We start from the raw sequence: 71,589 nt of genomic DNA on the forward strand, positions 1-71,589 counted from the left end.
GCGATTTTTTCACCCGATGACGTCACTCCCTTCCTTTCTCATCTTTCTTTCTCTCTCTCTTTCTCTCTCTTGCTTCTTCCTCTCTCACACTCCCTTCCTCCCTCTCTCATCTCTTTCTTTCCTTCTCTCTCTTTCTCTATCTCTCCCCCTCTTGCTCTCGAGCGGCGGGCGGCACCCAGGGAAGGTTCCTTCGGCCGCCCACCAGCTGATCTGCTCGGCAGCGCAGTAGCAGCGAGGAGCCGAAGATGGGGTTTCCCTTTTGCGTGGGCAACGGGGAAACCCCATCTTCGGCTCCTCGCTGCTACTGCGCTGCCGAGCAGATCAGCTGCTGGGCGGCCGAAGGAACCTTCCCTGGGTCTTCAACTCCCAGAGCGGCGGACAAGCGGCGGGCGGACAAGAAAAGCGGCGGCCGGACAAGCGGAAAAGTGGCGGACAAGCGGCGGCCGGACAAGTGGCGGCTGGACAAGCGGTGGCCGGACAAGCGGCGGAAAAGCGGCGGCCGGACAAGCGGACAAGCGGCGGACAAGCAGAAAAGCAGCGGACAAGCGGCGGGCGGAAAAGCGGTGGCCGGACAAGCGGACAAGCGGCGGACAAGCTGAAAAGCGGTGGACAAGCGGGCAGGCAGGCAGCTCCTCAGCTGCTGGGTCTTCCCAGGTGCGGAAGTAAAAACACCATCTGCGCATGCACGGCCATGGAAAAAGGGGCGCGCATGCGCAGATGGTATTTTTACTTCCGCACCACTACATCCCGAAAAATCGATTATCGCGAGGGGTCTTGGAACGGAACCCTCGCGATAATCGGGGGATCACTGTAATAGTAATAGTTTTTGGTTTTGTTTTATTATTAATTTCTTTTAATAAAAAAGAAGGGATTTTTTCTTATTTATTTATTTGTTTGTTTGTTTGTTTGTTTGTTTGTTTGTTTGTTTACTTATTTATTTATACTTCTATGCCGCCCAGTCCCAAAGGGATTGCCGCTCAGACACTATACTTTTCCGCCCACACCGAAAAAAAATTAGAGGGAACATTGGCATCCACAATCCGGATCCTCATTTTACCCACCTCGGAAGGATGGAAGGCTGAGTCAACCTTGAGCCGGTGATGAGATTTGAGCCGCTGACCTTCAGATCTACAAATCAGCTTCAGTGGCCTGCAGTACAGCACTCTACCTGCTGCGCCACCCCGGCTCATTGCATCCTTTCTACAGCATATTTTTTGTACAGTGGTGATCAACACCTTTTTTGTACTGTGGTGATCAGAACTGGATCCTTCTTGTTGTTGTGCCATATCCATCATCAAATGTTGGCAATAATGTTTGCGAACATATTTTTGTCAACAACTGCATGAAAAAATGCTGCTGAGTTTTGTCCACACCAGCTCCTTAAGTTATTAAGCATGATGTTCTTCTGCCTGGACCTCGTTTCCTTTCAATCTTTCCCTGGAGGATTAAGTGAAGGATGACATATTTTTCTGGATGACACATCACATGTTCACAATATTCTAACTTTCACTTTTTAATGGCTTTGGTGATTTCCCTTTGCTTTCCCAGGTGGCTTATCATCTCCCTCATTTGCAATTTTGTTAACTTAGCTTATACATAACAGCCTGTTTAAAATGTTTCTAGTTTCATTTCAAAACTAGAAATGTTTCTAGTTTCAAATGTTTCTAGTTTCTTCAAATGGTTTTCTGTTAGAAACCAACTCTGTGGAGCAGGATAGAAAAAACATCAGCTTTCTCCAAGTCCCGTCAGCCAGTCCTCTCCCTCCTGCTGTTTAATATCTACATGAAATCACTGGGTAAGATCATTTGAGGGCATGGGGTGAGTTACCATCAGTATGCTGATGATACTCAGTTATACATTTCCACTCCATGTCCACTCAGTGAAGCAGTGGAAGTAATGTGCCAGTGTCTGGAGGCTGTTAGGGTTTGTATGGGTGTTAACAGGCTCAGACTCAACCCCAACAAGATGGAGTGGCCGTGAGTTTTCCTCCCAAGGACTATCCCATCTGTCTGTCCATCCCATGGAGAGAATGTGCAACTTGGGCATTCTCCTCAATCCACAGCTGACCACTCCTTCCCTCCCTCTCGCTCTCTTTCTCTCTTCCTTCTTCCCTTTCTCTCTCCCCCTCTCCCTTTCTCTCTTGCTCTCTTTCTCTCTGTCTCACTCTCTCTTTCTCTCTCTCTTGCGCTCTCTCTTGCTATCTTTTTTCTTTCTCTCTCTCTCTCTCTCTTTCTCTCTCATACACCACGCAGCCGACTCCCCCGTTTTAGCTCTTAGGCAGCGGGAAGGGCTCGGGCCTGAGTTGGGCCTGCAAGGGTAGTGGGGCCAGGCAGCTCTGGTGGGCGCAGGGCAGTAGGGTGGGCAGCAAAGGCAGTGCCGCCAAGCATGGGTTGAAGTAGGAGCGGGAGGGCACTGACAGCAGTGGCACTGGGCAGTAGGTGTGGGGTGGCAACAGTGCGGTCGGCTGCAAGCGGGAGCTCCAGGGTGGAGGCACCGATGGTAGTAGTTGGACGCCGTACATGCTGGCACTGCGCTGGGCATGGGGCTGGCACTGGCCTGCTAGGTGGACCAGGACAGAGGTTAGGCAGCTGGAATGCCCGCTGCCGGGCCCCAAAACTCACCTGCCACCGCCGCCAGGGAACCTCCAGCTGGGCGGGGCGTTGCAGCTGCGGGAGGGACCACCTCCAAAGCCAAAGGTCAGAAGCTCAGTGCCTCCCTGGGAGGGCTGTGTGCGTTTGGCTCCAAAATTTTGCAAACTTTGCCAGGCTTCAAGACTGGGGGGGTGGGTAACACCAGCAGAGGTGTTGGGGTTATAATTGAAATATGCCCCTCCCCTCCTGACCTCCCACCACCACCACTGGCCGTCCCTCTCTTCCATTCCAAAATCAAGACATTTTTGAAACACCGCAGGACGCGGGGAAAATCATTCAAAAGCACTGAATGATAATGGGACACTGAAGGTGGGATGTCTGGTCACTTTATGCATGCATGTTGTTGTGATTGGTTAGTTATGGGTTTTTAATCAGGGTTTTATAGTTTTAGAATGTAAATTTGACTACTTTTTATTGTTTTTGTATTTATATTGTTGTTTTAAGCCGCCCTGAGTCCTTCGGGATTGGGCAGCATAAAAGTCTGCAAATCCTTTCATGCTCTCTGAAGCCTACCAGGTCTCAATTAAGTTTTAATGCCATTTAGGGGTAGTGATTTCTGACAGTCTCAAAATGGGTGAACAGTGCAGTCAGGCGGTAGGGAAAGCAAGTAGGATGCTTGGCTGCATAGCTAGAGGTATAACAAGCAGGAAGAGGGAGATTATGATCCTGCTATATAGAGTGCTGGTGAGACCACATTTGGAGTACTGTGTTCAGTTCTGGAGACCTCACCTACAAAAAGATATTGACAAAATTGAACGGGTCCAAAGACGGGCTACAAGAATGGTGGAAGGTCTTAAGCATAAAACGTATCAGGAAAGACTTAATGAACCTAATCTGTATAGTCTGGAGGACAGAAGGAAAAGGGAGGACATGATCGAAACATTTAAATATGTTAAAGGGTTAAATAAGGTCCAGGAGGGAAGTCTTTTTAATAGGAAAGTGAACACAAGAACAAGGGGACACAATCTGAAGTTAGTTGGGGGAAAGATCAAAAGCAACATGAGAAAATATTATTTTACTGAAATAGTAGATCCTTGGAACAAACTTCCAGCAGACGTGCTAGAAAAATCCACAGTAACTGAATTTAAACATGCCTGGGATAAACATATATCCATCCTAAGATAAAATACAGAAAATAGTATAAGGGCAGACTAGATGGACCATGAGGTCTTTTTCTGCCGTCAGACTTCTATGTTTCTATATTTCTATTCCCCCCCCCCCTGTTCATATAAAGGACTTTCATTGCTTGTCGAAATTAAACTTGCTGAAAATAATTCTTGTCAATTGTTTCATCTTGTTAAGATCCTCCTGATATTGATATTGCTCCTGAATCTTGATATTGTCTTGAATCCTGATATTGTCCTATATACTATTGATATCCTCCACTTCACATTCTATGTTTATGTTTTCTGTAAATCCGATACACATATTTTCTAATCCCTCATCCATGTCATGAATAAAAATCCAAGCTCTGTTGTACACAATTTACCCTTCCCTCCAGCTTGAAAAATTTCCATACATCAGGGCAATGATCCCTCTAATTTTTTTTCGTTGTGGGTGGAAAAGTATAGTGTCTGAGAGGCATAGAAGTATAAATAAATAAATAAATAAGTAAGTAAGTAAGTAAGTAAGTAAGTAAGTAAGTAAGTAAGTAAGTAACCAAACAAACAAACAAACAAACAAACAAACAAACAAACAAATAAATAAATAAATCAGGAAAAAAATTCCCTTTTTTATTAAAAGAAATTAATAATAAAACAAAACCAAAATCTATTACTATTATTACTATCTTCTCCTCTTTCTCCATCCCTGTCTCCTCCCCCTTGTGTGTGTGTGTGTGTGTGTGTGTGTGTGAACTCTTGAACCATTTCCAATAGCAGGTGAGCTATTAGAAATGGTTCAAGAGTTCACACACACACACAAAGGGCTGGGGGTTTTTTTCTCTGTTATTATTTGGGCGCTTTTTACCATATGCTTTAAATCAAGAGTCATTTCTCTCTCTTTCTCTCTCCCCCTCTTGGTCTCTCTCTCTTTTTCTCACCTTCTCTGTCCCTCTCTTTCTATCTCTCTCCCCCTCTTGCTCTCTCTCTCTCTTGTTTTCTTTCTCTTTCTATTGCTTTCTTTCTCACTCTTTCTTTCTATCTCTCTTGCTTTCTTTCTCTTCTCTCTCTTGCTATCTCTCTCCCCCCCCTTTCTCTCTCTCTCTTTCTCACTTACTTTCTCTCTCCCTCTCTCTCTTTCAGCGAGGGGGCTGCGAGAGCGCTTTCTCTGAGCGCTTTGGGAACGCCTGCCCTGCCTCTACTGCAGCCCCTTTGCTGAAAGTCCGGGACGAAAGCGCTCCCAGCGAAGGGGCTGCAAGAGGGGCGGGGCGGGCATTCTCAAAGCGCACGGAGAAAGCCCTCTCTCGCAACCCCCTGGCTGGGAGCGCTTTCGTCCTGAGGAGAAGCCGCAGCCGCCACTGCTGCGAGAGAAGTCGCGCCCCAAGGCAGGAGGCGGCGGAGGAGCAGAGGGGGTGGATCGGGCGGGCGGGGGGCAGGGGGACGGGGACTGTGCGCCCATGGAAAAGGGTGCGTGGGGGTTATTTTGGGGTGCGTGCGTGCGCACGCGCGCAGCTTACGGCGAATGCTGCCTCAGGGTGTCAAACTCAAGGCCCGTAGACAGTGATGGGCTACCAAAAATTTTACTACCACAATGTTGGCGTGGCTTATGCATTTTGTTTCAACATCTTTCAGTGCAAATTGGGTGTTCTGGGGTGGAGCTCCAGTAGCCCACCCCTGATTATCTTCTATATAAAGCCTATGTACACACACGCATGCATAGCTCTTCTACAATTATACACATTCAACCTCATTTATTGTGTTAGGAAAAACATACCCAGAGCCCAGAAGGGAGAAAAGAAGAAAAAATAAATAAAAATTTTGCTACCGGTACTGTGTACCTGACCAAAATTTTGCTACCGGTACTGCGTATCTGACCGTACCCATAGGAGCCCTCCACTGCCTGCAAGCCAGATTTGGCCCATGAGGAGGTTAGATCTGGCCCATGAGGCCAGCCTGGAAACAGGGCCTCAGCCAGGCCCAGCTGGGCACTCCTTCTGGGCATGTACAGCTCAGCTCATTTGTCTCACCATGCTTTACCCTGCCCAGGGCCGCCGATAGGCCGGTACTACTGGTATTGGCGTCAGGGGCCCGGCCAAATTGAAAAATGGGGGGGGTTAGCCCACCACCGTGTGCCAGCCCCCTGGCGCCCGCAGCAGTCATTGTGCCCAGCACCGTTCCATGTAGGCTGTGCACGCCTGTGCCAGCGCATCCCAAAATGCCCCCCGCGCACCCTTTTCCAAGGGCGCGCACGAAGCCGCGCCCCCCCGCCCCCCTGTGCCTCTAGCCCCCTTGCGCCCCTGGCTACTCGCCGCTGCCCCCCCGCCCCCCCACCCGATCAGCCTCTCTTTCTCCTCCGCTGCAAGAGAGGCAGGGCAGGCGTTCTCACAGCGTGGGCCGGTGAAGGCAATTTTCAATGTCGGGCGCGTGGGCCGGCGTGCGCGCTCCCCATCCCCCCGCCAGCCCACCCGGAACATTCAAAGTAAGAAAAGGGGGATGGGGAGAGCGCGCGCCGGCCCGCGCGCCCCCGACATTGAAAATCACTTTTGCCAGCCTCCGGAGAACGAGAGAGAGTGAGAGCGACAGAACAAGATAGAGAGAAAGTGAGAAAGAGAGAGAGAGAGAAAGAGGGGGAAGAGAAAGAGATAGCAAGAGAGAGAGAATGAGAGAGAGAAAGAAAACAAGAGAGAAAGAGTGAGAGAGAGAAAGCAAGAGAGGGAAAGTGAGAAAAACAGAGAGCAAGAGGGGGAGAGATAGAGAAAGAGAGAGAGAGAAAGAAAGAAATAAGAGAGGAAGGAAGAGAGTGAGAGAGGGGGGAAAGCAAGATAGAGAAAGAGAGAGAAAGAAAGAAAGAAAGAAAGAGATGAGAGAGGAAGGAAGAGAGTGAGAGGAAGAAAACAAGATAGAGAAAGAGAGAAAGAAAGAGATGAGAGAGGAAGGAAGAGAGTGAGAGAGAGGAAGAAAGCAAGATAGAGAAAGAGAGAGGGAGAGAGAGAGAAAGAAAGAGATGAGAGAGGAAGGAAGAGAGTGAGAGGAAGAAAGCAAGATAGAGAAAGAGAGAGGGAGAGAGAGAGAGAGAAAGAGATGAGAGAGGAAGGAAGAGAGTGAGAGAGAGGAAGAGAGAGAGAAGAGTGGAAGGAAGAGAGAGAGAAATGATAGAAAAAAGGGGAGAAAAAAAGAGAAATGAGAAAAATGATTGAGGCAGAGAATGACAGGAAAGAGAGAGAAACAGAGAGAGAAGTGACTCTTGATTTAAAGCATATCGTAAAAGCACTTAAATAATAACAGAGAAAAAACCAGCCCTCACCTGTTTTTATTAATAGTTTTGCTGGTTGTTTTAGTTTTAATAGTAATGGATTTTGGTTTTTTTCAATTATTAATTTCTTTTAATAAAAAAGAAGGGATTTATTTACTTACTTACTTACTTACTTACTTACTTACTTACTTACTTACTTACTTACTTATATGCCGCCCAGTCCCAAGTTTTTCCCTATTTCCAGATTGCATTTCCTCTTGGTGAGGTTCCACCCATTGCTTCTTGTACTACCTTCAGGTGGCATGGAGAATAAATAGATGCCATCTGCTCTGTGGCAGCCCTTTAAGGATTGGGAAGCTACTATTATATTCCCCCTCAGTTTTCTATTTGTTGAGCTAAACATACTCGTTATCTTAGCCCTTGGTCATAGGATTTAGCCTCTAGGCCAGGGATGTCAAACTCAATTTCATTGAGGGCCACATCAGGGCTGTGTTTAACCTCAGAGGGCTGGGGGAGGGCTTGCCCAGGGTGTATGGCCATGGTGGTATGGCACGGGATTTGGGGGGCAGTAGTTTTAAAATGGCGGGAGGGGTGCAGACACTCAGGCTGTATGGAGCCCCAAAATTCCTGATGGCGGCCCTGCCTCCTGGTCTTGCCTCACCCAGCCACGCCTTTTCACTCCTGATCTTGACTCTCCTCATCTGGTTTTGCCTGCTCTCCCTTTGGTTCACCCCAGGGGGCAGTAGCAGCAGCAGAAGCTCTGAGGCGGATATAAGCGCAGCCAGGCACCTCCTTGGGGAAGCGGAGCTGAGAAGGATGCCTGGGGGAGGTGGCAGGCAAAGGCTGCTTGTGCATGGCTGTTTCTTTCTTTTTTTAATTTTTTTTTTTCATTTTAAAATACAAAAGTTTCATTTTCAATTTAAATAATGTTTTGACAGAGCGCTTATACATACATACATCAGTATCATATTTTCAAATTTCATTACAGTATATTCATTTAATAATATTTTTAACCTTCTTAACATTTTCCAATTTAATATTAATCATATACCCATCAAATCAACCAAAAAAGAATTTTCTGTTTACTTTCTCATTTATCACATTCCTCCCAGGTTTATGATCAAAACTGTTCTTCCTTTTTCCCTTTTTCCTCTCCTCCTCTCCCTGTTTCTGATGTCTGGGAGAGCGGCTGGCAGGGCATCAGTGCTTGTGTGCAACTGGGGCATGGTGGGAGGGGCAGCTGAACTGCATTAACTGCATGGAGAGGGAGAGTGAAAATTAGGACGCCACCGTGGGCAATGTGAGGCAGCAAAAATCAGGGACTTCCCATTTCCACCTCTTCTCACTGCTGCCACTCTACCTGTACTCCAGTCTAAAACCGAACAGAACTGCCCCCCCGCCTATGCCCCATAGCATTAGACTCCCCCCCAGGCACCCTCCTCGGCCACACGCGAGCACCAATGCCCCATCTGCCCTCCCTGCATCAAAACAACAAAGGTCAATAAAGGAGCATGGGGCAGCAAAATAAACACACGAACAAGTGCACCTGTGGAGGCCCTCCAGCTCCCATTATCAGGCAGACAGGATCAGGTGTGGGATGACAGGCCAACTGTTCCTTCAGTGTCAGGCAAATAGAATCAGGCAGTTGGCCTGCCAAGCCCCCCTCACCAGAAGCCTTGCGCACACTCACATTTGCGGACCAGTAGGGAAGGGAAGTGAATCTCCCCTCTGCTGGTGACCCAAGAAGGCTGTGGACTTTGCTGCTGAGTGTGTTAAATCAGAGGCTGGAAGCTGAGGAAGGTTAACAGCTCTTTATTGGCAATCAGGAATAGTTGAAGTGACCAGCTCGCAGGTAGGAAGTGACTGCGAGCTACAGGCTAAAGCCACACCGGGAGTTCCTCTTTTTTAAACTTTCGCGCCAAGGTTTCCCTTGGCCGCGACTTAAACCAATCAGCGGTTACCTTTATTTAAAAGTACAGAGTGGTTGAGGGGAGAGCTGCTCTGTTCGGTGAAGATGTACTTAACAGCACAGAAACTGATCTCATTAATGCCTTTGGTGCCCTCCCAAGGAAAGAACAAGATAACATATTATTGAAGTTAAAAAATTTAAAGAACTCTTTATTGTTCGCAATTGACACGTCTTGTGCTTATAGATCAGTTCTCCCCAATAATAAGCCTTTTACTTCTTCCCCGGGGGGTAAGAGTTTGCATGAACATGAGATCATGGAAAACAGAAGCCAAGAGCCATGCTATCACCCTTAATGTCAGGGTTCCAAATAGCACCCAAAATTAAATCAGAATCCAAGGCAAAGTATCCCTCAAAGTTCCCATTTATTAACAGAGCCATGTTGGTACATCTAGGTGAAACCCGAATCTGAAGTCCCTTGGGTTTCACCACCAGTTGAAATTTCAAGCCCTTGCCCCCACACCCACAAATCCATCATGTTGTCCACCCATCTTCTGTGCAGGCTCAGAGACAAAAGGTGACCTTGGCTTCCTAGAAAGAATTTGTTATGGCTGCATGCCAGCAACTTCAAACAATCCTCCCTCCCATTCTCTCACAATAGAGAATGCTCAGTAGAATAGTCTAAAGTGTGGCAGATTGAAGATCCCAACAAAAATAGCTTCGGCCTGACACTTATGTGATTATCCAATGATACCTTTAGTACCACATCAAGAGATGTCCAACAGTGCCATAAGCACAGAAGTGGCACAAACTAGTGGGACCCAGGTACATCCATCTACTGTCCAGTGAATTTGTGGAAACAAGGCAAGGTGACTCAACTATGCACAAAAACATTGGAATTGGGGTATAGAAAAATGGCAACAGGTGATCTGGACTGATGAGTCAATATGTGAAATCTGTGGCTGCAGGAGGAGGCAGTTTGTCCACTAAAGGAGAGTATATAATAATGAGTGTCTGCAGGAAACAGGGAAGTATGGTGGAGATAGTCCGAGTAAATAAAAACTCTTGATAGCCCAGAAAATATATATTAAAATTGTCTATTTTAAACTGAGCGCTATATTAAATTAGCCTTAGGCAGGGACTTCAACACATTGCAGCCACTAATGAGCCAACAGACATCTCTTTTGTGGCTCCCCAATTTCTATCATGTTCTACATTTTTAACAGCCTCCAGAGTTATCTATATTTTAGAGATCTTGTATTCCACATAGAGCAATTATATAGATGCTCTGAGAAATTAAAAATGGAAACTGAACATAAGCAAATGTTTAGAAATACTGTATACCATCAATTCAGAGAAAAAGACAAAATGAAAGCTGGAGCAGCAGCAAGCTATTTCATCACTTACCATTCTGTATTGTACAGTACACAATGGAGGGCTGTTTTATGAAAGACCACACCCTTTGTGACAGCCATTTTGTAAATAGGCAAACCAAATGTGGCAGCCATTTTCTCTGAACAGCTACAACATGGTCCCAAAATGTCAGTGTACTTGCTGATCCCAAAAGATTGGGAGTTCTTAGATTGAAAGTTTCCAAATTGTGCTTCAATAAGTTCTGATTTGTTGGAAATTAGAATTTCCTGAATAACCACGGTAATGACAGGTGAATTTAATCATTGAGGGCTTTTTAAGAGTTTACCCCCTTTAATCTTCATCAAGTGAGACGTAGTTTAGGTTATATGTTCCATGTGAATTAGAACCTCTAAGACTGTGCAACCATACTACCAATATGCTAATTCATGCATGTGGCAGGGGCTAACTCTTGCTTTTGTAGTTTAAAAGTTCATATTTTTCAATTCCATTCAGTGTAACTTTTTTAAACAGGAGGTGGCACTTCAGGATAATGCATGTTGAAGTTATCTTAAATGTTAATTATTACTTCTTCTCCCGTCTGATGAATAGCACCATCTGGGCACAGCCTCCTCATTCCTTACCTGCAGGCAAACAAAAAAAATCTTAATTTAGTGACACCTATGGGACTAAATGAACTGGATTTATTGCATCTAATTTGCTGCAAAGATCATGGAAGATAAATTGGGCATGGCAACGCTTAGTGCACTCTTGCAACATACACGTTCTCTCTTAATCACTTCTCAAAATAATGGTAGGGGAAGGAGAAACCTCATGAAACCCCCACGTTTCATCCGGTGTAAAAACAACTTGGTAAACAGGGGCATTGGCAGACTCATTGTCCTAAACCTTTTACCCTAAAACATGTATTTTTCACAGCAAAACCTATTTGGCCTAAGGTGCCAGCCTGATGAAAATAAGTCATTCAGAGAATATTACTTAGTAGACAGTATGTAAAGACTGGTAATGATTCACGAAAGAAGTGCTTGCACCATGGGGAAAGTAAGCTATGGAAAGGCAAAGAAGTGCTGAGTTTGGTACTTGAGGCGGAAGAAATCCAGGAGGACTTGCAAGATGGAAAACTTGCCATGGGCGTTTAGCGTTAATCAAATGTACGGAGACGGCTCAGTTACATTGAAGTATAAAAAAAGTGAGGAGCCAAGCACTAATTAAAGAGAGGCGCCGGAGAGCCAATGGTGTTTCTTAGCGGCTCGACGGACCAATCAGGTGCCGAAGAGAGAGAGTTCCAGAACAAGGGCTTGATTGAGCGCGCTCGACCTTTCTGTTGCTAGAGTTGCTCTCGCAGTCTTGTCCGGGAATTGGGGATTGGTAGAGGAGATCCTTGTTGGAGAAGCAAGGAATCTAACCCTTTGGAATAAATGGCTCCTCCGCTACAGGATACCGGGGTGGGGGCTGTAGGGGGAGAGAAAAAGGCGAACGGCAGCGAAATCTGTTCCCGGCGTTTTTTCACTTGGGAAGAAATCGGTCTGCGCACTGGACGGATTCAGCCTCATCTTCAGGAGAGGTGGCTTGTGATTGACAGGAAGGTCTACGACATTAGCAGCTTCTTCAAGCGGCACCCGGGGGGCTCGAGGGTGATTTCCCACTACGCTGGTCAGGATGCCACGGTGAGTACACAGTTACGTCTTAGAGTGCTAGTTGAGCAGGGAGACATTTGAATTGCCAAAAGCGACACCTATCCCGAAATAATAGAGGGAAAAGGACCTTGGAGATCTTCTAGTTCAGCCCCTGCCCAAGCAGGGAACCCTATACCATTCTGGACAAATGGCTGGCCAGTTTCTTAGTTGGTTCTCTCTTTGATAAGTTTCCCATTTGTTACTTCTTGTCTAGGTTGGTTCTCTCCTTGATTAGTTTCCATCCATTGCTTCTGCCTTCAGGTGCTTTGGAGAATAGGTTTCCCCCCACTTCTTTGTAACAGCCTCTCATCTATCATGTCATCCCTCATCCTTAGATTAGATGTACACAACTCCTGCAAACTTTCATCCTATGTTTTATCCCCCAGCCCCTGAATCATCTTTGTTAGTATGCCAATGCTAAAGATGGTCAAAAAATTCTGATTTGGCAGGCTATTCTATCTATAAATTGAAAAATGTGCACACAAACGTGGAGGGGAGGCCCTTTTCTGAGCAAAATAAAGAAATAAGCATCAATTTTTTCATTTCAATTTTCATATTGTGTTCAGAATGTTCAAATTAGTATTTCAATGCCAAAGATGGTCAAAAAATTAAGATTTTGCAGCCTAATCTAGATGAAAATGAACAAAATTTCACAAAAACGGGGGGAGTTTCTGAGCAAAATAAACAAATAAGCATCAATTTTCATATCTTTGTGTTCAGAAACGTTCAAATCAGTATACTAGTGAAAAAAGTATTCAAAAACACCATTCCAGTAGCTAGAACCAACCCTTTTATACTCTAAAAGGACCCTGAGGGTAACATTGGTAACTTTTTTTGCCCAGCAAAAACTATACACCCCCCCCCCCCCAAAGAAAACCCCACCACTTTTAGAAAGAACCCCTCAAATGAGAAAAAGTCATGGAATTTCAAGTTTCAGATATGCAGGGAAATTTTTTTACAGGGTTTCAAGCTTCATTTCCGGTCCTTGTAGACCAGAGCAGAATACCAGGGTTAAATACTGTTCCAGCCAGCCTTGGTGTAATCTTGGTATAATTCATTTCATATTAACTAATTACTAATTGGTGTTTGACAAGTTCAACAAGTTACTTGAGCCAGTTCTCCTCATTAAAATGCTATTTTATAATTCTTGTTTTAATATATAGTCTGCACTCTTTAAAAGCATTGCTGTTTCAAAAAGTCAGTCTAGCTTCAAAGTACCTATAATGAATATAAAATTCATTGAAATCCAGAAGTAAAGTTTGAGTAAAAGTGTTTATGATCACAATGTTAGAGTGTGATGTTTGCCAGGAATATTTTAAAATTATTTAGCTTCAGTTTGATTCCCAGCATTTGTAATGTCAAGACTGATTTGATCATATTTGAAAGTTTTACTAATAAATTATTTGACTGCTTGATTAAAGTTTGCACAGAATACATATTTTGATTTCCTAACACATGATACATAACATAGAAATATAATTGTAAATATTGGCTAAATAGAATAGAATAGAATTCTTTATTGGCCAATGTGATTGGACACAGAAGGAATTTGTCATAGTGCATATCTCAGTGTACATAAAATAAAATATGCATCTGTCAAGAATCATGAGGCACAACACTTAATGATTCTCAAGAAACCTTGATTGTAAGGTACAATGTGATTTACATCTAATAGAAAATACTTTATCAGCAAGATGTTCAGATGACAGTGCTGAGCTTGTCTATGTTGAAAGAGTAGAAGTTACAGAGAAAATTCATTAGTTTTTAGAAAACTCTCTTTGCTGTTTGGGAATGGAGAAAAAGCATCCAGATTGGTGTGTGTGTGTTTTGTGTCTGTGTAGTTGGGTGCAAGACATATGCGTGGACTAGTTGATAATAACTTCATAATGAGAAAGATTATTGTCTATCACACATGAAGAATTGAGGAAAGATGTTAACTATCATCATCATATATGCTCCAAAATGTCTTTTGCTTTTGAATGCAAGTGATATATGGTCACATGTGATTATAGGAAAATATTTGACCAATAAAAGAATTTGGCTAAACTTCTTAAATTTAGCAAATTAGGTATTCAGATTACTAGTAATTGTTAAACATGTGTGTATATATGCATACACATATGCATGTATGTATATGAGTAAACATATACACATACATAAGAAGTAATGATGAATTAAGAAGGATGTGGTTGCAAAGCATTTTCTACAATTAATTAAAAGAGATTTATTATTTTCAGACTTCTGTGTAAGCCAAAAAAAGAGTTGTGACTGCTTTAAAGAGGTGTTTTTTTTAAATCAAGGGGACTCTTTATACAGCTACTAGTACTTTTGAGGATTTTGCCTGGAAAACACAAACCTGCTTAAATGAATATGGACAAGCATAATGAGATCCAAAACAGTTCTTCCAAATCCTTTTTGAAACATTTATGACCATCACCTCCAGGATTTCTTAAAAGTGAATGTATGCAAGCTTTTGCTGCAGGATATGTTTTAGTATGAGATGACGATCCAAGGTTACATGTCCCCAAAAGCCTTGGATACAGCTTCTAAAGATCTCTGGAAATGTTTAGCCAAAGTTAATTAAAAATATTAAATATAACAAGTATGAATGAAACCAAAATTTTGTGTACTAATTTTTGAATAATGACTCCCAGCTTACTGCTCAAACTCTGGATGTAATCAGTGGACACTGATTGTATAATGCAGACCTGGGCAATATGCGGCCCGCGGGCCGCATCTGGCCCACCCGCTGTCTGTAACCGGACCAACCTGTGTGCGTGGTGGAGTCGGACGGCCTCGCCACCTGCGCGCAGAGGTGAAAAAGTGGCAGTGCCTACACCGGAGCTCTCGCCTCGCCCTCTCCACCTTTCCCATAAGTTGACTTAACCTTTTGGAATTTGCGGTGGAACCTCTCCCACTCTCAGTGGGGGGAAATCAGGTTGGGGAGCAGAGAGAGAATTGGAAGACTGAGAATGGAGGGAAGGAAGGAGGGGAAGGAAGGAAGGAAGGAGAAATGGAGGGAAGAAGGAAGGAGACAGGAAATGGTATTGTTCTGGAAATATAAAACAATTAAATATTAATCTCTCTCCTTCTTTGGAAAGCAAACAAGTTCCTTTCTAGATAAAAATAGAAGTAGAAAAAAACTAGACAACTTTAGGATTTAAAAAAAAAATGAAATATGAATTGAAAGAATTATTAACTTAAAATTGGATAAAGGCACTTTCCAGGATCATAATGTTTCATAATTTGGAATTACAGTATAGGGAAGTGATAATGACCAAATGATTTCAGCTTTTTTCACTTAGCATCTGTTATCAGCATATGTGTACTATATACCAGGGGTGGGCAATTAATTTATAATTATAATATATAATATAATATATAACTTTTCTAGATTAGAACTGGGTGTTCAAGATATAATATATAATATATATAATATATAATTATAATTTATAAGTATAATATATTTAACTCAGTTCTATCCAATAATATACAGTATTGCGTAGAACTGAGTTAATTATATTAGTCCGGCCCTCTAAAACCATCCCAATTTCTCATGCGGCCCTATGGCAAAATTAATTGCCCACCCCAGGTATAATATATGCTACTGTTTTAAATTTAAGCTCTCTGTGACTACTTTTCAGTTTAAGTTTAGTTTAAATCTGTGTTTCTCATTCTGTTTAATATAACAACTTTTCTCTCAGGATGCATTCACAGCATTTCACCTGAGTAAGGCTGAACCAACCAAGTATTTGAATTCATTGCTGATAGGGGAACTGGCACATGATCAACCAAATTGTGAACCCAGCAAAAATGTGAGTATTTGTAAGACATCAGAATTGGGAATACAGAAATATTTATATGCTTTAAAAAATACAGATAAAACTAAAATCAGAATTCTATTCTGTTACTGATTGTACACTAGAAATAAGAAATCTCTGTCCTTTAACAACTACAGTTAGCACAATGAGGGATATTAGGGATCGTAGTTAAGCACTAGACAACCACTGGTTGCCCACTTCACTTAGAGTTGGCAATGTAGGCAGTCCAGGGTCGTAACTTCAGATATGGAAGTGGAAGGAATTCCAGGTAAAATGTGGGTGCGGGCAGGAAGCCTAGGATTGCCACCCAAAGTCCGGAAGGAGTTGGGCGGCTTATAAATCAAATAAATTAAATTAAATTACCATACATAAGTTGGGGGAGGGAGTGCTGCAATGCAGTGCAGACACAGAAAGATCCCAAGGTAGTGTAGAGTGTATGTGTGCAGGGAAAGTAGGAATAGAGAGTGCAGGCTGAGTGCATCTGTTTGAGCACAGGGAGGCCAGGAAAAGAGGATGTGCTTATATGCAAGTGAAGTGGGTGTGGTAAGTGAGAATGAAGAAAGGCTGTGGGCAAAGGAGATTTAACCAACCAACGGGCAACCTTCCCTGTCTGTTTGCCAGTCGGGAAGCTCACAAATGGGGGTCACATGGATTACGGAACACTGCAACTGGTCATAAATTCAAGCTGGTTCCCAAGTGCATTGTGATGACTTGAAGACCAGTTGTATGCCTCTTCATTCAGTGCCTTTGTAACTTTGAATATTCTTGAATGAACTTGAGGACCACTTCTTGAGGACCACTTCTGTGTAGCACTGATAAATAAGGATTAGCGGATGGGAGACTACCAGCCCTGTTCACATGAAACAAAATTCAGATTGTATACAATTCTGGTAAGCTAAAAGAGTGAGGTAATAGGCCTCACCATTTTTTTCTTTGTCTGACTGTACAGCAGGCTGCTTTTGAAGTGTACCTGGACTCTGCAGTTAGTCCAAAATGTAGCTGTATGGGCAGTTTTTGTCATTTATTGTTATGCCTATATAACACTGATGCTCTGAGAACTATACTGGTTCCCCATAAGCTTTCAGGTATAATTCGACAAGCTGGTCATTGTCTGTGAAGCCTTCCATTGCATAAGGCAGTATCCTTTCTCCTATTGTTTCTGCCCTAGATTTAGTTAAAAAAAAAAAAGGCACACTCTGGGTGCCCGAACGGGTAGTAAAAAAAATGCTTTCAAAAAGTTTTTTTTAAAAAAAGATTCTGACAGTCACTGTGCCACACAATCACCAGAAAATTTAAAAAACTTTTAAAAAGTATTTTTACTATGGTTAGGTACTAAAAACACTTTTTTAAAAAAAAGTTCTGACATCGCAGGCATAGCTGCTTGTCACAACTGATCGCTGGAATCTTTTTTTAAACTACAGGTTTTTTTTTTAAAGTTAGCCACACTTACCAGTCACATGACACACACACACCCCCAGCAAGCTACGCCCACAGAACCTGTAGGGAAAATGTTTGAATTTCCTGACTGCGGGAGAGTTAGGTTTGGGGGTGTTGTTTGTTTTTAATCCTGTAAGCCATCCAAAGTCATAACAAATGGGTGGCCATATAAATGAACTCTTGCCACTGAGAACTGTTTATGTGATGACCTTAATACTTTTTAAAAAAAATGAAATAAGAGGAATCAGAGCTGAGTAAGATGGTACAGTACAGTGGTACCTCGAGATACGAGTTTAATTCGTTCCGGACCTGGGCTCTTAAGTCGAGCAGCTCTTATCTCGAATGACTTTTCCCCATAGGAATTAATGTAAATAATTTTAATTGGTTCCAGCCCTCAAAAAACTCACAAAGTTAGTCTAAATTATGCAGAAAGACATGTTTTTAATGAAGAAATGTACATGTACATATAAATGAATAATGAAGTTTCTTTCACTTAACTTGTAAACTTTCTTAAACTTTTAAATTTACATATGTTCAACTTCTCTGCCACCCAATCCTGTAGGACAGAGGTCCCCAACCCTTTTTGCACCAGGGACCGGCTTTAAGCGATCAAGAGAGGAATGGGTGAATGAATGGACGGAGGGTGGGAAGGAAGGAAGGAAAGAGGGAAGGGACAGGAACAGAGGAAGGAAGCAAGGAAACTTATGAAAGGGGAGAGTAAGAGAGGAATGAGTGAAGGGAGGGAGGGAGGGAAGAAGGTGGGAAGGAGAAAGAAAAGAAGAAATAGAGGAAGGGAAGGTAAAAGAGAGAAAGAAAAAGAGCAAGAAAGAAAGGGGGAAGGGACAGGAACAGAGGAAGGAAGCAAGGAAACTTATGAAAGGGGAGAGTAAGAGAGGAATGAGTGAAGGGAGGGAGGGAGGGAGGGAAGAAGGTGGGAAGGAGAAAGAAAAGAAGAAATAGAGGAAGGGAAGGTAAAAGAGAGAAAGAAAAAGAGCAAGAAAGAAAGCTGCAAGCACCCCCCCGAGCCCCCCAGGCCGGCTGCAACCTTTTAAAACACGCGCGCCGCTTCGCAGCTGTCTCCTGAAGCCGAACGCGGAAGTTAGCGTTTGGCTTCAGGAGACAGCTCCTTGGCGCTTGTATCTCGAATTTGGGCTTGTAAGTAGAACAAAAATATCTCTCCCCTCCCAGCTCTTATCTCGAGTTGCTCTTAAGTAGAGCAGCTCTTATGTCGGGGTTCCACTGTATAATTGTTTGTCTTGCAGCCAGTTACTGTTTCTTGGATCTGGCTCTGAATTCAGAGTAGTATTTACATAAATACCGTATAAAATGAGATAAACGCATCATACAAACTAGGCAGTATCAAGATGGTTGTCAAAATCTAAAACAATACTAATCAAAATCTTGAGGAATTACATTTTATAGTCAACATTTCATATTATTTGTAGCCATGTTATGTGTGATTACAGTGTTCCCTCGATTTTCGCGGGTTCAAACTTCGCGAATAGCCTATACCACGGTTTTTCAAAAAATATTAATTAAAAATACATCGTGGGTTTTTTTCCTATACCACATTTTTTCCCACCTGATGACGTCATATATCATCGCCAAACTAATAATTTTTGCAAATAAATAACAAAAAAAAATTATTGTTAATAAATAATTATGTTTATAAATATCAGGATCACTAAGTGTATTATTCAATGGTGAGTACCAGTAATAATGGTGAGTAAATGGTTTTTAAGGGAATGGGAAATGGTAATTTAAGGGTTTGAAGTGTTAAGGGATGGCTTGTGATACTGTCCATAGCCAAAAATGGTGTATTTACTTCCGCATCTCTACTTCGCGGAAATTCGACTTTCGCGGGCGGTCTCGGAACGCATCCCCCGTGGAAATCGAGGGAACACTGTATTATCATATTATATTATAGTGAATGACAACTATTGTTGGGTTCTCCCCCACAGCAATTGCTTGCTAAAGACTTCCGGGAACTGCGATCCACAGTTGAGAAAATGGGACTTTTGACGCCAAACCTCCTGTTTTTCTTTCTGATTTTTCTTCATATTATATTGTTCGATATCTGTGCCTGGTTGATAATCTGGCATTTTGGCACATCTTCAATACCATTCTTCACAGGTGTCGCGTTCTTTACTATTGCTCAGGTACGGTATGGATCTTGTCATAAAATAAGAATTGGTATCTTTTTCTGTGTATGTGAAGGTTCTAAACAATTTCACTAAAGTGAGACATAAGATAGCTAACTACAGTAACACTAGATTTGGGAGGGGGGGTTCTGTATTGCAACAGCAGCATTATTTTTTATGTCACACAGCATAACAATCTTAGCATCTGGGATATTTTCACAATTTGTAATTTAATGGCAGTACAGTTGGCACCTGGTTTCCAGGTCGGAATCAAATTACAGGGAATTATTAACTTCAGTAATTCGGGCTGGAATTTCCATTACTAAATGATACAGTTGTAAAGTGCAATATAATGTGACTGCATCACTTAATGGCAGCAGTCCTGGCAATTAAATATAGATAATCCATGGTCCAAATGTATAGACAGGGATTGATTAGAGCCTTTTCAACAGATTAAATATTGCAGTTTTATTTTATTTATCATGAATATCTCTCCAAAATGTGTTTGATTTAGTTCTGTATTGTGCAGTATATGAAATTAACTTCATTTTTTTAAAAAAACATATTTTTTGCAGACCCAACTGTCCTGGCTCCAACATGATTTGGGACATCTTTCAGTCTTTAAAACATCCAACGGAAACCATGTTGCCCATAAGGTCGTCTTGAGTCTGCTGAAAGTAAGTGTCCTGGCCTTTAGGGAGGCTTTCCTTTTTGTCTTCATACAATCTTAAAGTCTACTCTTTCTCCTTTCATCTAGGGATTTCCTGCCAAATGGTGGAATAATTTGCATTTCCAGCATCATGCCAAACCGAACTGCTTTCGTAAAGATCCTGATCTCAACATGCATCCCATTGCTTTTGCCCTAGGGAAGAAACTAGCTACAGAGGTATGGAGAACGTATTATTGAAAAGCAATTTAGAAGAGTAAATAGAAGACACTGGAGGCAGTAAATCTTCTTTATGTGTGTTTTGTGGTTGCCAAGCCATTTTGTTGTTTTTACTTTTTCTTTTAAACCTAATTTGATTTACTTGTACTGGATCTTTTTGTTTGATTTATTGTTATGACTAGTCCTCGTTTGGCACAATTGGTTGCTAAGCGAAACCACAACTGTACTTAGGATCTTACTTCAGCTCTCCTTTAGGCTTTAACATTTGCAAGTAGTCTTTGTTTCGTGACCACAATTGGAGCCAGCAACTTGGTTATTAAGCAGGATGGTCACTAAGTGAAACCGAAGTTGCGCTTATGATTTTGCTTCGGTTTCCCTTTTTCTTTTCCTTTTTAATAAGACCTGCAAAAATTTTAGATGCAAGGATTGGTGGCAAGGATGGAGTTGGAGATAATGCGAAGTGTGCATAAGACTGCAACTTTCAGCTACAAATCTGTCCTTTTTGTCTCTCTCCATGATGTTGATGATGATCCTGATGTATTAAACTTTTATACCACCTAATTCACAAGGACTTTAGGCATCCCACAACAATTAAACAAATTACAATAAAATACATAAAACATAAAAAGTAAAGAAAAAAATGTCAAGCACAATGAAGTCAGAGATCTTCCTCATCATAAGCCTGGGGTAAAGAGTCAGATCATCAAAAACTACTCTTAACAAAAACAGAGTAGAGGCCAACCGAGTTATCGAAGTGCGGAACTCATTACCGGACTCCATAGTGTCATCCCCAAACCCCCAACACTTTACCCTTAGATTATCTACGGTTGACCTATCCAGATTCCTAAGAGGTCAGTAAGGGGCGAGTACAAGTGCACTAGAGTGCCTTCCGTCCCCTGTCCTATTGCTCTCCTATATCTCCTATACCAGTGATGGCGAACTTTTTTTTCCTCAGATGCCAAAAGAATGTGTGTGCGTGCTATTGTGCATACACGAGTGCCCACAACCATAATTCAATGCCTGGGGAGGGCAAAAATAGCTTCCCCCACCCCCTGGAAGCCAGAAACAGCCTGTTTCCCAACTTCTGGTGAGCCCAGTAGGCTCGTGTTTTGCCCTCCCCAGGCACCAGGGGAGGGTAAAAACACCCTCCCCCATCCCCCCGGAGGCTCTCTGGAAGCCAGAAATGCCCTCCCAGAGCCAAAAATCAGCTGGCCGGCACACATATGCATGTTGGAGCTGAGCTAGGGCAACGGCTCGTGTGCCAACAGATATGTCTCCGTGTGCCACCTGTGGCACCCGTGCCATAGGTTCACCATCACTGTCCTATACCTTTCTTCTATTCCTATATCTCTTCTATTTCATTGATATGTTCTATTACTATATCTTCTTTTCTATTCTTTCTTAGATATATTTTACTATGAGTATCTCCTCTATAAGCTTCATCATGGATTTTACTATGTGTATATAGATATATACCCACTAAAACCCTCATTGTGTATTGGACAAAATCAATCAATCAATCAATCAATCCAGATCTTGAGGGGAAGCTTCATCCCAGAAGGCAATCTCTGCTACACTTCCAGAGTTCTGAGAGGTGGAATCAGTAGCAGGTTCCTTCTGGTACGGATGAGGACACTACACCGATAGTAAAACTGGAGCTGCACGTACAGCTTTGGGTCTCTGACGCGCATGTGTCCCAGTGAGATTTTGTTTCAGCACATGAGCAGGAAGCAAAATCTTGTGAGGGGACGCAAAAGAGAGATTTCAGCGATTTTTTTGCTTTTGTGCATGCACGGAAGCAAAGAAATCACTGAAATCTCATGACCGTGTGCATCCCCCCGTGAGATTTTGCTTCCTGCGCAGAAGCAAAATCTTCCTGGGACCCATGCATGCGCATGCCAGAGACTCAAAGCGCACTGGTAGCGGTGATATCGGCAACCCGCCTGGGTGGGGTTGTTTACTTGAAGGAACCTGGTGCATGCAAAATTGACTGTAGGAGACAGCTGGTCCCTCAGATAGCCAGGCCTTATGGTATGTAGGTAACAGCCAGCAGTTTGAATAACGCTCAGAAGCAAACCAGCAATCGGCACAGCTTGCAAAGCAGAGGTGTTGCATGGGCATTCCAAGGCAAGCCACAATCTGGATCAATTAAGATTGTTCCCTGAGGAGCCTTAAAGGGATACCTTCTCTATTTTTCAAGGGCAGCACTATGTAGATAGCTTTGGAGTAGTCAGGTTATGGAATGAATGACTGACTGAAGGCTTCCTCCAGGATTTAGGAAAGGGCAAAATTGGTGTGTCAAATGGAGTTTTCCAAAGACCTTCTTAGCTGCAGCTGACGCCTGCTGTTCAAACAGGATCCTGATCAAATGGGATCCAAATCCAAGTAGACCTCCAGATTGCATACTAACCTTAACAAGATAAAAGGTGAATTATTCCGAGATCTGAGCAGTGCAAATAGCCACCTATAGCCACTCCATCTTAGTAGGATTTAAGTTATCCATTCTTACTTCAGCTCTCTTAGCTGCAGCTAATTCAGAATGTAGTGGCACAGGTAATAATGGGTACAATAGCAGGAGCTTCACACAGCATTGTTGCTGTATGAGCTATACTGGTTTTCAGAAGGGTTCTGGAGCAAGATCAGTATGTCATCATGGGGCCAGATTATTATTATTATTATTATTATTATTATTATTATTATTATTATTTAGATAATTAGGACTCGGAGTGGGGTCCGAGTAGGATCATCTTATCCCTGGTAGTTTTTACCCACCATACAACTATGGCATGATGGGCATATTTTGAGTTCCTTGGGTAAAATGCCATCTGGAGCAGGGGTCTCCAACCTTGGCCATTTTAAGACTTTTGGACTTCAATTTCCAGAATTCCTCAGCCAGCAAAGCTGGGAGTTGAAGTCCACAAGTCTTAAAGTGGTCAAGGTTGGGGACTCCTGTTCTGGAGGGATCTCAAAAGGGTACCTCTCTGTCGTGGTGTCTGCATCATAAAACAGCCTTTCCTGGGAAATGCAGATAGATTTTGGGAAAGCAGCGATGACTAGTCTTTTTCCCCAGGCTGAGTTGTTGATAAAGCAAGTTTTACCAAGCCTCAATGTTGCTTAAATAATTGTGTGTTTGTTTTAATTGTTTATGCAAGCATCAGATATCTACATCTGCCTATCCCAGGTCCTTGGAAAGGACTCACTAAGTAGACAGATATGCCAAATCCACTCTGAACATCTCACTGATTATACAATAAACCAATACAAAGAAGAGGGGGTGGATGTCAATCTGTTCTTACAGAACCTGAAGGACGGATGGAAACTAATCAAGAAGAGAATCAACCTTTTCAGGTGTGGCACCAGCCACAACCCCAGGGAAGGGGGGAGGAGTGGCAATTATAGCCAAGAAGACCATCAAACTGCGTAGGCTTGCTGCCCTGAGATTGCGGGCTGTGAGTCCCTTCTTATGAGGTTGGACCTAGGGGTACAGGTGGACTTGTTGCTCACGTTCCTGCCTCCCAGCTGTGTGTCAACAGCTCTGCCTGCGCTACTTGAGGGGGTGGCCAGGCTGGCGGTGGAGTCCCCCAGACTTATTGTCTTGGGGGATTTTAATCTGCCGTCGCTCGGCGGATCCTCTGGGTTGGCGCAGGAATTCATGACCACCATGGCAACCATGAATCTGACCCAAGTAGTTCAGGGCCCGACCCATGAGAGGGGGCACACTCTCGACATGGTTTTCCTCTCGGGACAGTTGAGTAATGATCTGATATTAAGGGGCTTAGAGACATTGCCTTTGTCACGGTCAGATCATTTTCTATTGCGGCTTGATTTTAAGGCTCCAATCCTCCCCTGCAGGGAGGCGGAACCGATTAGGAGGTTCCGCCCCAGACGCCTGATGGATCCAGAAGGCTTTCAAAGGGCGCTTAAGGTTTTGTCGGATTTACTTGTCCACAGCTCGGCGGAGTCGCTTGCTGCAACCTGGAATAGGGCTGCAACGGAGGCTCTCGACCGAATTGCGCCTTTGGGACCTCTCTCTGGCAACAGACCCTGGAGGTCTCCTCGGTTTACCGAGGAGCTCCGGGGAATGAAACACCAGAAGAGAACTCTAGAGAAGCGTTGGAGAAAGACCAGATCCGAATCTGACCAAACATTTGTAAAAGCTCATATTGAGATTTACAAAGTGGCAATCAGGTCGACAAGCCGTGCATACAATGTCAGCCTGTTTGCATCTGTGGAATCCCGCCCGGCCGCCCTGTTCAGGGTGACTCGCTCCCTTCTTAACCAGGGAGGAGTTGGGGAGCCCTTGCAGTGTAGTGCCGAGGCTTTTAATCAGATTTTCACAGACAAAATCGCTCAGATCCGGACTGATCTTGACTCCAATTGGAGTGCAGAGTCGGCTGACAACGAGTCAGTTGAGGTTATGGGCCCGTCTTAATCCATCTGTTTGGGGCGAGTTTGACCTGGTGACACCTGATGAAGTAGACAAGGCCATTGGAGCTGTGAGTTCCGCCACCTGTTTGCTGGACCTGTGTCCCTCCTGGCTGGTTTCGGCCAGCAGGGAGGTGACACGGAGCTGGGTTCAGGAGATTACCAACGCTTCTCTGAGGGAGAGGTCCTTTCTGGCTCCGTGCAAGGAGGCACTTGTGTGCCCCCTCCTCAAGAAGCCTTCCCTGGACGCAGCCGTATTCAACAACTACCATCCTGTCTCCAATCTTCCCTTTATGAGGAAGGTTGTTGAGAAGGTGGTGGCACTCCAGCTCCAGCAGTCCTTGGAAGAAGCCGATTATCTAGGCCCTCAACAGTCAGGATTCAGACCCCACTACAGCACGGAAACTGCTTTGGTCGCGCTGATGGATGATCTCTGGTGGGCCCAGGACAGGGGTTTATCCTCTGTCCTGGTGCTTCTTGACCTCTCAGCGGCTTTCGATACCATCGATCATGGTATCCTTTTGCGCCGACTGGAGGAGCTGGGAGTGGGAGGCACCATTTTATAGTGGTTCTCCTCCTACCTCTCTGATTGGTTGCAGTCGGTGTTAGCGGGGGGTCAGAGGTCGACTCCTAGGTTCCTACCTTGTAGGGTTCCTCAGGGGTCGGTCCTCTCCCCTCTGCTGTTCAATATCTACATGAAACCGTTGGGTGAGATCATCCAAGGGCATGGGGTGAGTTACCATCAGTACACTGATGATACTCAGCTGTACATCTCCACCCTATGTCCATTCAAAGAAGCAGTGGAAGTGATGTGCCAGTGTCTGGAGGTTGTCAGGGTCTGGATGGGTGCTAACAGGCTCAGACTCAATCCAGACAAGACGGAGTGGCTGTGGGTACTGCCTCCCAAGGACAATTCCATCTGTCCATCCATCACCCTGGGGGGAGGGAATTATTGACCCCCTCGGAGAGGGTTCACAACTTGGGCGTCCTCCTCAATCCACAGCTGAAATTAGAACATCATATTTCAGCTGTGGCGAGGGGGACGTTTGCCTGGGTCCGCCTGGTGCACCAGTTGCGACCCTACGTGGACTGGGAGTCTTTGCTCACGGTAACTCATGCCCTTATCACCTCGAGGTTCGACTACTGCAATGCTCTCTACATGGGGCTACTGTTGAAGAATGTTCGGAAACTTCAGCTCGTCCAAAATGCAGCCGCACGAGCAGTCTTGGACCTTCCAAGAAATGCCCATATCTCACCATCACTCCGCGGACTGCATTGGCTACCAATTTGTTTCCAGACACAATTCAAAGTGTTGGTTATGACCTATAAAGCCCTACATGGCACAGGACCAGATTATCTCCAAGACCGCCTTCTGCTGCACGAATCCCAGCGACCGGTGAGGTCCCACAGAGTTGGTCTCCTTAGGGTCCTGTCGACCAAACAATGTCGGCTGGCGGGACCTAGGGGAAGAGCCTTCTCTGTGGGGGCCACGGCCCTCTGGAATCAGCTCCCCCCAGAGATTCATACTGCCCCCACCCTCCTTGTCTTCCGAAAAAGTTTAAAAACTCATCTTTGCCGCCAAGCCTGGGGTTCCTTAGACCTTCCCCCCTGACCGATGAATGCTTAGTTTGACTGCTGAATGAATGATATTGATAGTTTTTAATTAGAATTTTAAGATTGTTTTTTTTAAGGTATAATTGGATTGTTATTGTTTGCTGTTTTTTCTGTACATGCTGTGAGCCGCCCTGAGTCCTCGGAGAGGGGCGGCATACAAATCCAATTAAATCTAAATCTAGAACTAAGGAGAAATTTCCTGATAATGTAGAGATTGTAGGTACCTTATTATTTTTTAAAGAGTGCTTTATTATTAAATTAACTTTGCTGTTTCTATGGGTCAGGCACACATGTACGGAAATACACAGCAAACAGTGTATACCATCTGTGCTGTTTGCTGTGCTGGCAAATTGCTGGGAGGCAGAGGCCTTTTTTCCTCATTTTCCTCCTTCAAAGCTAAGGTGCGTTTTTAAAGATGAGATTGGACAATCATTTGAGCAGGGGGTTGGACTAGAAGATCTCCAAGGTCCCTTCTGTAATTTTAAAATAATACAAAATAATAACTGAGTCTGCAAACTCTACTTTGAGATACGCAGGTTATAAAACCATCTAAGCCTTTACTTTGAACAGGAGATATAGTAATAATAATACGTTATTACCTCAGTCTTAAGATTTTTATCTTTTCTTTTTTATCTTCCTGCCTGGCCTAAATGTTTCAACAGTAACAGCAGGTGACTGATAAATTATTCCCAAAGGCAAAACAGGAGGTGATGAGGATCTATTTATTTACTTTATTTTATTTATTTATTTTATTATTAGAGTTGAAAAGGGACCCTCAGGTCATCAAGTCCAACCTCCTGCCTGAGCAGGAAATCCTATAGCATCCCAGCCAAATGGCAGTCCAATCTCCTTGAAAAAGTCCAGAGTTGGGGAGTTCACAACCTCCGCAGGCAGACCGTTCCGCTCTGACCGTCAGGAAGTTCTTATTTCCAGGTTGAATCTCTCCTTGGTCAGCTTCCAATCATTGCTCCTCGTCCGGCCCTCCAGTGCCCTGGAGAATAAAGTGATCCCCTCCTCTCTGTGGCAACCTCTCAAATACCTGTATACTGCTATCATGTCCCCTCTGGCCCTCCTTTTCTCTAGGCTCTCCATGCCCAGTTCCTGCAATCTCTCTTCATAAGTTTTGGTTTCTAGTCCCTTAATCATTTTGGTTGCTCTTTTCTGCACCTTCTCCAGTTTCAATGTCTTTTTTGAAGTGTGGTCACCAGAACTGAATGCAGTACTCCAGATGTCTGACCGGGGCCTAGTAGAGTGGTATTAATACTTCCCTGGTCTTGGAATGTATTCCCCTGTTGATGCAGCTCAGGATTGTGTTGGTTCTTTTAGCTGCTGCAGCTCATTGCTGGTTCATGCTTAGTTGATTATCCACCAAGACTCCGAGATCTCTTTCACAGTCACTACTGCTATGTGGGGTTTCTCCCAGGCTGTATACGTGTCTAGGGTTTTTTTTTTTACCTAGGTGAAGGACTTTACTCTTCTTGACATTGAACAGCATTTTGTTAGTATGGGCCCACAGTGATAATCTATCTAGGTCTTTCTGTATTTTGAGCCTATCCTCTAGGATGTTGGATACTCCCACCAGTTTGATGTTGTCTGCAAATTTGATTAGTTCCCCTTCTATTCATTCATCTAGGTCATTGATAAAAATGTTGAAGAGCACAGGGCCCAGGACAGTACCTTATGGTATCCCACTGCCTACCTTCTTCCATGTGGATTTGGAGCCGTTGAGGACGACTCGTTGAGTGCAGTTGGTCAGCCAACTGTTTATCTATCTGCATGTGTTGAAATCTACCCTGTAATTTTCTAATTTGTGGATTAGGAGATTGTGGTCAACTTTATCTAAAGCTTTGCTGAAGTCCAAGTATATGAGGTCTACGTTGTGTTGGTCTACTCATTTGGTTATGGTGTTGAAGAATGATATGAGATTGGTTTGGTATGATTTGTTTCTGACAAACCTGTGTTGGCTGTTCGGTATTATTTTGTTTGTTTCTAGGTAGCGGCAAAGCTGTTTTTTTTATTATTTTCTCCAGTATTTTTCCAGGTATAGAAGTCAGACTGATAGGTCTGTGGTTGCCTGGGTCAGCCCTTTTACCTTTTTTGTGGATGGGGACTACAACAGCTCGTTTCTAATCTTCCAGTAGGTCTCCAGTTGTCCAGGATTTTTGGTAGATGAGGAGAAGTGGTTCCACTATGGTGTCTGCCAGTTCTTTTAGGCCTCTGGGGCGAAGTCTGTCTGGTCCTGGTGATTTGTACTCATTGAGCTCCCATAAGTAGTCCCTTATTGTGTTTTTATCTGTGTTGAGTTCGGTTCCAGGGCTGTTTGTTGCAGTTGAGTTGCAGGTTGGTTGGTGGTTCCTTTTTGTGTGAAGACTGATGCAAAATAGACGTTGAGCAAGCTGCTTTATCTCTGTTGTCTGTGATTACATTACCGTCTTCATCTTTTAGTGTAGTGACTGTTTCCTTGAATTTCTTCTTGCTGTTTATGTGCTGGAAGAAGCTTTTTTTGTTGTCAAAGGATTGTTAGGAGCAAAATAGCTTTGTTACTTAGAAAAAAATACAGTTTTAAAGGAGTGCAATAAACCTTCAAGATTTAAGGCATCCATTTTACCCCTCCAAACACACAACATTTTGGCCTTGTTCACACTAACAGCTGCCCACAGTCCATGGGTCACACTAACATAAATAATGAAAGGAGCATAAGGAAATACATGAATAAACTGTTGATGTCCCTCTCTTCATAGCTTGGATTGAAGAAAAAGAAGTTCATGCCTTACAATTATCAACATAAGTACTTCTTCAGTAAGTATCTCTGTCACAGAAAAATACCACAAATCCATTATTAACTGCACTGTCTCTCCTGATTTTTAGGGCAGGGATTAATTTTTTTTTACTAGCGGTATTATGGGTGTGGCCTGGTGAGTGTGGTGTGGCTTGGTGGGCATAGCGGGGGCAGGGTACTGTAAAATCTCCCTTCCCTCCCCACTCCAGGGGAAGGTTACTGCAAAATTACAATTTCCCCCTGATCAGCTGGGTTTTGGGAGGAGAAAATCGGGTGGTATTTACTGGTTCTCCAAACTACTCAAAGTTTCCACTACTGGTTCTCCAGAACTGTTCAGAATCTGCTGAATACCACTTCTGGACTGGGGCTATAGCTACAACGTCTAAGATAGTGAATTTACAAATCAAAGGCTATAAACTTACATTTTGAGATCTGAGATGACATGACAGTGTCATATCATAAGAATTTGGGGATAAAGACAAATTGCAACATCAGAAATGGAGAGTGAGAAGGTGACAAATTATATGCTGGTTTATGGCCGCAATAAAGATTGATTTGATATGAGAAAAATGCTAGCTCATCACAACGAATTGAGGGAATATAGAATAATAAGTACAGTGGTCCCTCGACTTGCGCGTTCTCGATTAGCTCGAAACGCTGCAACGCGGTTTTTCAAAAAATATTATTTAAAAAAATAAAATATTAAAAAATAATTTTTTTTTTATTCTGTTCCCTGAATGGAGACCGCCGGCCGCTCAATCGGGCCGGCAGGGAACAGAATGGAGCCTTCCGCGGCGGGGCTGGTAAGGGGGGGAGCCGAGGGGGGAGCCGAGCCCAGCCCCGTGGCATTCGCTTTCCTCCCGCCGGCAGCCGACTGATCGTGGGCTCCTTCGCAACCTCGGAGAGCTTCCTGGTTTTCGTGAGCTTTCATGCCCCGGAAGCTCTCCGAGGTTGCGAAGGAGCCCACAATCAGTCTCGGCTGCGGGTGGGAGGAAGGCGAATCCCCCGTGGGCTCCGTTACATCTTCCGCTGCCAGCCAGGCCATGCTGGCGGCAGCGGAACAATCGCTGGCTGTCAACTTTTCTTTTTAAAACTGGGCAGGAGCTGACTTGCCTCCCCAGTGCTAAAAAGAAAAGTTGACAGCCAGCGCTACGACTGACGGAATGCTGAGCCTCCCGGTGGAAGGCTGCCGCTTGGCCGGGGAGGCTCGGCCGAAAGGGGCTGGAGCGGCAGAGCCGAGCACGCCTTCCGCCCGGGAAGTCCTGCCCCTTCATCCCCACCCCTCGCCCCTGTGGTCGGCGGGGATGAAAGGGCAGGACTCCCTGGGTGGAAGGCGTGCTCGGCTCTGCCGCTCCAGCCCCTTTCGGCCGAGCCTCCCCGGCCAAGCAGCCAGGGAAGTCGAGCCAGGCGTGGCGGCGGCAGCGCTGCTTCTCCGGTCACCCGGTCCTCTCCTGCCTCCTGCGCCGATGTTCCCCGCTGCGACGGAAGGCAGTCGCTTGGCTAGGGAGGCTCGGCCGAAAGGGGCTGGAGCGGCAGAGCCGAGCACGCCTTCCACCCAGGGAGTCCTGCCCTTTCATCCCCGCCGACCACAGGGGCGAGGGGTGGGGATGAAGGGGCAGGACTTCCCGGGCGGAAGGCGTGCTCGGCTCTGCCGCTCCAGCCCCTTTCGGCCGAGCCTCCCTAGCCAAGCGACTGCCTTCCGTCGCAGCGGGGAACATCGGCGCAGGAGGCAGGAGAGGACCGGGCGACCGGAGAAGCAGCGCTGCCGCCGCCACGCCTGGCTCGACTTCCCTGGCTGCTTGGCCGGGGAGGCTCGGCCGAAAGGGGCTGGAGCGGCAGAGCCGAGCATGCCTTCCGCCCGGGAAGTCCTGCCCCTTCATCCCCACCCCTCGCCCCTGTGGCCGGCTCATCCAGGGGGGCGTGTGTGGTCTGGCAAGCGGCAAACGGGAAGACCAAGGGAAGGTTCCTTCAGCCGCCCAACACCTGATCCGCTCCGCAGCGCGGCAGCAGCGAGGAGCCGAAGATGGGGTTTCCCCTTTGCCTTTACCCCATCTTCGGCTCCTCGCTGCTTCCGCGCTGCGGAGCAGATCAGCTGTTGGGCGGCTGAAGGAATCTTCCCTTGGTCTTCCCCGCCGCCCACACGCAAACTCCACCATCTGCGCATGTGCGGCCATGAAAAAAATGGCGCACATGCGCAGATGGTGGTTTTACTTCCGCATCCAATATAACGCGGAAATCGGTTAGCGCGGGAGGTCTTGGAACGTAACCCCCGCGCTAACCGAGAGATCACTGTACTACACTTTGTTACCTGGTGAAACATGTTAGTTTTTGAATTTATTAAATTGAACTATAAATAGAACATAGTTCTGAAATAACAGAAATATAAGCCAAATAAGGAGAAAGTATAGAATGCACTATAACAATTAAAATGTTGTGAGAAGAAATAGGGCAGAAGAGTGAAAAAGTGTGTTTTTAAAGAGATGTATATTTGTTTTCCTTGTTTCACAGTACTCGCACCGCTTTTAATCGTTCCCTTCTTCCAGTTCTCCATATACCACTCTACTATCAAACGCAAAGAATGGGTGGTAAGTATGCCAACCTAAGGATATGCACAAATGAGGGGAAAAAGTGTTTCAGATCTACATGTCACCATGTTCTGGAATTTCTGTTGAATTACTTTGGATAAGCTCCAGTTTGACTGAACTGAAACCTAGAATGCTTTAGTTACTCAGATGAAACAAAATCTGGATAGGACAAGTGTTGGGATGGGGGGAGTGTTCTTTATTTCAATTCCTTCCCTCCACTTACAACTTATTTTTCTTCCTTGGCTAATAGGATGCTGATCCAGCCACTGGCCAACTCACTTTAGTATCTTCCCTTTTTATCTCCCTCCCCTTCCTCCTGTCAGCCGCCACCAGCAAACATATATTATTTTTTCCCAAGGCCCCAATCTTTTAACTTTTTCTGCACCCGAAAAGCTGTATTTACTTTATTTTGGGGGGTATAAGATGCACCTTTTTCCTCCCTAAAAGAGGGTGGAAATGTTTGTGCACCTTGTATACCAAATACAGCCATTTTTGGCCTCATGAAACCCTGCATAGTGTGTCCTGTTTTGCCAAAAACACACTCATTTTTCACAAAAATGGGGCGCTCAGAGCTTTGGAGGCCTGCAGAATTCTCCTGGGGGCTGGGGAGGACAAAACCGTAATGTGTGGTAGATTTGTGAAGGAAAGAAATGGGTCTGTTTTTCATGAACATTTGGCATTTATGCCCCAGGAGCACTCCGCAGGCTTCCCAAAGCCTCTATGTGCCCTGTTTTTGCAAAAATAGACCATTTTTCACCTTCCTAATCTCCAACCCATGGTGTTTTTGTCCTCCCCAGTCCCCAAAAGCACTCTGCAGACCTTTCAAACCTTCTGCATTCCTAATTTAACAGGACGTGTACAGTGTTTGAGAGGCCTGTAGAATGATCCTGGGAGCAGGGAGGGCAAAAAATTTGTTGTTGTTGTCTACCTCTTCCAAAGCTTGATGCGTGTTATACTCCAGTGCATCTTATAGTCCAAAAGATATGGTACATCAGAAGTTGATTCCTCCCAGTTTGGACCAATTCACCCGAACTGGTAGTGACCGCTGGTATGTCACCATGACGTCTCCGAACCGGTTCAGTCAGTGCCGGACTGTGGGCACCACTGTTTTTGTTTTTTTACTTTTAAAATTTTGGGGGGGAATTTTTTTTTATTTTCTTCTGAGCATGCACAGAAACTGAGTTTCCTGCACTGCACATGTGTTGCCATCTTCTTTTTGAGTCTGCCCCCCCCCCCAGATTTCTCGGCACTGCATGTGCAGGCATGCAAAGCGTGCTTGTGCCCACAAGGCGTGGCCACGTAGCGCAGGAGGAAGCTAACTGGCAGCGAGATAAGTTAGAACTCTCCCCTGTGATGCATCCATTCAAGGAGTGAACTAATCCCTGTGTGGATTATTTTGCCTGTTCCCCATTCTCCAAATGCGTATACTATGAATGGGAGCTTATTTTCTAAGAAATATTGTAGCATAGGATTTCTTATAGAAAATACTTCTCTCTTTTTCTTCTGAAACAGGATCTAGCCTTGATTGTCGCTTACCAGATCAAAGTCATCCTCGTCTATATGCCCATTATGGGGTTTAAGTATTTTATGGCATTCTACTGGCTGGCCAGGTAAACCCCAACTTTATTTTTTTCTTAAATAATTATCATCAACTATTATTATTATTATTATTATTATTATTATTATTATTATTATTAAAATTTGTATGCCGCCCCTCTCCGTAGACTCGGGGCGGCTTACAGCAATGATAAAAACAATATATAATGGCAACCCTAATAGTTAGAATCTAAAATAACAATAATACATTTAAAAAGTCTAAAAAACAAGAAACCCCAATATATAAAAAACATACATACATTCATATCATACACAGAAAACTACATAGGTAGGGGGAGATATTTCATTTCCCCCACGCTTGACGACAGAGGTGGGTTTTAAGGAGTTTACGAAAGGCAAGGAGGGTGGGGGCAGTTCTAATCTCTGGAGGGAGCTGATTCCAGAGGGTCGGAGCCGCCACAGAGAAGGCTCTTCCTCTGGGTCCCGCCAAACGACATTGTTTAGTTGACGGGACCCAGAAGAGACTAACTCTGTGGGACCTAACCGGTCGCTGGGATTCGTGCGGCAGAAGACGGTCTCGTAGATACCCTGGTCCGGTGCCATGAAGGGCTTTATAGGTGATGACCAACACTTTGAATTGTGATCGGAAACTGATCAATTACTGATAAAATACCACTCATGAAACAGAAGTGCCATGTGACCACATCCTGGACTACTAGAAACTTCCAAGTGGTTTTCTAGGACAGCCCCACACCTGAGATAACTAAGGCATGAATAACTGTGAGGAGGCTTCCTGTGGTGCAGAAATGGGCATACATGCTGTGCAAAAACCTAGCCACAACTAATAACTTGTTCTTTGAGCAGGAGCTGAGTGTCCAGCATACTCACCAAATTGTGTACTAGTTACATCCGGAGAACTCCAGCTCCATTCAGAACCACAGACAGAAAATCCCCAGATTTAGAAAGTCCATGTACCCACAACCATTTGGTCTTGCTAGGGTTGAGGTTAACTCTACCTCCCTGCCCCCCACTTCAAAGTTCCACAGCCTGTAAGCACTTGGGAAAAAAACATCTTGACAGCATCAATCAGCCAACCAATGGTCAAAATATTCAGCAGAGTACTATTAATGTATGGATGATATCTGACCCCCTGATGACAAATGAACATCTTTCTCCAAAGAGAAAACAGAAAACATTTGGAAAGTCAAACATATAATTCATTTGTCTTCGTTATAATGAACTGTGCTTTCATTCTATTTTTATTGTTCAGCTATTTTTATAATATGACGTGAAAGGGTGCTTAGCAAAAAACTTAATTTGACACTATATCGGACTTTGCAGATTTATGGAAGCAGCTTGGTTTATCTGGGTTTCACAAATGAATCACATTCCAATGAATATTGACTATGACACAAACATGGACTGGGTATCTACCCAGGTAAGTCTGTTTCCTCTTATTCAAAGCGTTGATTTTTTTGAGATTGATCATTGAATGAATTTGGGGAACGGATGACAAATTGGGGATAGGAGAAAGGTTTTAATCTTATATTTTCAGAATATGGCAATCCTTGAATTCTTACAAATTAGATACACATGTATTCCATCGAAATGTATGTCTGTATAGCTTGGCACCACATTCAGCCTCTCTCCAAAAGAAACGCCTAGGAGAAAAGTAATAACCAGCAGATACAAAACTACAAAAAACACACACAAAAAATTACAACTAACTGAAAGATTGAAATCCTGTGGTTGATCAGTACAGAAATTAAAGTAGATTTTAAAAAACGATCCAATTTAGTGAAAGGCAATTTTTAAAAATCATTCTAGTATTAAATACCTCTTGGAGAGGTGGGATTAAAGAAGGAAAGGCTTGTAAAAAAATTGAAAAATGTCAGGAAAAAGGTGGAAAAATTTAGGGATGAGAAATTTTTTCCTATTGTTTTCTAGCCTCTTTTTCTTTTAAAACTGAACAAAAGTTTTGGAAAGAATAAAGAGGCAGCATTGCTTTCCTTCATGCCTTCCAAATAATTTATATTAACTTGTAATGCTTGTAATCATGTTGCACAGGAAAATTTGAACAGAACAGCTGTCAATTGCAAGAGTGGAGAATTTGGGACTTGTTCTCTCTATGTTGGTCCCAACCAATAATTAAAATTATGTCCATAATACAGCAACACAGTACATACATCAATATTAAAAATGTGGCACCTGCAATCCATTATTAAATCTTCTCATCTTCTTTCTGTGCTTGGGGAAAAGCCAGGTGTGAAGTGGTTTTCAGAAAGCTAGGAGAATAGAAGTCTGTGAACTTCAAAGAGAAAGGTGTTCCATACGGTAGGGAAAAGGCTTACTTCTTAGATCCTGTACGATGGCGATGTTTAAAGGAAGGAACAAGGAGCATGCCCAACCTATCTAATCTGGCAAGATGGGTAAATATTAGAGGTTTATCCTGCAGATAACCTGGTCCAATGTGAGAACCAGGTTTGAACACTCCAGATTTGCCCGATTGTTCCAGAAAAGAGGGGCTCTAGGCAAGGGTCCCTAAAGTGTTGAAGAGAAGGAACATTACTATCCTGTAGTAACTAGTAGATACTGGGTTGATTCAGCCTTTTATAATCATTACATTGCTCTGTAGGCTGTATACTCTGTATTCTTCAAAACTGGGGTGAGTTGTTCTTGCCTTAAAGTGAATTCCAGTTTCAGATGGGAAAGAGGGTGGAAGGGAGGGAAGAATAGAGATTTCCAGAGCATGTTTTATCTTGGACAAATACAAGGGTATGGCTTAAAACCAGATATGTTCCACATGGGTTACTACATGATCTAACCAGGGGAGGAAGCAGCAGGTATCTTTACAAACATAACCCAAAGATTGGGGAGGAAGCTGGCTCAGAAACAGCTCTTTCACTCTAGAACATCCTTCCTCTGAATTAATATTAGCTCTAGTTTTTTTTAATCATTCAGAAAAGTTGTGAAAGCTGTCCTCTTTTATCAGGTTTTGGCAGGGTGGGGAATGAGGTTATTCTTTAATAGACACTGATTTGTTTGGACACATCATTTTTATGTTGGAATAGGTTTGAATGTTTTAGAATTGTGAGCTTCCTAGAATCTGGGAATAGTGGGGCATGAAACATTTTTAAGTAAATGAATGAATACAAATAATAGCAAAACACAGGCCTAGCTTCTGGCTAGGCGTGTTGCTCACTGTTACCAGATATTCCATTAGAATAAAAATTAGACTGAAGTATCAGAATGGAAATATTGAATAAGTTTGTGAAACAAGGAAAAAATATCCTTTCTTTGTTTTCCCACAGCTCCATGCAACATGCAATGTGGAACAATCATTTTTCAATGACTGGTTCACTGGTCATCTGAATTTCCAGATTGAACACCAGTAAGTAAAATTCTTAACAATAGCACTTAGACTTACATACCGTGTCACAGTGTTTTACAGCTCTCTCTAAGCAGTTTACCTAGTCAGCATATTTCCTCCTACAATATGGGTCCTCAGTTTTCCAATGTCGGAAGGATGGAAGGCTGAGTCAACCTTGAGCCCCTTGAGATTCGATCTGCCAATTGCAGGCAGCACAAATAGACTGCAGTACTGCATTCTATCCACTGCACTCCTTAACATGCTATTATTATGTACAGTAAATAATTATAAATGCCTCTGGCAAATATAAAACTCCTTGCAGTGCGGTTAACCTTTTTAGACTATGAAAAAAACCAAGACAGATTTTTATTCAAATGTTCAAGAATTATTTGCAAGAAGCTTAATTAAGCAAAGGTATAACAAAGTTTTTAAATGGACAAGGGCACACTCCTTTTTTAAATTGTTTATTATTTTTGATTAGAGTTCTTTGATGTATACTTCATTAAATCAGTTAAAGAGAACAGCTGGCACATGGATGTTTGCAATCTTTAAAGCATACATACATATGGGGAATTCTATACAATAAAATAAAAGCTAAAGATTCAGACTAAGAGTCTGGAAATATAGGTGAAATTCAAAAAATTAGAATATCATGCAAAAGTTCATTTATTTCAGTAATGCAACTTAAAGGATGAAACTTAATATATGAGAGAGACTCAATACATGCAAGGCAAGATTGTTTAAAACGTGATTTTTCATAATTGTGATGATTATATAAATAATGAAAACCACAAATAAACAGAAAATTAGACTATTACATGCAATCAATAAAACAAGGATTGTACATAGAACAATATCGGACCTCTGAAAAGTATAAGTATGTGTATGTACTCAGTGTTTGGTTTTAATCAACTTTATTTTTTAAAAAAATATAATCAAACCTACTTTTTTATTTCTCTGCAGTCTTTTCCCTACAATGCCTCGCCACAACTATAGTAAAGTGGCTCCTCTTGTGAAATCCCTTTGTGCCAAGCATGGTGTTCCCTATCAGAGCAAGTCCCTACTTACAGCCTTTGGAGACATTTTGCGGTAAATATGGCAAGAATTTTATGAACTTTGCTTTGACAAGAAAAAGAGCTCACGTAAAACTGTTAATTGGCAGAAGCAGGGCAACTGAACAAGGTTAAATTGATGTCTCCCTCGCATGGTCTATATATTAGGGGTACATCAAGGACACCTTGCCCATGTTTCATTGTGTGGTGCATAATCAAAGGCAGCTCCTTGAAATCTGGAGCTTTGCTAGGCAGTAGAGTCCTGACAATAAGAACTGCAATGGCACCATAAATTGAATAGATACGGTGGTAATGGCTTTCTAATCTTGAAATCTTATTGAAATAAATTATCTTTAGAGCATGATTTAAAACAAATGACTTACCACAACAGGAAATTCCAGTCTAAGATCTGGTTCCTTGCATCATTCTGCCTAGAGTCCCTAGGAAGTTGGGCGGCATAAAAATTGAATACATAAAAATAAATAAAATAGAATAAATATGCTTCTGATGGGAATGAAATACAAGATATATTCTCACATTATCTTAGTGATTAGGTAAAATCAGGGCAAAACTAGGATAGTCCTGGGAAATGATGGGGAACAATCATTGTGACATGAGTGGTAATTTCCCCTCATTCAGTTGCAGTGGGAAAAAAGTCTCCATGCATACTGATCAATATGTAGATATGGGAATTAAAAAAAATGTAAGGGGGGGGTAACGAAGATGTTGAAGAGTTGGAAAGGAACATATTGTGACACTCTGCCTCCTCTGAGTAATCTAAGACACTGTCTTACAGATCTCTTAAGGGTTCTGGAGAAGCCTGGCTTGAAGCATATCTGCATGGATAAACATTTTGAGAATGAACTCCATCCCAGTGAAGAAGCATCACACACTAGAGGACATCTGATGGACTAAGGAAGAATGTGGGGTCTTGTGGGTAATTAGGCTAAGTGATAGTTTTGATGGGATGGGATAATTGTAATACTTTTTTTTTCATCCTCTGTACAGTGTTTCCTTGGATTTTATTCTGTTTCTACTGTGGCATTTGGGGGATATGTGAAAAGTGAATTAGTACCGTTGTATTTCACTTGTTGCTTCTATGATATTGAGATTGACTTTCTTTTTCCTTGTTTTGGGGAAGATTGTCAGATGGGAGAGGCAAAGAGTTTAGAATAGAAGGATGAAGTAATGAGAAGAAAGAAGATACAGTTTGTGAATATCAAATTACTTGGACAGTTTGAAGTTTTAGGACAGCTTGCAAGGTCCAGTTTCTCTTGAAAGAGCAAAATTCTTAGATAGTTAAAAAGAAACAAAAATCTGTTGGGTATTTGAAGTCTGAATCTTCAAAAATATTGCAAAAAAAAAAGAATATTGGCTTGATTGGTTAGGTTTTTAATGTTCTTAAGGAGAAGAAAAATGAGTTCCTTAAATGTGATCCAAACAATGAGTTGGGGGAGGATTGTTTTACACCCAAATGGAAATCAGCAAGACCAAGCAGCTTCCATTCTGTTGAAGCTCCGTGTCATATCTTAACCAGAAACTGTGACACACACACACACCTCCATGCCAATTTTTGAGCCTCAACCCAAATAGCACAGTTGAATCTGATTTAACACTGCCTCTTTTTATCTTACACACTTTTTAAAGTGTATGTTAGAAGGAAGGATGACTCTTCCACTGTACTGTAGACCAGTGTTTCCCAATGCTGGCTGGGAGTTGAAGTCCAGATATCTTCAAGTTGCCAAGGTTGGGAAACACTGCAGTAGACCACAGCCTCTGGAAAGTTAAGACCTGAGGTTATGACATTTGTCTGACCCAAGATTGAAATAATTTCTTCGTTAAATATCTGTTGCATTAATGTGTGATTGATGCTCTTCTTTGATCCTTTAGCACAGTTCTCTAATATGTACACAAATTCACGTGTACCAATTTTATTTATTTGTATCTTTTAATATATTTCATGAACTGATTTCACAATGTGTGTGTGGTTGTCTTTTTATTCAATAGTATAAATTTGAGCAGGAAAGATGAAACTACTGTATGATTTTGGAGAATATAATTTCCTTGAAATGTATTAAACACCACAAAAGGAGATCACCTGACCTCAGGACACTGCAATGGTCATAAATGTGAGTTATTGTCAAGCATCCAGATTTAAATCAGATGACCATGGAGGCGTGGTAATGGCGATAAGTGTGAAAAACTGTCATAAATCATTTTTCACTGATGTTGTAACTTCAAACAGTCACTAAATGAGCTGTTGTAAATCGAGGACTACCTGTACTACGTTTTTAGGTCAGAAAAGCTGAAGTAAAATGATAAAGTTGCAGTTCTATTTAGCAACTGCTTCACTTGGCAATCTTAATTCTGGCCACTAAATGAGGGCTAACTTGAGTAATGAGGAGGACAGAATGCTTCCCAGTGTTTTCATAGCTATTACATCAACTGTCTGACCCATGCTCCCAATAAATACATGTAGCCCTCGACTTGCAACACTTTTTGGTGACCGTTTAAAAGTTACAATTGTTCTGTCTAAAGTAGGAATCCCCAGGAAATAAGTTCACACACAAAAAGTCCAGACCAGAAAATATAAGAGGATATATTACATAAAAATAGTTTATCAGATCTCTGAGTTAAAAGTGAAAGAAGTAATTTCAGGAACTTGGCAGCAGTCCATGGCTAATTAGCTTTCCAAGCCGGATTCCAACAGCTCATTAAAAACCTCTGATAAGGGTTATATTTCATTCCGAACTTACATCATTCTGGCAGCAATGCTGGCATTCGGATGGCCAGTCTCTGTATTTTTAAAGCAATCAGGAAGTAAGCTGGAACTCTACAGCACTGCATGTCATTGTAAAATGTCCAGCACGACGAATTCTCATGAGATTGTCCCTTATATACCCACAAGGCATGGCCAAGTGTTCTATAGAATTACTAATGCACAGAGCCTTTTCTCCTCAAATACTCTTGTCTGCTAATACTTCTTCTCACTCTTGCGTCTAACGGGCTCATCCTCGTCTTCTGATTCATCATCATACTCTTCACTCATTCAGCACCAACTCTCCAGGTACCACAGTTTCTGGTTGGTTTCCAATCTCTAACTCCTCATCCTCTACACTCTCAGACTCAGTGGTCAAGAACACTGTCCTAGGATATCAATACGCATCCATCTCTCGATCATCAAAATCCATGATCAGCTGAGCAGGATGAGGACCAGCCACAACAACAACAGCACTGACCATTTTTTCACACTTCCAACCATTGCCGCATCCCTGTGGTTACATGATCAGTGTTCCTCAGTCAAGTGATCCCCTTTTGCAACCTCCTGACATGCAAAATCAATGGGGAAGCCGGATTCATTTAACAACCGTATTACTAACTTAACAACTTTTTGCTGTTGTTTGCACTCCGGGGCTTCAGGAAACTTCCCTGAACCCTCCGGTGTGCAAAAAACAGCACAATGGGCACACCAGAAATCTGTTTTTCCGAACTTCTGGTTTGCCCATTGGGCGATATTTTTTTTGGCACTCCAGGGTTTCAGGGAAGCTTCCCTGAAGTGTCTTGACTACGAAACGGCCTTTCCCAAGGCCGAAATTCAGCTGGCCAGCGTGTCTCCACGCGCCCTGGCTACATGTTCCACCTGTGGCACGTGTGCCGTAGATTCGCCATCACGGAACTATCCTCAAGAAGTGACTGTTCAACTTTTTCTTTTAAAAAATGCTTCCTGTGATACGGAATGCACAATCTCTGAAGTATTTTTGGTCCTTATTTTGGTGGCAGTGGAAAGTAGTTCCTGACCATATTTCTTACAGCATCGGTCTTCTTTTCCTTACATTGAACATTACAACTTCCCAATCATCCTTGTAATTCTAGCTAGCATCTTTTTAGCGGTGTCCTTCCAGCTTGTTATTTTTTGTAACTTTCTTGTTAGGCAGTAATTTCCCACCAATTCTTACCAGTCTTGTTATTGCAGCTGCAACATTCTCCCTAATTCCAACCTGACACCTTCACCATAAAAGAAAAAATTAGCTTAAATATCACTGATAGTATCAGTAGAATAAAAGACTTGTTAGTCACAAGGCAACTTCTTCCAGAAACAAATCTTTAAAAAACAAAACAAAACACCAACAATTACTCTCAGAAAGGCTGAGGAAATTACCTGGTAATTTCTGTGGTTAATCGCTGCATGTTGCCATGATACAATAGAATAGAATTTTTAATTGGCCAAGTGTGATTTGTCTTGGTGCCTATGCTCTCAGATAAGCTCATCAAGAATCATAAGGTTCAACATTTAATGATAATAAAGATACAAATAAGCAATCAAATAATATTAGAAACCAGTCAATATAAATTGTAAGGATAACAAGCAACAAAGACAAAAAGCAAAACTTGTTTGCCTGCGGTTTAATCTTAAGAAAGCTTCATGTACACTGGATGGGGAGGCGGTTCCATTTGAGGAACACCATTTTATTGTGCTAAAAGAATAAAACATTTACCGTACCAAACTTGGTACAAACTTGTACCTCTTTCCTGGCCTCTCTAGGTTAAGAGATCCAGACAATTCCGATTACCTTATGGTCTGGAAAAGCAAGAGGCCTGATCATCTGCCAAAATATTAGGATGGACACCCAACCTCTCCATTTTCATTTCCTCCATTTGATTTTTTTGGTTGTCCATAGTTCCGGGAAAATTGCTTCTTCCTGTGTTAGAATCTCTTCCACATTTGTAAAGTCATGGGGGGTAAGATCACAAAAAGCTGCTCCTTTAAGAAATGTTCCTTAATTCTTAGCAGATTTTCTTGGGAGTATGAAGTCCGTAGTGAGTCACAGAGAATAATTTAAAAAAAGAAACTATTAGAGAGCATTTCACCGAGGCAGCCTTCAACAGAACGATCTTGGATTACCCTAAACCAGGTCATAAATCATGTTTCATAAAAGAACAAATTGTTACTTTATGTGTAAAGTTTAAGCATTGCATATACTGCATATATCTACATTTTCAAAGACACTTAATATACGTCCTCTATGGCTTCAGAATTTCCAGCAATTTACATCTGAAAGTGAAATTAATAATCTTCATGTACACATACAATACATTCCAAGGGATACTTTAGCGAGCAGTGTTCTCAAAAGCACCTTTTGCCAAATTCACTGAATGAAATCAGTACATCAGTTTTCATGTAGTAGCAGTTAAAATGGCATGTAGTAACTGATATGAAGCCACCTGACAGCTAACTATTAATCATAGTAATATGTGAAATATGGTGTGATGGCAATAAATTTTATGGAACAACATCCAACGTACATTGCTGCAACAATCCTTGTAAAAGCAAAATTTCCTCATCCTGCTGTATGCAAAAGGAAAATAAAATGAATGAATTCACCACCCTCCCCTTCTAGACCGGTTCTTTAGAACCAGTAGTGGGAATTTCCCCCCACCCCAGCTGTAATGGTGGCACCTAACATGGCACCATCTTGTTTTTTGCTTCTGCGCATGTGCAGAAGCTTGGTTTTTGGCGCTGTGAAAGGTAGAACACACCCCTGCCTTCTAGGTCTATCACTGGAACTGTTGTGAATGCTCCAAAACGGGAAGTTTTAAGAAGAGATTGGACAACCATTTGTCTCAAATGGTATAGGGCAGTGATGGCAAGCCTGTGGCACAGGTGCCCCAGGTGGAACATGGAGCCATATTTGCTGGCACACGAGCCGTTGCCCTAGCTCAGCTCCAATGTGCAAGTGTGTGCCGGCCAGCTGATTTTTGGCTTGCCCAGAGGCTCTGGGAGGGTGTTTTTGGATTCCAGAGAGCCTCCAGGGGGATGGGGGAGGGTGTTTTTACCTTCCCCCGGCTCCAGGAAAGCCTTTGGAGCCTGGGGAGGGTGAAACACGAGCCTACTGGGCCCATCAGGAGTTGGAAAATAGGCCATTTCCAGCCTCCAGGGGGTGGGGGGAGATGTTTTCACCCTCCCCAGGCATTGAATTAGGGGTGTGGGCATTCACGCATGCACATTAGCATGTACACGTGTTTTTTTGGCACCTGAGGGGAAAAAGGTTCGCCATCACTGAGCCAGGAGTTGGACTAGAAGACCTCCAAGGTCCCTTCCAGCTGTTATTCTCTTATTCTGTCTTCATTTCATATTATATGCATTGTTTGAAATGTGAAACATGATAACATAACAATCCTAGCATTTGTACAAAAAGGAGCTGGAAAGGCATCAAGCTACCTTAAAAAAGAACAACACCCACCTGATATCTAGGAGCTTAGAGATATGAGAAAATAAACATTCTGGCAATAGGGAAACAGGCCACCCCCAAACACAGATTTTTTTGGGGGGGTGGGGGAGAAAAGACCTGGTTTTATTGCAGTGGAAGCTGAGCCAGAAATAAATGGATCAGTTCTTCAACATAGCCAATCCTGTGGGATCAGAGAGATCTGGAATGCCTTTTCAATTATTTTCAGAACAGAATATGGGAAACAAAAACATTTTGAGCTAGGGATTAAATGGAGATTGAACCCAACTCAGACTCTGAACATGACACCATGTAACAATTTTCAACAACAAAAAATGTTCCCAGTTGTTAAGTGTGTTTTCCTGATTGTGTGTACCTTAAATGAATAGAAAAAAGTTATTATTCCCTGTAAACTTTGCTTTTGTGGTCAGCACCATAGTTCCCTCTAAGCTGAGCAGTGAGCAATCACTCACTTAAAAATCATAATCAACTCAGAGTTTTCCAAACCTGCCCAGAAGCCGAGAGGGAAAGAGTGAGAGGGAAGGAGAGAGAGAGGAAGAGAAACAGATAGAAATAAGACAGGAAGGAAAAGAGAAAGAAAAAGAATGGGAGTAAGGAAGAGAGAAAGAAAATCAAAATCTAGTTTGAAACTAGCTCAACTATTTAAGTGGCATTTTGATATTGATAGAGTTGCCCTATTATGAGCTCACGGTTATAGACACACAGTACAGTATTTTATGTTGAAATTCTCTGAGGCAAAACAGGGTGGTTTTTTTATTTGTTTGTTTGTTTGTTTGTCTATTCATTTATTATTTATTTATTTATTTATTTATTTCTGTGCCGCCCAGTCCCAAAGGGACTGCCGCTCAGACACTATACTTTTCCGCCCACCCCCCAAAAAAATTAGAGGGAACACTGGTCAGCACAATGCTATTTTGAAATTGATCTATTTTTAAGGATACTCACAATATTTCAAGATACTTAAGCTTCTGGAATTGTGAGAGCTAGAATTGTCCAAAATTATCTAGAACTTTCTGGGACTGTACAGAATTGTAGGTAGCGGTATAACTACAGTTATATAGGGCCACTATAGCCCTTCCTGAGAGACGGAGAGACAGGATCTACTTGATTGGGATTGCATAGTAAGTGGGCAATGGCCATCACTGACAAAGGGGAATTGATCTAGACAGGTGTGAATTCAAAATCTATTCAGATTCTGATAAGGACAGTATTCACACTTCACCCCACACCCATTACAGGAGGAGCTTAGGAATATAAATGTATATATATTGTGTTACTTTGGTACCGGGTGATCAATCTTGCTCTGCTGAATCCTCAGTACAGTCTTGTACTTTAATACTGCATGGAATAAAGACCATTTTTATCAAGTCTGGAGAGACATCCTTTTTCCTTACAGTACACAGCAACATAGTCAATTTAGATGGCATCAAGAGGTTGCATACATCCAGCAGACGCATTTTGCTATGTATGTGGCCAGTTTATAAAGACAAGAGCGAAAAAGTACTCTGTGGAAGCATCTGCTAAGATGTGTGAGGCCTGCAAAGCATATTTCGGCATGCCTGTTGGTGACCAAGACAAACCATGGGATCCTCATTTCACATGTGAGCACTGCATGAAAACTCTTGAAGGTAAGTGGATAAATGCTACTCTCTTAAATAGAAGATTAACTGTGTTACTATTGTAAATATCACTAGTCATTAGTGTGAAATAGGCCTAAATCAAATTCTCAATCCAAATTTTATTTTGTTTGCTTATAGGTTGGTACAGGGGAGAGAAGAGAGCCATGCATTTTGCTATCCCAAGAATTTGGCATGAACCGACTGATCACTCAAGAAATTGCTACTTCTGCATGGTGGACCCTTCCAAACGTCGCACTGGTAAAAATGCACCGCCTGTAACGTATCCTTTTTTTATATAACATATTTTTATTGATTTTATGATATAAAGAAAATGCTCACACAACATATGACAAGTGCTCAGTGATTATGCCCACCACCAGACAAACATTCGTACCCCACCACCAATTGAGGGTGTTTCTTGTATAGACTATTTTAACACAAGAGCGAAATATTTATTTATATATTATAAAGTGATTCCAACTTGTTTCTTATGGCTTGGTCTCGGATCCTACTCGCCATATATTGTCTTACCTTGTTCCATCGTCCCATCAGTTGTCACAAATCAGTTTCATTAATCAAATTCATCCTTTTATCCATAATCTCAAATTGAATGTGGTCCACCGTGTACCTATACCAATTTTGCATTGTCCATTTTGTTGCATCTTTCCAACCCAAGACTATTACCGCCTGAGCACTTACTATCGCTGTTTGTTTTATTTCTCTGAATTCTCCCATCTCGTTACTTTTAACTAATACTGCAATTTCCTTAGTAATTATCCATCTTATGTTTAATATCCTATTAATATCCTCTTGCACTTTTTGCCAAAAATTCTGCACTACTGGGCATTCCCAAAACATATGCATAAACACTCCTTTATCTTGGCACCCATGCCAACAAATACCTTTAACATTCTGCTGAAAGTATGCGAGTTGAACGGGTGTGTAATACCACTTATGTAATATTTTGCTTTTCATTTCCCTAACTCTTGTATTCTTAGTTTTCCTTATATTCTCTACTATATTTTTCATCTCTTGCACCTCTACCTGTATCTCATTTTGCCACCATTTAATCAATCCTTGGATCACATCCCCGTCTGACTGCACTAACATCTTATATATATTGCTTTCTTGCGCCTTTATACCCTCACTTTTTTCTCTTATTATTTTCTCTATCTCCTTCATAAATAGTGCTTCTTTATTCCTGTAACGTATCCTGACATTCTTTCATCTATTGCCCTAGTACCACACTGCCCTGAACTTCCTGTACCAACACCTCCAGACAAAGCTACGCCACCTTCAAAAGAAAGCAGCAGGTCAGACACCGTGGGAGACGTTGAAGATCACAATTTCTCTTCATATGCAGATGAGTGGAAGCCATACTACCCTAACCAGAGACCTTGGTCTCACCAAGACCAATGCTGAACTTCTGACATCAAGGCTCAAACAATGGAACTTATTAGATGAAAGCGTCCAAGTCATAGATCAGAGGAAGTTCAGACTCTGATAAAGAACTATGCTGCAATGGGCTGCAGGATGTCACTCAAAATCCATATCCTTGATGCTCATCTTGATAAGTTCAAAGAGAACATGGGACCTTATTCAGAGGAGCTAGTCGACCGCTTTCACCAGGATATTATGAACTTTGAATGCTGTTACCAAGGACAATACAGTGTTCCCTCGATTTTCGCAGGTTCGAATTTCGCGAATAGCCTATACCACGGTTTTTCAAAAAATATTAATTAAAAAATACTTTGCGGTTTTTTCCCACCCAATGATGTCATTCGTCATCACCAAACTAATAATTTTTACAAAAAACTAACAAAAAAAATAATTATTGTTAATAAATAATTATGTTTATAAATATCGGGATCACTAAGTGTCTTATTCAATGGTGAGTACCAGTAATAATGGTGAGTAAATGGTTGTTAAGGGAATGGGAAATGGTAATTTATGGGTTTAAAGTGTTAAGGGATGGCTTGTGATACTGTCCATAGCCAAAAATGGTGTATTTACTTCCGCATCTCTTCTTCGTGGAAATTTGACTTTCGCGGGCAGTCTCAGAACGCATCCCCCACGAAAATCGAGGGAACACTGTATAACGAAAACATGATGGGCGACTATATTTGTTTCTATGTTTCTATTTGGGGATTGATTCGTGAAACTGATTCGAAGGATAGTTGTAAATCTCGGAAAAACCATACACTTCTGAACAGTTTTGGTAATCTGTGTAAATTTGCAATGCATATAGTGTTCTTAGTCTGACTGTATAAATGAGAAGATGCAAAATTGTCTGTTTCTATAGTAAAATGCATAATTTTCATTGCCGTGGTCACAAAAGCGAAATTTATGATGAATATAAGCAATTTTTAAATTTGTTTTATACATAAGCAATTGGAATATAACATTTAAAAGCTGGGAACAAAATTTGTGTTACATAGTAACAAACCTAAGTCAAATGAGGATTTAGATTATTGTTCTCTGTTTAAAAATGTTTGCTTGGAAACATAGCCTGAACAAAATACCCATTTTAAATTGTCCTACAAGTCTTACTGTTTGTTTGTTTGTTTTGATTTGATTTGAATGCCGCCCCTCTCCGTAGACAATGACTTGACCCAAAGATTGTTCAAAGAATGTGTGTCTGGCCTCATTTTTTAATTCAGCTAAACAATTCAGTGATGCAAATTGCCCTACAACTAGATTAAGAAAAGATGAATAATTAATTGCAGGAGTTTCTACACTGAAATCATCTATGCTACTTTGAAATCTGAAGGAGTGAAGATAATATACTTCCACAGGGTGGAATAAAGTTGCTGCCTGGGCATGTTTGTACTGTAGTTAAGTACAACTAAGAAAATATTAAAAGCCTACATTACTTTTTAAATATATTCAGAATTGTGCAATTCTTATTATCTTGTTACTTTTCTCACAAAGCTATTTTGCATAATACTGTGACAGAGAGATATAAAGCTTATTTTAATTGGACATTAAGACACATATCCAGTTTGAGTTATGAAACCGCTGGGTGAGATCATCCAAGGGCATGGGGTGAGGTATCATCAATCCGCTGATGATACCCAGTTATACATCTCCACCCCATGTCCAGTCAACGAAGCAGTGGAAGTGATGTGCCGGTGCCTGGAGGCTGTTGGGGACGGGATGGGTGTCAACAAACTCAAACTGAACCCAGACAAGACGGAGTGGCTGTGGTCTTGCCTCCCAAGGACAATTCCATCTGTCCATCCATTACCATAGGGGGGGGGACTACTGACCCACTCAGAGAGGGTTCGCAACTTGGGCGTCCTCCTCGATTCACAGCTGACATTGGAACATAATCTTTCGGCTGTGGCGAGAAGGGCATTTGCCCAGGTTCGCCTGGTGCACCAGTTGTGGCCCTATTTGGACAGGGAGTCACTGCTCACAGTCACTCATGCCCTCATCAGGTTCGATTACTGCAATGCTCTCTACATGGGGCTACCTTTGAAAAGTGTTCGGAAACTTCAGATCGTGCAGAACGCAGCTGCGAGAGCCATCGTCGGGCTTCCAAGATTCGCCCATGTTTCCTCAACACTCTGGCTTGCATTGGCTGCCGATCAGTTTCCAGTCACAATTCAAAGTGTTGGTCATGACCTTTAAAGCCCTACATGGCTTTGGACCAGACTACCTCCGGAACCGCCTGCTACCGCACGAATCCCAGCAACCAATAAGGTCCCACAGAGTTGGTCTTCTCCGGGTCCCGTCGACTAAACAATATTGTTTGGCGGGCCCCAGGGGAAGAGCCCCGGCCCTCTGGAACCAACTCCCCCCGGAGATTAGAATTGCCCCCACCTTCCCTGTCTTTCATAAACTACTCAAGACTCATTTATACCACCAGGCATAGGGGAGTTGAGATATTCCTTCCCCCTAGGCCATTACATGTTATGCACAGTATGTCTGTGTGTATGTTTGGTTTTATAATAAGGGTTTTTAGTTGTTTTATTATTGGATTGTCACATGCTGTTTTTATCATTGTTGTTAGCCGCCCCGAGTCTACGGAGAGGGGTGTCATACAAATCCAATAAATTATTATTATTATTATTGTTGTTGTTGTTGTTTAATTTCATTTGATATTTTCTGTCCCCAACAACTCTTTCTTCATAACTTTAGCTATGGTGTGGGAGGAAAAACAAAGTATTTAACAGACAATAGTCTTTTATTTACTTGATCAAATTCATTTCTGTATTGTTCCTCATTTAAAGCTTGACATGATTCCCAAACATTCTAAATAAATAAAATAAACTAGCATAATGCACTATATAATAAAATAGTTTTTAAGATATTCAAATTATTCTATTTCTAATTTTATTCCTAAATTAGGATTTCTGAGCTGAAATCCTCAATCTGACCTAGGAAATATAATAGATTTTGGTATCAAAAACAGCATTTGGATAAATTTATGCATAGTTACAATGATTAGGTATGAGAAGGCGAATTCAAAGCATAGGGAAAAAGAAATGAATAAAGTTGTGGGGGTGACACAAAATGTGATGTGATATCACTATAATGATATCAGAATTTTTTAAAAAAATAAGTTTTATTAAATGTTTTACAGAAAACTAAAACTAATGCAAACTAATAAAAAGAGCAAAAATAATAATAAAAAATATAAAGAAACTTCCAATTTCCTTTGTAGGAAATATAAGTACTGTACACTTATAAAATTATCTCTTAGTGGGAACAGGGCGGAGTCAATGGCACTGGCGGCACGGAGTTTCCCCTTGTCCAAGGGGAAACTCCGAATCCCCGCTCCCTGGGGGGCTTTGGTTCCCATGGAACCAAGTCAGATCCTCCCTGAAGGGGAGGTGATGCAGGGGATGCTGCCAGGGGGCTGGTTTGGGGTCAGCATACCCCACCAGTCGACCCGGTTTGTCTCGCACCAGCGGTGGTGTGAAATCAGCTAGGCTGCTCTGCCTAAGCCGAGGAAGACAAGCCGACACTGCAACGAAAGCATTTTAAAGTAAGCTTGGAAGTCATCTGGAGAGAGAGGAATTAAGAAAAATGCTGGAGTGAGAGGAACTGAATTAAGAATGGTGCTAGTGAGTGATTCAGCCCATTGGAGCTTGGATTGATTTTCTTGATTTTTAAGCAGCAACAAAAGCTTGGGGGGAAATTGGAGAGGAAGCAGCTAATTGGCAATTGGATACAATAGCGAAAAGCTTCTGGAAGGACCATAAAAGCCCAAGATTGAGGATTTTAAAATTTGTTTATCGGATTATTGACCTATTTTTATGAATTTTAGCAAATTGGTTTTAATGAGGTGAGAAAATTAAGTTTTTATTATATAAATAAGTTTAAAATATTTTTTTGTGGAATTAATAAGATTGCCATCTGCTGGTTGGAGGAGAAGACAGGAGAAGATTTGTTGGACATACAATCTATTTTTCAACCTACCGTATATACTCGAGTATAAGCCGAGTTTTTCAGCCCAAAAAATGGGCTGAAAAACACAGCCTCGGCTTATACTCGGGTCATTGACAAAGTCACCACACGAGGGCGCCATTGCTTGAGCCAGAGCGAGGAGGCACCAGCTTTTGTCCCCTCTCGCACGCCGTAGTTCCTCTCCCTAGCTCAAGCAGAGGCAGCCATTTGCTCCAACCGAGAGGGGAAAAAAGCAATGGTGAGTAACTATTCCTTGCTCTCTCTGCATTGGTATTTTGTGGTAGTTGCTGTCCTTGCTTGGATAGGATCTAATAATGTGTTATGAGGCAGAGCTAGACAGGAATTCTTTTTCTATCTGTATATCTTTCTATCTATTTTTCTATCTAACTATTTATCTATCTATCTATCTATCTATCTATCTATCTGTATCTATTTCTATCTATCTATCTATTTTTCTGTCTGTCTGTCTATCTATCTTTCTATCTATATCTATCTGTATCTATCTATCTATCTATCATCTATCTATCTATCTGTATCTATTTCTATCTATCTATTTTTCTATCTTTCTATCTATCTATTTTTCTATCTATCTATTTTTCTTTCTATCTATCTATCTATCTATCTATCTATCTGTATCTATTTCTATCTATCTATTTTTCTGTCTGTCTGTCTATCTTTCTATCTATATCTATCTATCTATCTATCTATCTATCTATCTATTTGGTTTTCTATGCTGATAACCTCACAGCAGCTAATGCTGAAGCTCTTCTTTGGATACACTTATTTGTTTGTTTGTTTGTTTGTTTGTTTGTTTAATTGGATTTGTATGCAATCCCTCTCCAAGGACTCAGGGTGGCTCACAGCATATATAAAAACAGAACAATAATGTAAATCCAATTAATGATGAGAAGGAATCCAGTTTTGAAGGATTTTAACTCTTAGGTTTTAGCTTTGTTCCTGATCAAGCTACTTTTTTTACTTTTTAATTTATTGTTAATATTGTTAATTTGTTTACCCTCTTTTAAATTTACAGAGCTAGTTTACTGGTTTTCTTTAAAATAAATATTCTAAAACATGTCTCAATTAATGTAATTTTATTGTTTTCCATTTTTATAAGTTACCAGTAGCCACTGCATTTTCTAACCTCGGCTTATACTCGGGTCAATACGTTTTCCCAGTTTTTGTGGCAAAAATTGGTGCCTCGGCTTATACTCGGGTCGGCTTATACTCGAGTATATACGGTATTCTTTTTAATATGTTTGTGAGTGACAAGGGTAAGGATTGGTAGGGAAGGTTTGCCTATTTGCCGAGGACTCTAAAGTGTGCAATAGGGTTGATATTCCTGGAGGTGTCTGTAATATGGCTAATGATTTAGCTTTACTAGATAAATGGTCAAAGCAATGGAAACGGCAGTTTATTTAATTTTTTTAAATAAACTTTATTGATTTTCTTAAAATTGACAAACATACAAACACACACTTAACATAAAATTGGGGTTGCAAATACCCCTCTTATTCAAGAAGTCAAATTGCAATACAGAAAAAGAATACAGTAATACCCCGGTTATTGCGTCCCTGACCATTGCGAACAGGGTAATTTGCGATTTTTCAACCCGGAAGTCAAAACACCATCTGCACATGTGTGCCCTTTTTTTCTATGGGCACGCATGCGTAGATGGCGCCCGGCAGATCAGCTGCTGGGCGGCTTCCCTGGGTCTTCCCCCTCTTGCTGGCGGGAGGGCGAGCAGCGGGCATCAGCAAGGAGTTTCCCCACCGCCCACGCAAACTCCTCGCCGCCGCCCGCCCTTCGCCCGCCCACGCCGTTCATTCTCGCCGCTTTCGAGCTGAGTCCTGAAGCGAATTCGCTCCGGGACTCAGCTCGAAAGCGGCGACAGCCAGCGCGGAGAAGCCGTTCGCTGGCGCTGGCTGTCGGCGCTTTTGAGCTGAGTCCCGGAGCGAATTCGCTCCGGGACTCAGCTCCAAAGCGGCGACAGCCAGCGCGGAGAAGCCGTTCGCTGGCGCTGGCTGTCGGCGCTTTGGAGCTGAGTCCCGGAGCGAATTCGCTCCGGGACTCAGCTCCAAAGCGCCGACAGCCAGCGCGGAGAAGCCGTTCGCTGGCGCTGGCTGTCGGCGCTTTGGAGCTGAGTCCCGGAGCGAATTCGCTCCGGGACTCAGCTCCAAAGCGCCGACAGCCAGCGCGGCGCGGCTGTTTTAAAATGTCGCCGCCGGCATGGGGGGCTTGCCAGCACCCCCCGGACCCCCAACCCAGGTTTGGGGGGCTGCTAGGAAGCCCCCCATGCCGGCGGCGACATTTTAAAACAGCCGCGCAGCCCCCAATCTTCGGCTCTTCGCTAGCGCTGCGGGAGTAAAAACACCATCTGCACATGCGCAGATGGTGTTTTTACTTCTGCAGCGCTACTTTGCGAAAACCCGCTCGTTGCGGGGGGTCCTGGAACGGAACCCTCGCAACGAGCGGGGGATCACTGTACATTATTAATATCCTAAGTCAACCTATTACTTTAAGTGAAAAGAAGAAATTTTATGTTACCTTATTATATAAAAAAATAAACTTTGTATATAAGCAAAGTACAAACACAAAAATTTAATCCTAACCATACTACTATTGTGCACACCTAGTATTCATTTTTCCTTCTTCTTTTTCTCTATCCATGTACAGTGGTACCTCATGATACGAACCCCTCGTCTTATGAACAACCCGAGATATGAACCCGGGGTTCAGAAAATTTTTACCTCTTCTTACGAACTTTTTTCTTCTTACGAACCCGCCACCGCCGCCGAGAAGCCCCTCCTGAACCCGAACGCCAAACCCAAACTTCCGGGTTCGGCATTCGGGAGGCCGCCGAGAAGCCCCCCGGCTGTTTTAAAAGGTGACAGCTGGGCAGCGGGGCTTCTCGGCAGCCTCCCGAACCCGGAAGTTCGGCAAAAGTTTGGGTTCGGGAGGCCGCTGAGAAGCCCCGCCGCCCAGCTGTCACCTTTTAAAACAGCCGGGGGGCTTCCCAGCGTCCTCCTGAACCCGAACGCCAAACCCGAACTTCCGGATTTGGCGTTCGGGAGGCCTCTAAGGGATTATTCTTTCTTGTCGCTGATATTCAAAATAAAAATGGGATTAAACTATTAAATATTTCAAAATTCAAATGGATTATGTGGTATTATCGAGGATTTAAAATAAGATGGACAAGGTTGGTGTGATTTCGATCGGATTGCTGTTCTCTTGATTTTTGGCATTGTCGTTAGAACTGGCTGCAAAAGAGGAATATTCTTTTGGTTTTCGCTTTATTGGTCTTGAGGATATATTTTAGCTTCTATATTTGGAATTGGACTGAACTATTTTCATTGGAAATCTTGGATTAAAGGACTGGATTTGGACTTTGAAACTTGGCTTTGCATTTGAACTACATTTGGATTAAATACCCTGTTTTGAACTATACAAAATTGGATTAATTTCACCTTTGGAACTATTTTGCACCTCGGAGCTTAGAAGATAACCATCAAAGAGGACTTCAATCAATTTTAATTCATCAAGGAATTTTATATTTGACTAAAAAAATAAGTATATTAATTTAGCTTATTGTATTTTTCTTATTCTTTGTTTTCTTCTTTGAGGTCTTTTCCTTTTTTTCCCCTTTTCATTCCTTTTTTTCTTTTTCTTCTCCTTTTTTCTTTAAGATATAGGGAATATATCTCCCGCGAAAGTCGATTTTCCGCGAAGTAGTGGTGCGGAAGTAAAAACACAATTTTTTGCTATGGACAGCCAAAAACTACCCTCACGCACCCTTTTTCAAGGCAGCGCAAGGAGCCGGGCTTGAAATTAGGGCAGGGAGCAATGAAAGTGCGGAGACCGGCAAAGATTGCTTTGAATGTCAGCTGCCCCCGCCCCCCAGCGCCTCCGGCCCCCTCGCCGCTACCGCCTGCCTGCCCGATCCACCCCTTTCACTGGCTTTCTTCGGACACGGGTCCTCCTGCAGCAGCGCTGGCGGCTACGGCTTCTCATCCTCCTATTTCGGCCGGTAGCCGCTCTGAGCGCTTTGAGAATGCCTGCCTCGCCCCTCTCACAGTCCCTTAGCTGAGAGCACTTTCGCCCCAGCTATCAGCGAGGGGGCTGCAGGAGAGGTGGGGGCAGGCGTTCTCACAGAGAAGGAGAGGGAGAAAGAGAGAGAGCAAGAGGGGGGGAGAGTGGAAGGTAGAGAGAGAGAGAAAAATGATAGAAAAAGGGAGAAAAAAGAGAAATGAGAAAATGATTGAAGCAGAGAATGACAGGAAAGAAAGAGAAAGAGAGAGAGAAGTGACTCTTGGTGATGACGTATGACGTCATCGGGTGGGAAAAACCGTGGTATAGAAAAAAAACCGTGGAGTATTTTTTAATTAATATTTTTTTTAAAACCGTGGTATAGCCGTTTCGCGAAGTTTGAACCCGCGAAAATCGAGGGATCACTGTAGTATCTAATTTGTGCTATTGAGAAATTATAGTAAAATTTTATAGATTACAAGAAGTAATCTAAGTTACAAAGTAAGAGTGTTTTGAGGTTTATTGGAGTTTTCTCCCTTTTTTAAATAAATAAATAAAATAAAATAAAAAGGGAAAGAAAGGAGTATATTTATAGCCAATAAGAAATAAAATATTAGAAGGACAAGAGGAGCTTACACAGGATTATCTTTTAAGAACAAATTAGAATGTCCAGTACATCTACATATACAAAGACTATTAAAAAACAAACTTTAACTACATCACCTCAAGCATCTCCTGTACATCAAAGTGTTTCTGCAACCATGTCTGCAAAAGAAAAAGAGAAAGAAAAAGAAAAAGCACAGGCGCAACCTACTCTTCAAACAATACAAGAGACATTGAATGCAATGAAAGACTTTATGTTAAAATCCCAAGATGATGAAAACCAACAACGTTGGCGGAGATGAAGGAGAAGATGAAAGAAATACAAGAGACTTTGAAAGAGAGTGAACAAAGAATAAAGGCAGTAGAAGAAAAAACCGAAAAAGTCGAACGGAGAATGGATTACTTTGAAGATAGAGCTGACTCCAGAAATAGAAGATATGACGAATCAATTACACATCTTGAAGTTCAACGTGCATCCTATGGCTTGAGATTCCAGAACATAATAGAAGAAAACGATGAAGATTTACAAACAAAAATGGCAGAAATAATTGGAGGAATCCTTCAAGCAGATCCAACGGAACTGACAAAAGAAATTGATGAAGTCTTTTGTATACAAACTAGCTAGGTACGCAGACATAACTTATCAAGAGAAGTCCATATTAAATTTGTCAGGAGAACTACAAGAGACAATATTTTGAAATGGACAAGAAGCCAAAAACTACAAGATAAAGGAAGAGAGATCACAATATTGAAACAAATTCCAAGAAGAGTAAGAGAAAGCAGAATGGATTATTACTTTTTGACTAAAATTTTGATCAAAGAAAATATAACCTTTTGCTGGCTTACCCCAGAAGGACTTTCACTATACTGGAATTCACAAAGAGTTAAGATTGACAATATTGAAGAGGCACGAGAGTTTTATGAAACTAGTGGAATACGTAAGTTCGAACAACCAATGAAAGAACTGCCAGAAAGAAAGGAAGATGAGACAGGTGACATCGCCCAGGGGAAGGAAGAGGAATCAGGTGCGAGAAGAAAACAACCTCAGCGCGAATCGAAAAATCCCAAGAAATACTATAAATAATTATGTCGAAAGACTTTAAAAAATTTTCCAAAAATGTTAATGGACTGAATGAACCGAGAAAAAGGAAAAAAATATTTGCCAAACTTAAAAAACAAGAAGCACAGATAGTAATATTACAATAGGTTAATATTAAAAAGGCAAATCGGAAATTATTATTGAATCCAAAAATTGGAAAAAGAGGGATAGCTATGTATATTGAAAACTCCATAAACTCCAAACAATTATATGCAGATAAGGAAGGTAGAATATTAATTGTTCAGATAAATATAGAGCCGAAACCGCTTGTCATTGTCTCTATTTATTCTCCAAACGAAAACCAAATGGTATTTTATAAGCGGAAACTGCAGTTTAATGTTTCCAAATGTAAAATAATGCACTTGGGCAAAAGAAATCCTCAATCTGAGTATTGTATTGGCAGTTCCCTCAAAAAAATTTTCAGTGTGGGCGGAAAAGTATAGTGTCTGAGCGGCAGTCCCCTCGGGACTGGGCGGCATAGAAGTATAAATAAATAAATAATAAATAAATAAATAAGAAAAAAATCCCTTCTTTTTTTATTAAAAGAAATTAACAATTTCTATTAAAACTAAAACAACCAGCAAAACCAAAAACATAACTATTAATAAAAACAGGTGAGGGCTGGGGTTTTTTTTCTCTGTTATTATTTAAGTGCTTTTACCATATGCTTTAAATCAAGAGTCACTTCTCTCTGTGTTTCTCTCTCTTTCCTGTCATTCTCTGCCTCAATCATTTTCTCATTTCTTTTTTTCTCCCCTTTTTTCTATCATTTCTCTGTCTCTCTCTTCCTTCCACTCTTCTCTCTCTCTTGCTTTCTGTCTCTCTCTCTCTTCCATCCTCTCTCATCTCTCTTGCTTTCTCTCTTTCTCTCTCTCTTTCTCTCTCTTGTTCTCTCTCTTGCTATCTCTTTCTCCCCCCCTTTCTCTCTCTCTCTTTCTCACTTTCTCTCTATCTTGCTCTGTCTGTTGCTCTCACTCTCTCTAGTTCTCTGTCTGTTCTTCTCAGAGCGGAGGCCGGGGAAGGTGATTTTCAATGTCAGGCGCACAGGTGCACACACTCCTCATCCCCCTGCCAGCCCACCTGGAACATTCAAAATAAGAAAAACCTTCGCCGGCAAAGGTTTTTCTTATTTTGAATGTTCCGGGCGGGCTGGCAGAGGTATGGGGAGCACGCGCACCCGCGCACCTGGCATTGAAAATCACCTTCGCCAGCCCCCGCTGTGAGAAGAACGCCTGCCCTGCCTATCCTGCAGCCCTCTTGCTGACAGCCTGGGACGAAAACGCTCTCGGCGAAGGGACTGTGAGAGGGGCGGGGCGGGCGTTTCCAAAGCGTTCAGAGCGGCTAGCGGCTGGATGAGGAAGCGGAGGAGAGAGGTGGATCGGGTGGGCGGCAGCGGCCGAAGCAAGGGGTGCGAGGGGCTGGGGGGCGGGGGCAGCCGCAGCTCCTTGTGCGCCCTTGGAAAAGGGTGCACGGGGGTGTTTTGGGTGTGTGTGCGCGCACGCAGCTTAGAGTGAACACTGCTGGAGACCTCACCTATAAAAAGATATTGATAAAATTGAACAGGTCCAAAGACGGACTACAAAAATGGTGGAAGGTCTTAAGCATAAAACTTATCAGGAAAGACTTAACCCTGCTGTTCTGTTCGGGTCGTATGTGACCCGAAACCAAGTTTGAGTCCCTGTAAAACATTTTCCCTGCATATCTGAAACTTGAAATTTCATGACTTTTCATCATTTCAGGGGTTCTCTCTATGAGAATTTTTTTTGGGGGGTGGGGGGCTTAGTTTTTGCTGGGCAAAAAAACTTCCTAATGTTATGTTCGGGTCACATACGACCCGGACCGAAAACTCTTCATTTGAAGTGCTTATGTTTGGTCAATTTGAAAACCTTTTTCACTTGGAAAGTAGTCTGAACATTTCTGCACACAATGATATGAAAATTGAAATGAAAAAAGTAAATCTTATTGGTTTATTTCGTGGATATAATGCATGCCCCCCCCCCCGTTTTTGTGAATTTTTTTCAATTTTTCCAGTTCAATGTTTTCAATTTTTCCAGTTCAATTTTCATATCATTATGTTCAGAAATGTTCAAGCTACCAATCCCACACCAACTTTAGTAAAATAGAATGGATTTTGCTAGCAAAACTATCCATAAAGTGAAGACTATTTCAAAAAAACGGAGGGGCATGCATTTCATCAACAAAATAAACCAATATGCATCAATTTTTCCAGTTCAATTTTCATATCATTATGTTCAGAAATGTTCAAGCTACCAATCCCACACCAACTTTAATAAAATAGAATGGATTTTGCAAGCAAAACTATCCATAAATTGAAAAAATTCACAAAAACGGGGGGGCATGCAATATATCCACAAAATAAACCAATAAGATTTACGTTTTTCATTTCAATTTTCATATCATTGTGTGCAGAAATGTTCAGACTACTTTCCAAGTGAAAAAAGTTTTCAAATTGACCAAACATAAGCACTTCAAATGAAGAGTTTTTGGTCCGGGTCGTATGTGACCCGAACATAACATTAGGAAGTTTTTTCGAACAGAACAGCAGGGTTTTAATGAAAATCGTTCCCCCAAAAGCTTCATTTCTTGCCTCAAATCTCTCCAAAAATCTCTCTCGCAAAAGCTTAATTTCTTGCCCCGAATCTCTCCAAAAATCACTCCCCCAAAAACTTCCTAAGCCACCCCAAATCACTTCCAAAGTCTTCCAAACTCACCTCTCCTTTCAAAATGCCTCGTTTCTTCTTGCTGCCTTTCTTCACTCCATTTGCCTTTGTTAGGACCTTGATTTAGCTGGCATAGGAAGCTTTTGGGGGAGCAATTATTGGAGAGATTTGGGGCAAGATACAAAGCTTTTGGGGGAGAGATTTTTGGCAAGAAATTAAGCTTTTGGGAGAGCGATTTTTGGAGAGATTTTGGGCAAGAAATGAAGCTTTGGGGGGAGCGGTTTTTGGAGAGATTTTGGGCAAGAAATGAAGCTTTTGGGAGAGCGATTTTTGGAGAGATTACCAGAGATAAGAATTAATGGCTTTGAATTTTGATGCTGGAGCAGCTCTTGAGAGAGCTCTTGGAGAGGCCCTTGGATTACAAGGAGGTCAAATCAGTCAATCCTAAAGTAAATCAACCCTGAATGCTCTTTGGAAAGACAGATGCTGAAGCTGAAACTCAAATACTTTGGCCACCTAATGAGAAGAGAGAACTCATTGGAGAGGATCCTGATGTTGGAAAAGATGGAAGGCAAAAGGAGAAGAGGATGACAGAGGATGAGACGGTTAAGATTGTGTCAATGATGCAAAGAATATGAGTGGACAAATTCCAGGAGACAGTGGAGGAAAGAAGACCTTGGCATGCTGTAGTGCATGGGATTGGGATTGCAAAGGGTTGGATGCAATTAACAACTAAACAACAACAACAGACACAAGAACTGTTAATTGTGTGCAATAAGTTACATTTGATACAGCAGCCTAATTGCCAACAAAAGAACAGTTGAAGCAGTGCAAAGACATGTGATGGAATACGGCTATCAAAGGGTAAAAGAAGACTGGTTAGAGATCTGGTTGATAGATGCCTCACCTCCAGAAATGGGGTTGCAAGTGGTTCATCACGTCTTACAAACTTAATTGGTTCCGGGACGATGTTCTTAAGGTGAAAAGTTTGTAAGACGAAACAATGTTTGCCATAAGAATCAATGGAAAAGCAATGAATGCGTGCAAGCCCAAAATTCACCCCTTTTGCCAGCCATTTTTGCGCTGCTGGGATTCTCCTGAGACTCCCCTCCATGGGAAACTCTACCTCCAAACTTCTGTTGCCAGCGAAGCACCCGTTTTTGCACTGCTGGGATTCCCCTGCAGCATCACAAAAACATGGAAGTCTGAAGGTGGGGTTTCCCATGGAGGGGAGCCTCAGGGAAATCCCAGCAGTGCAAAAATGGGTGCTTTGCTGGCAACGGAAGTCCAGAGGCGGGGCGTCCCAGTGGCAGCGGTGGGTTTGTAAGGTGAAAATAGTTTGTAAGAAGAGGCAAAAAAAATTTAAACCCCGGGTTTGTATCTCGAAAAGTTTGTATGACAAGGCGTTTGGAAGACGAGGTATCACTGTATCTGGAGTGGAAGACTTCCATTGGGACTCACTTTCATCACTACTTCATCAACATCACATTAATTCCACTGACAATAATCCTACAAAACACAAAACTGGGACACGAAATCTCAAGCCAACATATTATCCTGGTTTTATTACAGGATAAATTGTTTTTTTATCCAAACACAATATGTTATTACTAAATCAAATAGTTGAAGCAAACCTGAGACTTTTAATTGTCTAGCTCATGATTTAATCTCTTCCCTATTCCAGATCTTCTTTTATGTGATCAGTACTGTCAGATCTCCATTGTTTTAGGGATGACTGTCAGATCCAATATTGAATGCTAACTCCTGTTAATACTATAATGGCAGAGCATTCATTGGAATGTCATAATGTAAGTAGTATTTGTGTTGGAAATGCAAAATATATTCACATGGATTTGGATCACGTTCCACTTTTAATCCACTATTTTATTTATCTTGAAGGTAAAATGTAAGTGTGTAATGGATTAATGTAACAGGATAACCAACAAATTTCAAGGTTTCCCTAAGGCCTTAGAAACATAGTAAAGCTCCTCCTCCTGATATTTTGGTAGGCGATGTTGCTTTATTTATATTTAAATTTCCAGTGACCTTGATTTTCATCTTTCTGGCCAGAAACAGATGTGGACATTAGACATTTCTTAATGCTATCACAACAGAAGTCATAGATCCTAAGGCAATGCACTTTATCTGAGAGAAAATTACAATATTCACCGGTGAGAGGATTGGGAGAATGGAACACTTACCACAGTTGTTTTCATTCAATGAACCTATGATTATCCTGTCACTTTGTTAATGACTAACATTCAATAATTACATTCGCACATCATTCTGCCTTCTCAAGAGTAATGCTCAGTTCAGGGGTATGAAGTGTCTATCTGAAACATAGCTAAGACTTCTGCTTAGAAAAAATTAATTTTCCAACAAGACAAAACAATTTTCACTACAATGGGGCTGATCACCGTTCTATAGGAAAATTGCTAATGTTCCACACAAACAAGTATTGTACTTCTCAACAATTTATATATTGTGTAATAGTTGACATTTATAGTCAGTAGTTTCTTATTTCTAAGAAACCAAGGTAAAAACTGGCTTAGTCTTACAATATTTTTATTTTTTTGTATCAGTGATTTATTTTTAAGGGTTTTTTTGGAGGAGGATTATTATGTTGTAAACTAGATTTCTCTAGAAGGAAGAAATATTAGATTTCTAATGTATTTTGAAGAAATGGCAAGAGGGACAAGCTCATGATTTGCTCCATCAATGGAAGCTGCATTGAAAGAAGCCTATTGTTGAGATTCTTGCACTTATAGCTTGAGAACAATGGAGGATATAAAATGTGATGCACTATGATTGACTTCAGTGTGAGCATCAGAAGAGGTTGAATGTTTTTTCCAGCTTATTGGCACCTGCTAGGTATGAGAAGCAAATAAAGGTCTATTAAAGGGTAGACTGAAATCTCTTCAGAAGTAATAAACTGTGGTAGAGCTGCCCCATAAATGACAAGACTTGTCATGTACAATTGGTGGCCACTGTGACACAGAATGCTGGACTCGATGGGCTTTGGCCTGATTCAGCATGGCTCTTGTTCTTAATAAGATAAGCAGATCTTATTAAGTCCAACAGATAAGCTGGACAAGGAGTACAAGGTGGTATTCTTTGCCCTTTCACTCCCTAAAATAATTCCAAGGCCTCTCCAGGTTTTGCTTTTTCCAAATTTTATGCTAAATCATAGGTAACCCAAAATGGTTTGGCAATACATCTGGCATATGTGATTTTTACTGGATTTGAAACAAAATATTTTCCATTTCATGCATTCTCCTATTAATATAGAATTTCTTTTGCCTCACTCTGCTTTAACACCTGCATACACGTTTAGGCAACCACGTAAACATTTTATTTTAGTGGCAAGATTCAATTTGAAACTTCTTGAAATTATACAATAAATTCTAATTTAAGAAATATGTAACCCTGAAATACTTACTTCTAAGTTTTATCTGAATTCAGTCCAAGCCCTTTTTCCATCCAGAGAAATGTAAATTTACAATTTTGTTTTGAATCATAAGCAGCTATCCCTCATGTTTTTTTTAAACTTGTTAAAGTAACAGCCATTAAATGTACATTTTGTTTAAGGATAATATAAAACAAGATATAGTATGAATATTGAGCTTTATTATATACTTTTAAAAAATTAAAATAGCTTTCTTATTTTTCTAAAACAATCCCCTCGTACAGGGTTAAATGTTATAAATGAAATGCTAAGACTGGTATGAAAATTTCAATTGTACTGTAAAGTATACATGAAACTCTCTAAAAGTTCGGACTCTCGTTGACTTTTACCCGCCACGTTATCATTACTGCCATTTTTCAACTAGTATTACTTTTTAATCCTCAGATACACTAATCTTTTTAAACAATTGTCCTTGAAAAAGTCTTTTTTGGCCAAATACAAGCTATAAACAAGGCTGAATGAGATGCTAATGCATCACCTACAGCTATCCCATCCGACAAGTATTTAAGTGAACAGATTATCGAATAGCAACTGTAAAGTGTAAAGCAGATATTTCTATTAACGCTATTGCAAACTTATAAAATTCATTTTAGCATCTATACACATTTAACAGGTTGCCAACAGAGACTGAAATCTGCAACTCAAAATTAAGCTATTTCATCACATATCGTTAATGATAGATTGAACACAATAAGTGGCATGACTAAGATTTCACTACACTCAAGGTGATATGAGATATACGATAAGTGTGAGTCATTAAACAAGAATATTTGGGCACCATTGATAGCAGGTTCCAAATATCTTTTGAATACAGCAGCATTGTGTTTATTTCACTTTTGGAGTCAATTGTATGTTACAGAAAAGAGCCTGAATTTGCTGCTTAATATATTTTATCCAAGGAAAAGTGGAGTGCTGAAGAATTAGCATTGTTCTAGAACTTTATTTTCCTTTCTTAAATTTTGATGTTGCTGAACCACTACTCTTAGCCTTCTTTTTGGCTGATCCCTTAGGTTCTGGCTCCTTACGCTTAGCTGAGGTAATAGAGCCAGTCACTTTGAAAAAATCATCCAGCCGACCCTGAGTGCTTCCTTGTCGGCTCTTGTTTAACCTCTTGATCCCATTTTGAATTCTTTCTTCATTGAATTGCTTCTCTCCACACATGAAGCTAACAAGCCCTTCCTCATCAGGCTCATTCCACTTCAGCTCCACTTCTTCTGGGTTTACAACTTCAGGCTCCAAGAAAAGTTTCTGGGCCTCCTTATGCAGCCAATTCTCAGGCACAGGATACTTCTTAGTATCTAGCTGCTGAATAATCTTCTCTATGTTTTTGTGCTGCTTGATGAGTTCCACTGCACGCTTGGGTCCAATGCCACGGATGCTTTCACAGTAATCACAACCTAGTAATATACACAAGTCTACAAATTCTTTTTGGCTCAAGCTCATATCCTGGAGAACACGGTTTAGATGAAATTCCTGAATGGGCAGTTTTTTTGCCTCACTGGCGGTAAGATGTCGCATTAGCACAGGGCTGCCAAAGGTCAAGCAATCCATATCCTCGGTAGCAGCTGCATAGACCTTGTTTCCTTTCACCAGTGCAGCGCAGCTAGCTTCCGCTTCACCAGGGGCATCTACATATGGGATACCCATCAAGGTCAGCAGTTTTTTACACTCATCATTGTGCTGCTTAGTCACTTTCACTAGCCTCTTGCTGAACTTCTCTACGTTTTCCTCCTCACCCATCTCTTTGGCTTCTTGCAGTTGCTTTTCTGCTTCGGTCCGCCGCTCAGTACGTTTAGCCAATTCACCCGATTTCAACTGTGGGGGTTTTCCATCAAAGACATAGACAGGCTTGATGCCATTTTCCACCATGCGGATAGTGCGGTAGAACATCCCCATCAAGTGGCTTGTAGTCTCACCTTCTTCATTGTGCAACATGTCAGCTCCCTGCCGTACAGCAATTAAGAACTGGTAAATACTCATAGAAGCATCAATGGCCACTCTCCGCCCAAAGTAACTCTTGATGTCATTTTCTCGAATGGCAGCAGGAGCTATATCTGCGATCAGCTTGGCCAAACCATGGATTCCCATCTTGACTGGTCAATCAATGAATCGGAAACAATACAGGAGAAACCTAGGAAGTAAATAGATACATTTTAAAATGACAACAAGCAAGTCTAATAATGAAACAAGACATACTTTTCTCAGTGTACTGTTAATAAACTTTTTATCAATATCATATAGATGAACATTTTAAGTGACATTTCAAAGAACTTTAGGAAGAAGTTACATTTTCCTTATGGACTCTGAGTTTGTTTCTTTTTGTTTCCATTCTTTTTTCATCACTCTTCTCATTTTCACCCTTCACTTTTTATCTATTGTTATATGATGTTTGCTTTTAATGCTTTTATTTCCAATCACTCAAGCATATTGGGGAGCCAAACACCATACGGATAACTTTACTCCCAAGAAAAATGTAATTATTTGCATTGGGAAAACTTTACTTGCAGCCAATTTATGCCAATGGCTACAGATAGCATCGCTGTATTTTAAGTTATTTCTAATAAAGGCTATAAGGAATCCTCTTCAAAATGACAAGCAAGTCTAGTAATAGAACAAGACATTTTTTTTCTCAGTGTAATAAATCTTTTATCAATATCACACAGATTAATCATCTTAAAGTGACATTTTATTGTTATTTTTTACTTATGTTTATATAAACTACTATCTTATACATGTTTGACAAATAAAATAAACATTTCAAAGAACTTTAGGAAGTTACATTCCCCTTATGCACTCTTGTTTCTTTTTGCTTCCATTTTTAAAAAATCACTCATTTTCACCCTTCACTTTTCTACTAGCATTGGGTACCACACTAGGAAACAAAACCTAGATTATCATTGGTTTAAGATTCGTGCTCGAAAGCCAACGTGCCTGCAGGGCGAAACGGCCTCTGGGAAATTCAGAATTCGCGCACGTGACAAGCAGCGGGAGAAAAAACCAGATGGAGCCAACTTTGCAATCGATACCTTTCCGTATGGATCCCGAATACTTAACCGCGCACTCAGCAGTTAAGCCTTTGACTCAGTGTTTCTCAACCTTGGCCGCTGGAAGATGTGTGGACTTCAATTTCAGCAGAGCTGGCTGGGGAATTCTGGGAGTTGAAGTCCACACATCTTCCAGCCGCCAAGGTTGAGAAACATGTCTTGCTAATAATGAACGGCTCTTCAAACACCCCGTTTTGCAATTCCACCAAAATTAGAAAACCCTACTGGAATGATAGCAACAATTAAAAAAACCGGTAACACCCACCACGCTACCTGGCTGAGCGCGCTCCTTTTTGGATTTTGTGCACAGGCGCAAAAAGCAATTTGATTCCGCGCTTTTTCCTCTACCTCCGCCCCGCCGAGCACTAAATCGCCTCTCTGTCTCTCGGTCTCTCTCTCCCCAACCCGGCGTTCCGACGCTCCCCACTCTGTCTCTCTTCGCGCCTTCTAAATCCCGCGCTCGGGGTCGCAAGAGACGAGGCCGCGCAGTGATTTCTGGGAGAGGTGGTTCTGACGACAGCTTTGTGCGCTCTCCTACCAAGCGGACCACAACTCCCAGCAAGCTTTGGACCGGAGCGACTGGGCGACAGACAGTAGCGCTCCGGAGACGGAAGGGCGGAGCGAGGATGGCAGGAAAGAACGGACGTGTCTTTCTGTAACGGGAACCGCCTCCAACGCAGCCATGGTAAGTGGCGGGGGAGAGGGACCGTCGGCAGCTGCTTTTTTGCACGAGGGCTTTTTCCTGGTTGCGGCGCTCGGTGATTGGCAGACCCAGTTCCAGCGCGCTTGTAACCGCGAGAAAGCTTTTCAAGGGGCCCCTTTTAAAATGGAGGTTGATTGCTCTTTTTGCAAGTCTCGCACACACAGAAGCTGGACCTCGCTTTCCATTCCTGTGGAGGGAGGGTTGGGTGTGTATGAAGGCCAAGAGGCTAAAGATGAACACTAGCAGGCTTCAGGATAAGGTAAAGGCAGGGATAGGCCGTTGTAGGGACATCAACAGATAATGGATTGTTGTGGTTATCTTTCTCCCTCTATCTCTCTCCCCCTCCCTCCCTCTATCCATCTATCTATCATCTACCTACCTATCTATCATCTACTTATCCATCTATCCTTTTTAAAAATATATAATTCAAGGTGTTACAAACTTACCTAATGCTCCCACCTCCTATTTTCCCCACGACAATCCTATGAGCATTTAGACTTTTATACCACTTCATAGTGCTTTTACAGCCCTCTCTAAGCGATTTACAGAATCAGCATATTGCCCCCCCCCCCCAAAAAAAAAAATCTGGGCCCTCATTTTACCCACCACGGAAGGACAGAAGGCTGAGTCAACCTTGAGCCAATGGTGAGATTTGAACTGCTGAACTACAACTAGCAGTTGGCTGAAGTAGCCTGCAGTTGCTGCACTCTAACTAAGGTGCCACTTGACTGGCCCAAAGCCACCTAGCTGGCTTTAATGTCTAGAAGTGACAAAGACAAATGCCACAACTGGTTTCTAAGCCAATGGCTTCACTGCCTTTCACTGTTGTTTCCATCCTTCTCAACATCCATGAGGGGCCTCATGTTGCAGTTCTTTCAATAAGAGATTTATTATATATATGTGTGTGTGTGTGTGTGTGTGTGTGTGTGTGTGTGTTTATGTATGTATGTATGTATGTATGTGTGTGTGTGTGTGTGTGACACGTTGAGAGAGATTAGGATAGATCTATTTTGGCCTTATTTTGGCCTCATCAGCTAGCCATACCCACTGGGACTTGAACCTGCAACCTTTGCCTTGTAAGGCAGAGAATTATCCTCTAGGCCGGCGTTTCCCAACCAGTGTGCCGCGGCACACTAGTGTGCCGCGAGACATGGCCAGGTGTGCCGCGAGAAGCTCCAGCTGGGCGGGGCGCTGCTGGCGCCCCTGCCTGAGTGTCGTCCTGTGGATGGTCTTGGGCTTCACAGTCGCTTCCTGGTTCCCTCTCCTCCCACCGCCTGTGTCTCCCGCCGTCGCCTCCCACCAAGCCGGCGCCCATTGCCGTGGGTTCGAGTGGGAGCTGCCGCTTCTCTCCGTCCAGCTCAGCCACGCTGCCATAGAAAGCACAGAGGTTATTGTCACCGCTTCTGCCTCCACTCAGGGAGCCACCGTGGTCACCGCGCCTTTTCCTCTCGCTCAGCTCAACCACGGTGGCTCCCTGAGTGGAGGCAGAGGTGGCGGCAATAACCTCTGCACTTTCTACGGCAGCGTGGCTGGGCTGCCTGGAAGGAAGCGGCAGCTCCGAGGAATGAGGCGCTGGCGGTAGACACAGGCGGAGGGAGGAGAGGGAACCAGGAAGCAACCGTAAAGCCCAAGACCAGCCACAGGACGACCTTCAGCCAGGGGCACCGGGACCACGCGCAGCCATGGTGGGAGCAGCATGAGAAAGAGAGGATTCTATCCCACGAGGAGATGCCCACCGAGCTGCAGGTCCCGCTGCCGTCGCCTTCTTTCCCTCCGCTTCTTTCTCCTCATGCAGCCTGAGCCCGCCTTTGCGAGTCCTCCCTGGCTTTCGCTTCGCCCCATGATTTCCCCGCAATTTCATCCAGGCCACCTCTTGCCTCCTTTTGAACTGCGGGGAAATCTGCGGGCGAAGCAAAAGCCAGGGCGGGATAGAAGCGCGGGGGTGGGGAAGGAGAGCCCCTCAGCGCTTCCCCTCCACCAAGCTGCCTGCTTGTCCTCGCGCCTCATTGCTACCTCCTGCCTTTTTCCAGGGGCCTTTGGAAGGCACCCAGGGAAGGGGGGGGATTGGGGGTGGCTGCAGCAGCTTCTCGTCCTCCTCATCCGGCTGCTAGCGCCCGCCCGGCCCCTCTTGCAGTCCCTTCGCCGAGCGCTTTTGTCCCAGGCTGTCAGCGAAAGGGCTACAGGACAGGCGGGGCAGGCGTTCTTCTCACAGCTGAGGCAGGATTTGGAATGTCGGGTGTGTGTGCGTGCGGGCTCCGCATCCCCCTGCCACCCGGAACATTTAAAATAAGAAAAACCTTCGCTGGCCTCCGCAGAGAAGAAAGGAAGAGAGAGAAAGAGAGAGAGAGCAAGAGAGACATAGCAAGAGAGGCAGAGAGAGAGAGAGACAGAGAAAGAGAGAGAAAGAAAGAGAGCTAGCAAGAGAGAGAGAAAGAGAGACAGAAAGAGAGACAGAGAGAAAAAGCAAGAGAGAGAGAAAGAGAGAGAGAATGAAAGAGAGATAGCAAGAGAGGCAGAGAGAGCAAGGGAGAGAGAAAGACATATAGGGAGGGAAGGAGGGAGAGAGAAAGAGAGCAAAAAAGAGAGGAAGAAAGAAAGAGGGATGGAGAAAGAGAAAGAAGGGAAGGAAGGAAGAGAGAGAAAGAGTGAGGGAGAAATAGAGCGAAATGGAGGAAGATATTTTTTTTGTCAAAACTTTTATTTAGCGCCCCCCCCGCCCCCGGTTCAGTGTTCCCCAGGATTTTGAAAATATGAATAATGTGCCTCGGCTCAAAAAAGGTTGGGAAACACTGCTCTAGGCTACAGTATCCAATCCTTTCAGCTCTGCACCAGGGAAGGGTTACATATTTTGTGTTGAATCACCCTGGTGTATTGAAGGAACATCACAGCTCCTTATTTGCCTATACAGTGAACCCTCGAGTTTCGCGTGTTCAAGTATCGCGAAAGGGCTATTTCGCGAGTTTTCAACCAGGAAGTAAACTCCACCATCTGCGCATGCGTGCCCTTCCACGCATGCATAGATGGTGGAGTTTCCCCGCCGGGCAGAGGCTTCCCTGGGTCTTCCCCCTCTTGCCCCCGAGCAACGGCGTGGGCGGGCGGGCGGCACGCGCTTGGGGACATCCCAGCTCCGCTCCCCAGCTGGGGAAAGCGCGCGCGTTTGGGGACTCCCTAGATCCGCTCCCCAGCTGGGGAGCGGATATAGGGAGTCCCCAAACGCGCGCGCTTTCCCCAGCAACGCGCGCGCGGTGGGGACTCCCTAGATCCGCTCCCCAGCTGGGGAGCGGATCTAGGGAGTCCCCAAACGCGCGCGCTTTCCCCAGCAACGCGCGCGCTTTCCCCAGCAACGCGCGCGCTTTCCCCAGCAACGCGCGCGGGGTGGGGACTCCCTAGATCCGCTCCCCAGCTGGGGAGTGGATCTAGGGAGTCCCCAAACGCGCGCGCTTTCCCCAGCAACGCGCGCGCGGTGGGGACTCCCTAGATCCGCTCCCCAGCTGGGGAGCGGATCTAGGGAGTCTCCACCGCGCGTTGCTGGGGAAAGCGCGCGCGTTTGGGGACTCCCTAGATCCGCTCCCCAGCTGGGGAGCGGATCTAGGGAGTCCCCAAACGCGCGCGCACCCCAGGCGCGAGCAACGGGGTGGGCGGGCGAAGGGCGGGCGGCAGTGGAAGCAAAAACACCATCTGCGCACGCGCAGATGGTGTTTTTACTTCCGCACCGCTACTTCGCTAAAAATCGATCATCGCGTGGGGTCCTGGAACGGAACCCTCGCGATGATCGAGGGTTCACTGTATATATGTATGTATGTATGTATGTTTGTATGTATGTATGAATATATTTGTGTGTGTGTGTGTGTATACAGACATACATATTTAAATTTTAATTAAATCTTCGTAGTCTTGTATTCTTTTTCTTGTCTCACTTCCCTTTTTTATTTCAGGAGCTTGAAACAATGAGCAGATACACCAGTCCGGTGAATCCGGCTGTGTTTCCACATCTTACTGTGGTGCTCCTGGCCATTGGCATGTTCTTCACAGCTTGGTTCTTTGTGTATCCTTACTATTGCAGATAGATTTGGGTTATTTACAAACATATAAGGTGGTCAGCAGCCATGTGGAAAGCACCATACCTTCATTTAGTTTGACTGCTAACTGAAAAAATCTGAATAGATTTTTGCTCTTGAATCTTGACAAGTGCAGTTTTTAAAAAGTCTTTTAGGCACGTGCACCAGCCGGCCATTCCCCTGATCCAATGTAATTAGCCTGCAGCCCAGTAGTAGGCCACGCTCCATCTTTGGCAATCCCTGTTCTAGAGGTATGTCATGTCCCACTCAAAGTAAGTTTTTAACACTGGATTTCCATCCACTGATGGTGATATAATCCTGAAATGAAGAACATTTGAGGTAATTTTCAGAAGGCAATATCACGCAAAATAATTTCAAGATACAATATAACACAACTCTTAATTATGACATGTACTCTATTTTTCCCAAGAAAAGGATTGTCTGCTTAATTTCTGTATTATGAGCTATGTTAAAGATAGGTGATCTATATAGCCAGTTGTCATTTCATTATGTATAGGATAAAAGCGTGGTTTTTCCAAATTTACATAGATATGTTTTCTGTAAACCTGTCTGGTTATATCTTTAATAATTATCTCAGTTATGAAGTGACATCCACCAAGTATACCCGGGATATTTACAAAGAACTACTCATCTCTCTAGTAGCATCACTCTTCATGGGCTTTGGAGTTCTCTTCTTATTGCTGTGGGTTGGAATCTATGTGTGACAGTAGTTTGGAGCTGTTTCAGGTGAGAAATGTTAAATGTTATGCTGGGGCCTTCTAGCAATAAGGATCTGATTAATAAGTTTATAAAATAAACTGAGATGAAACTTTTAAAAAACATTTTAAAAGATACAATGTAAATACAAATAGTCCTTGATTTACAACCTTTCAGTTAGTGACCAGTTGAAATTGCAACAACACTAACAGTGATTTAGGACTAGTCCTCATATTTACGACCATCAGTAATATCAAAATTGTCAAGCAGCATGTATTTATGACAA

The 71,589-nt window shown here is 42.7% G+C and overlaps 3 protein-coding genes across 10 annotated transcripts in view; 2 read left to right on the forward strand and 1 right to left on the reverse strand.

Moving 5' to 3' along the window:
- The first annotated feature begins 11,549 nt into the window (after window positions 1–11,549).
- LOC139158553 (acyl-CoA (8-3)-desaturase-like) lies at window positions 11,550–39,598 on the forward strand. The gene is made up of 12 exons (XM_070735873.1): window positions 11,550–11,948; window positions 15,662–15,772; window positions 19,177–19,374; window positions 19,932–20,033; window positions 20,114–20,242; window positions 29,023–29,080; window positions 31,569–31,645; window positions 33,158–33,255; window positions 34,544–34,640; window positions 36,514–36,593; window positions 37,536–37,661; window positions 38,421–39,598. Exons 1-12 carry the CDS (start codon window positions 11,700–11,702, stop codon window positions 38,470–38,472), a joined length of 1,377 nt encoding a protein of 458 aa, XP_070591974.1. The 5' UTR covers window positions 11,550–11,699; the 3' UTR covers window positions 38,473–39,598.
- Window positions 39,599–62,922: 23,324 nt separating this feature from the next.
- Window positions 62,923–66,621, reverse strand: FEN1 (flap structure-specific endonuclease 1). 8 transcript variants are annotated; one of them, XR_011560561.1, is made up of 3 exons: window positions 66,099–66,501; window positions 63,118–64,912; window positions 62,923–63,078 (listed from the first exon to the last, which is right to left on the reverse strand). XR_011560561.1 is itself a non-coding variant. In XM_070766938.1 (2 exons), exon 2 carries the CDS (start codon window positions 64,867–64,869, stop codon window positions 63,721–63,723), a length of 1,149 nt encoding a protein of 382 aa, XP_070623039.1. In that variant the 5' UTR covers window positions 64,870–64,912; window positions 66,099–66,621; the 3' UTR covers window positions 62,923–63,720. The 8 variants fall into 8 exon arrangements, 4 of the variants coding, with proteins under 4 accessions (XP_070623039.1, XP_070623048.1, XP_070623057.1 ...); XR_011560563.1 differs by having other exon boundaries at window positions 66,174–66,293; XR_011560562.1 differs by having other exon boundaries at window positions 66,091–66,260.
- TMEM258 (transmembrane protein 258) overlaps window positions 66,402–71,589 on the forward strand; it is a 5,944-nt gene continuing 756 nt past the window's right edge. Inside the window, exons 1-3 of the mRNA XM_070766986.1 lie at window positions 66,402–66,510; window positions 70,464–70,573; window positions 71,185–71,333. Coding sequence (XP_070623087.1) covers window positions 66,508–66,510; window positions 70,464–70,573; window positions 71,185–71,311 — 240 coding nt within the window. The 5' untranslated portion in view covers window positions 66,402–66,507 and the 3' untranslated portion in view covers window positions 71,312–71,333. The remainder of the gene's footprint in view (window positions 66,511–70,463; window positions 70,574–71,184; window positions 71,334–71,589) is intronic.

Source organism: Erythrolamprus reginae, chromosome 1 (genome assembly GCF_031021105.1).
Source record: "Erythrolamprus reginae isolate rEryReg1 chromosome 1, rEryReg1.hap1, whole genome shotgun sequence".
In the NCBI taxonomy this organism is placed as follows: domain Eukaryota; kingdom Metazoa; phylum Chordata; class Lepidosauria; order Squamata; family Dipsadidae; genus Erythrolamprus; species Erythrolamprus reginae.

Coding starts and splice junctions, on each gene's coding strand:
- LOC139158553 (XM_070735873.1), top strand. CDS start 11,700: ATGGCTCCTCCGCTACAGGATACCGGGGTGGGGGCTGTAGGGGGAGAG. Junction 33,256..34,543: donor GCATTCTACTGGCTGGCCAG/GTAAACCCCAAC, acceptor CGGACTTTGCAG/ATTTATGGAAGCAGCTTGGT. Junction 34,641..36,513: donor TGGACTGGGTATCTACCCAG/GTAAGTCTGTTT, acceptor GTTTTCCCACAG/CTCCATGCAACATGCAATGT.
- FEN1 (XM_070766938.1), bottom strand. CDS start 64,869: ATGGGAATCCATGGTTTGGCCAAGCTGATCGCAGATATAGCTCCTGCT.